Source organism: Meriones unguiculatus, chromosome 4, assembly GCF_030254825.1.
Source record: "Meriones unguiculatus strain TT.TT164.6M chromosome 4, Bangor_MerUng_6.1, whole genome shotgun sequence".
In the NCBI taxonomy this organism is placed as follows: Eukaryota; Metazoa; Chordata; class Mammalia; order Rodentia; family Muridae; genus Meriones; species Meriones unguiculatus.
Window position 1 is genome coordinate 86318636 of NC_083352.1, and position 60948 is coordinate 86379583.

The 60948-nt window shown below is 49.7% G+C and overlaps 2 protein-coding genes, 1 long non-coding RNA gene, 6 other non-coding genes and 1 pseudogene across 10 annotated transcripts; 8 read left to right on the forward strand and 2 right to left on the reverse strand.

The window, feature by feature from the left end:
* Nucleotides 1–5025: 5025 nt before the first annotated feature.
* On the forward strand, nt 5026–24787 carry Dhx37 (DEAH-box helicase 37). 2 transcript variants are annotated; one of them, XM_021647241.2, is made up of 27 exons: nt 5026–5264; nt 7410–7579; nt 8373–8485; nt 9109–9448; nt 10161–10309; nt 11103–11195; nt 11900–11996; nt 12730–12843; nt 13847–13948; nt 14084–14198; nt 14601–14696; nt 14933–15015; nt 15903–16047; nt 16742–16818; nt 17053–17285; nt 18492–18603; nt 20235–20341; nt 20426–20614; nt 20800–20924; nt 21017–21133; nt 21932–22104; nt 22531–22645; nt 22751–22888; nt 23071–23165; nt 23252–23325; nt 23756–23853; nt 23988–24787. In XM_021647241.2, the coding sequence occupies exons 1-27, from the start codon at nt 5162–5164 to the stop codon at nt 24071–24073; spliced, it is 3459 nt and encodes a 1152-aa protein (XP_021502916.1). In that variant the 5' UTR covers nt 5026–5161; the 3' UTR covers nt 24074–24787. The 2 variants fall into 2 exon arrangements, with proteins under 2 accessions (XP_021502916.1, XP_021502917.1); XM_021647242.2 differs by having other exon boundaries at nt 9112–9448.
* Nucleotides 24788–29234: 4447 nt separating this feature from the next.
* Nucleotides 29235–30547, forward strand: LOC132653680 (uncharacterized). The gene is made up of 3 exons (XR_009591465.1): nt 29235–29553; nt 29750–29954; nt 30036–30547. It is a non-coding gene; the product is annotated as an uncharacterized LOC132653680 (long non-coding RNA).
* Nucleotides 29584–29655, reverse strand: Trnaa-ugc (transfer RNA alanine (anticodon UGC)). Its single transcript has one exon. It is a non-coding gene; the product is annotated as a tRNA-Ala (tRNA).
* On the forward strand, nt 29938–30009 carry Trnad-guc (transfer RNA aspartic acid (anticodon GUC)). Its single transcript has one exon. It is a non-coding gene; the product is annotated as a tRNA-Asp (tRNA).
* A 1931-nt stretch (nt 30548–32478) lies between the features above and the next one.
* Trnaf-gaa (transfer RNA phenylalanine (anticodon GAA)) lies at nt 32479–32551 on the forward strand. Its single transcript has one exon. It is a non-coding gene; the product is annotated as a tRNA-Phe (tRNA).
* Nucleotides 32552–32966: 415 nt separating this feature from the next.
* On the forward strand, nt 32967–33038 carry Trnad-guc (transfer RNA aspartic acid (anticodon GUC)). Its single transcript has one exon. It is a non-coding gene; the product is annotated as a tRNA-Asp (tRNA).
* Nucleotides 33039–34227: 1189 nt separating this feature from the next.
* Trnaa-ugc (transfer RNA alanine (anticodon UGC)) lies at nt 34228–34299 on the forward strand. The gene has a single exon. It is a non-coding gene; the product is annotated as a tRNA-Ala (tRNA).
* An 11200-nt stretch (nt 34300–45499) lies between these two features.
* On the forward strand, nt 45500–45571 carry Trnaa-ugc (transfer RNA alanine (anticodon UGC)). Its single transcript has one exon. It is a non-coding gene; the product is annotated as a tRNA-Ala (tRNA).
* Nucleotides 45572–46483: 912 nt separating this feature from the next.
* Nucleotides 46484–46864, reverse strand: LOC110554568 (large ribosomal subunit protein eL22-like; annotated as a pseudogene).
* Nucleotides 46865–53242: 6378 nt separating this feature from the next.
* Ubc (ubiquitin C) lies at nt 53243–58468 on the forward strand. The gene is made up of 2 exons (XM_060382306.1): nt 53243–53398; nt 55494–58468. Exon 2 carries the CDS (start codon nt 55497–55499, stop codon nt 58383–58385), a length of 2889 nt encoding a protein of 962 aa, XP_060238289.1. The 5' UTR covers nt 53243–53398; nt 55494–55496; the 3' UTR covers nt 58386–58468.
* Nucleotides 58469–60948: the final 2480 nt, after the last annotated feature.

Below are 60948 nucleotides of genomic sequence, written 5' to 3' on the forward strand. Positions count from 1 at the left end.
GGTGGCTCCTGCCGTTAATCCCAGTACTTGGGAGGCAGAGACAAGTGGATCTGTGAGAATTTCCAGGCCAGCCTAGTCTAAACAGCGAGCTCAGCCAGCCAAAGCTACACAAAGAAATCTTGTCTGGAAAAAAATAAACATAGATAGATAGATAGAAGATAGATAGATAGATAGATAGATAGATAGATAGACAGACAGACAGAACGAGGTGTTGGAGTCAGGTAAGGGGAAAGCAGAAATTATTAGAGCTCTTTGGGGAGGGAGGGTTTCTTTATGTAGCCTTAGCTGTCCTGGAACTCTCTGTAGACCAGGCTAGCCTCGAACTCAGAGATCTGCCTGCCTTTGCCTCCTGAGTGCTATCCTGATGTAATATTTTAATATAAAATGATAATAAAAAGCTAAGTGATGGCTTAGATCTGTCACTCCAGCTACAAAAAACTGAGGCAGGAAGAGAACAAATTCAAGGCCTGACTGGCTACAAGAGTGAGGTCCAGGACAACCAGGGCTACATAGAAAAACCTTGTCTCAAAGAAAAACCAAGAAAGAAACTTAAGACAGGTGGTGGTGGCTGTCACAAGCCTTTGATCCCAACACTTGGGAGGCAGAGACAGGTGGATCTTTGTGAGTTTGAGGCCAGCCAAGTCTACAAAGTGAGTTCCAGGACAGCCAGAGCTGTTACACAGAGAAACCCTGCCTCGAAAACAAAACAAACAAACTTAAAAAGACTGCTGAGGTAGCTCATCAAGTAAAGGTATTTGCTGCCAAGCCTGAGGACCTGAGTTCTGTCCCTGGGACATACATAGTGAGAAGCACAAAAAGACAGGCACAACTGCTACTTGGACTTTTTTTTTTTTTTTTTTTTTTGGTTTGTTGTTGTTTGGTTTTTTTTGAGACAGGGTTTCTCAGTGTAGCCTTGGCTGTTCTGGGACTCTATTTGTAGACCAGGCTGGCCCTGAACTCACAGAGATCCACCTGCCTCTGTCTCCCAGAGTGCTGGGATTACAGGTGAGTCCCATTGGCTTGGTCATTTGACTTTTAAATACTCACACACAAAAAAAATTGTATTTAGTTTATTTTGAGACAGGATTTTTCTGTGTAGCCCCGCTGGACTGGAACTCACAGAGATAAATTTACCTGTCTTTGCCTCCCAAGTGCTGAAATCAAAGGCTCGTGCCACCACCACCTGGCACAGTAATAATTTTTTTTTTTTTTAATTTAAAGTACTGAAGAAGGGCTGGAGAAATGGCTTATGGATCAAGAGCACTTACTGGTTTTGCAGAAGACCCAGGTTCAGTTCCCAGAACCCACGTGCTGGCTCACAGCCATCTGTAACTCTAGCTCCACGGGAACTGATGCCCTTTTCTGACCTCTGTGGGCACCAGGCATACATGTGGTGCATGTCCATTAACACAGGCGAAACATTCGTAAAAGTAAATAAGCTTTGTTTTCAAGGAGCCAGACATGCAGCATGCCTTCAGGACACACGCTTGCCCTCGTATGTGGAAGGCCCTATGCTCAATCTCCAGAGCCATAAAAATAAAATAAGTCCAGGAAATATCATCCCAGCCTACACTTTTGTTGATTACTCCCACAGAAAGAATTGTAGTACATGGCAGGCACAGAGAGGATTCTGAGCGTCCTATCTAAGGCTCTCCCATTCCTGAAATCAGAGGGATTTTGTCACATCCCCACCCCTATGCTGAGAAATCCTCCAGAGAGTTTTCACAAATCTGTCCTGCAAGACAACCTTCACCACAAGGTTCTCCTCAGCCTTGCGTTGCTCACCCTTCACCCCATTCAGCCTGGCCCGCTTCAGTTTTATCTTGTGGATCTCTTGTGCCCATGTGCAGGGTCAGGTCAGTCTTTTTTCTCCTGTATCTTTTAGATCCTCAGTTTATTTCATAGACTCCAGAATGGAACCTTCAGAGGATAAATTTTCCTCTTTCCTTTAAGCCCTAAACCAAACAAACCAGGTCTACTCAAACAAGAGTAAAACAACCAGAAAGACAAACCTTCCTAAGAGAATATGCTCTGCCAGGCATGGCGGGGCACACCTTTGATCCTAGCACTTGGGAGGCAGAGGCAGGCAGATCTCTGTGAGTTTGAGGCCAACCAGGTCTCCAGAGAGAGTTCCAGGACAGCCAGGGTTACTCGGAGAAACCCTGTCTCATAAATAAAAAATAATAATAATGAATAAAATAGAAAAAAAAAAAGGGCATTGGGACCAGGGCCAGCACAGGGAGGAGCATGTGCTGAGCAACTGCAGAGGCCCTGGGCCCATCCCCACCCCCACAAAAGAAAGAAATCAAAACTGATTGCTTCCTAGGTGACAGCTTTTGCTGTGCAAGCATGAGGTCCTGAGTTCAAATCCCCAACATCCACACAAAAGAAAAAATTACTTCTGAACTCTACTCCTCTGTCTTCTGGAAGTTTCACATATTATTAGGGATTTGATTTGCTGCTTCATGGGTTGTTATATTTTTATTTTAATTTTTTTATTGATAAGGTCATGTGCTGTTAAACTTTTTTTTTTTTTTTTTTTTTTTTTTTTTTTTTTGAGATAGGCTCTCACTGTTCAGCTCCAGCTGGCCCAGAACTCAAAGATTCACTTGCGTTGGTCTTGGAAGTTCTGAGATTAAAGTCATGTGCCACCACATTGTGCTAAAATTTTAAAAGGACTTAACAGCAGCACACACCTTTAATGCCAGCACTGGGAAACAGGCAGGCAGATCTCCAAAGTAACAGGCCAGCCTGAGCTGCATAGTGAGACTCTGTCCCCAAAACAAAATATTTTACAGGGAGATATAATACAAGGCCAGAGAAAGAGGTTCTCAGTATGTATTGGCTGACCTGAAACTATGGAGACAGGCTGGCCTCAAACTCACGGAGAACAGCTGCTTGCCTCCACGCCCTCTCCTTGAAGTGTGGAGTTAAAAGCATGTGCCCAGCAAGATTTTTTTTTTTTTTTTTTTGTTATGTGTATCTCTGTGTGTGGGTATGTGCATTCAGTTGCAGATGCCCTCAGAGGCCAGAGGTACTGAATTTCCTGGAACTAGAGTTTCAGGCAGCTGTGATCCACCTGGTCTAGGTGCTGGAAACTGACTTCTGGTCCATGGCAAGAGCAGTGTGGGTTCTCAACTGCTGAGCCACCCTCCATATCCCTTTCCCATTTACTCCTATGAAATACGTACAGTGTGTACGCCCCTGTCTTCTCAGTAACTAGGATGTTCTTCATATCAGCTGGGAGTTTATTCTCTATATACTATTTTATTACATTTATTTTTGCATGTGTGTGTGCCACAATTTGTAGGTGCCACAGTGTGGGTATGGAGGACAGTTTTAGGGAGTCAGTTCTGTCCGTTCATCATGGGACCTAGGGATTGAACTCAGGTCATCAGGCTTTGTGGGAAGTCCCCTTATGTGATAAGACAGTTAAGACAGTGCACACTTTTAACCCCAGCACCTGGGAGGCAGAGGCAGGTAGATCTTTGTGAATCTGATGCAAGCCTGGCCTATCTCCTAAGTTTCCAGGACAACTAGGGCTATGTAGAGAGAATCTGTCTAAAAATAAAATTATTATTTTTTGTGTGTATGATCTATGATCAAACAGATGGTCAGGCTTAGGAGTCAACTGTCATTCCCTCCTAAGCCATCTTACTGGAGCCTGTAATTTTTTTCAAAGACAGGGTTTTACTGTGTAACCCAAACTCACTATCCCCCCCCCACACACACACTTTTCTTTTTTACTTCCTTTTTGAGCTAGGGTAAGCCAGGCTGCCCTTTAGCTTACTTGATAAACAAGGCCACCTTTGAACTTATTCTTATCTTTCTGCTTCCACCTTCTAAGATCTGGGATTTCAGTGTGCCACCACACCCCCATTCAAATGAATTCTCAAACAGAAAAAGTGTGGCACAATATAGCTATTCTATTTGCAAGGTAATTGCAGGGTTCTGAAATGCTTCCTCAAAGTGCCTCAAAGTGACAGAGTGAATATTAAACCGTTTAATAAGACGTCTTCTGTTCCTGCTATGGAAATATTTTACACTTTTTTCTGTGGAACTAATACACCTCATCTGTGGGGATATCAGAAAACGCAGATGAACAAAATGAGAGAGGAGACATTTGTACTAGGGGCAGAGCTATATTTTATATGTTTAGTCAAATTAATGCTAAAGATTTGCTTTGCTTGCACGCCATTCTTATGCCTTCAAAGGTCAGAAGAGGTCAGTGGACTTAGGAATGGTTATGAGCCACAGTGTGGGTGCTAGGACCTGAAACTGGGTCCCTTACAAGAGCAACAAGTGCTCTTAATTACTAAGCCATCTCTCTAGGCCCCTATTATTTATTTATTTTTTATTTTTATTTTTGTGACATGGTTTCTCTTGTGAATCCATGGCTGTCTTGGAACTTGCGCTGTAGAACAGGCTGGACTCAAACTCAGAGAGCCACGGGCTGCTCCTTCCCTGAGTGCTGGGATTAAAGGCCTGCGCCTCCACTTCTGGCTTAGCCACTATGTAGCTATGGCTGACCTGGAACTGACTGCACAGATATATACATAGACCAGGCTCGTCAGGAACTCACAGAAATCTAATTACCTCTGACCTCTGAGCGCTGGCTGGGATTAAAGGCACGTGCTCCCACACCAGGTGATTTATTGTATTTTTACGGATTGTGTGTGTGTGTGTGTGTGTGTGTGTGTTTTCATGTGTGTCTGTGTATGCACATTAGTTCAGTTCCCAAGGAGGCCGTAAGATAGTGTCGGATCACCTAGAACGGTTGTGAACTGGCATATGGGTGCTGGGAATCGAACCCGGACTCTCTGCAAAAGCAGCTTTTAACGGCTCAGCCATCACTTCAACCCCTTATTAATATTATGCAATTCAAACGACCTCAGACTGCACCTGACTGGACAGCTCGATCAGACTCAAGGTTCTCAGCCATTTCTAGACCCGGCCCCCTTTTTTACATAGGGCCCGCCCATAGCTAGAGCTCTCCCCGCCTCTTCCTTTACGGCCTCCCTTTCCGGAAGGTCGCACCTCCAGCTCCGCCGCTCGGAGGCTGAGGCTCCGCTCCTGCGCACGTGCAACCCGGAAGTCTTGCGGTCTGGTTCGGATTTCCAGTGAACTTTCCTGAGGGATCGCCGCGCGTGGTTAAGGCGCCATGGGGAAGCTGCGCCACCGCTACAATGTGAAGGGGCGGCTGCAGGCGGAACCCCGGACCGCCAAGGGTCCTGAACCGCCTCCTGTGCGGCTGGAGCTTGACGGTGAGGAGCCAGGGACCGGGAGGGTCGCTGGAGTGGGAGCCGAGTTCCATAGGACTCAGGAGGGGGCGTGACGGCCTGTCTGTACCGCGGCGTGTGGATGCTGCCTGAATTTTAGTGTGCAGATGTGGTCTTTGCATCCATTCCCGGGCCTTCCATAATTATCTTCTTTCCAGAGACCCGTAAATGTGTGCTTCAGAGTAGGCCGGTGAGCCGTGGGCCAGGCTGCTTGCGATGCTTGAGTGCTGGGATGACTGTGAGCACCGGGGACACTGTTCCGGGTTCTGGGAGTAGTGACAGCAGAATAGGAGCTGGAAACCCCTGTTACGCTGAGCAGACAGACATAGAAAAATGATAAAATGCATAGAATGTGGCAGGCACGCGAGTAGGTAGGTACCAGAGAGACAGAGCCAAAGATGGGAGTGGGTGTTGTCCTGGGGAAGGCCTTCCAAGAATAGTGTAATGTCAAGACCTTGAGGAGACCTGGGTGGAGATGAAAGGGGATACCCAGGAGCTAGGGGACATCGGAGTTTTCAGGTTGTGGAGATGATTGGCTAAGTAAGTGTGGCTAAGTATGGTAGCTCATTTCTTTAACCCCAGCACTTAGGAGGTTGAGGCATCCCCACAAGTTTGAGGTTATCATGGATTACACATTGAGACCCTGTCTTAACAAACAAAAAAGGGCTGTATATGAGAGACAGATAGACTTGTAAACTAGCAGGAGGAATATGAACCCGAGGCCATCTGGGCTATGTAGCATGTACAGGCCAGCTATAGCTACAAAGCAGGACATTGTCTCAATCCCTGGCTTCTAAGAGAGGGAGGGGGGAGCGATGGAAGACTTAGCAGAAGAGGGACAGCATGTAGGTAACGCATAATAGTAGCGTATTGGTTTTCACATTAAGGAAAAGCATTACAGGATGATGGGGTGGGAGGCTGGAGTTGATGCTTGGACCAGGGAGAAGGTCCATTCTGGTCTATTCTGAGGGAGAGCTGGCTGGATTTGCTGACTAACAGGGCTCCCACACAAGTACAAAGGTGACAAGAATGAGTCCCAGAGTGGGCATTGGCCAGGCTGCTGGAGAAGGCAGCTGTAGGCTATCCAGGGGGCTGTGAGTGCTTGGGGCCCTCAGATGTTAGAAGGGATCCCAGCAGCTACTGACCAAACAAGCTGCTCAAGGCAGGCACATTCAGGGCACATAAACAATTCTGTGTGTAGATGGTATTTATTTTGTCTGATGGGTATGGCTCACTGAGTCCAGCCCTGAAGAATGGAGGAGAGCTGGGAGGTAGGAGCTGGCCTGAGATGCTGTCTGGGGTCGGGAAGGGAGAGCAGGAGCATTGGTTGGCGTGTTAGAAGACATGGCCAGCATCAGGCTGGTTGAGGAGGAGAGTTTAGCTGAAGGGATCCATTCCAGTAGATTCAGTATGTCTTCCAGGCTCCTGAGACTTGCGTTTGGGATGTCATTTCACATATCTGTGTCTTTTGTTTTCATATATGTATCTATAAAGGGTAGGGTCACACACCCTCTGGCTCTTACTTTAAAAGTAGATGTGGCACAGCCCACAGCTCAGCAGCCTACTTCTGAGCACTCTTCAGGGTCTCATGTATCCCAGGCCAGCCTGTGTGGTCAGGGATGACTGAACTTCTGGTCCTCTTGCTTTCCCCACTCAGGTGATCACAGACATGTGCTCCAATGCTTGTTTTTTCTTTTTTTTAATTTTTAATTATTTAGTTTTATGTGCATTAGTGTGAAGGTGTCAGATCCCTTGAACTGGAGTTATAGACAGCTGTCAGCTGCCATGTGGGTGCTGGGAATTGAACCTGGGTCCTTTGGAAGAGCAGACAGTGCTTTTAACCACTGAGCCATCTATCTGTAGCCCCCATGCTTGGTTTTATGTGGTGCTGGGGTTGGAACCCAGGGCTCTCTGAGCATGCTAGTCAGGTTCCCCAGCCCCCAGCCCCTCTAGAATGTCATAGCCTGGTAGTGATAACAGTTGTGACACACAGACCCTAGTTCAGCACTCAGAGATTCGTAGTTGAGGCAGGCCACCTGCAGAAGGTGGTGACTTGGCAAAATGTCATGGATAAGCATTAAGGACACCCTGGGACCTCCTGCACCGTAGTGAGACTAGCTGTCTTTTCAGACAAGGATGTATTGAAAGGAGTGGATGAGAGCAATGCCCTGGTTCTACCGGGGAAGAAGAAGAAGAAAACCAAGGCCCCACCCCCATCAAAGAAGGAGAGGAAGCCGTTGACGAAGAAGGAGAAGAAGATGCTGCAGAAGGTCTTAGAGCAGAAGGAAAAGAAGAGCCAGGTACACCTCGTCGTGGCTGGTCTGTATCAATGCTCCAGATCAGGGTCTCGCGGGGTTCCCTCTCCCTCCGTGTACTCTCTGTAGCAAGAACTTCCTGAAAGGGAGTGTGTTGTGTCTGTACAGTGACACAGTGGACACTAGCAATGTATGGCTTCAATGTGAGCCTCTGAGCATGCTGGCCTGATTTCAAAATAGTGAAGTGAAGCTCGGTGGTGGTGGTCCATACCTTTTATCCCAACACTCAGGAGGCAGAGGCAGGTGGATCTCTGAGTTCAAGGCCAGCCTGGTCTATGGAGCGAAGTTCCAGGACAGCCACAGAGAAACCTTGTCTCAAAAAAAAAAAAAAAAAATGAAGTGTACATGAAAAGGTGTGTATATAAAACATGTATAGCATTAAAATCAATGGAGCCATAACTGCCACAGCTTACACGGGGTGAAAGAAATTATGCAGCCTAGGGACTGGCCAGATGAGCAGTCATGTCTATCCTGAGGACAGCAGGGGAGTACCAGGATTTATTCACGCTGGTCGCTGGGCATTGGAACAGCCAGTGCTCATATCCCATGGTGCTACAGAGCTGTGTCCCATGACCCTGGGTTCTGTAAGGGGGAAGGCAGAGCTAATGTGTGTCCAGAGCACTTCAGAGCTGCAGGGTGACATCCTTGTCCTGCAGTATAGAGTGTAGTATTAACTAGGCTAGGATGCTCTGAAAGTCCGGCCTCCACAGGAGAAGGCCTTGGACCTGGTCAGAGGTCAGTTGCTACCTGGTAGCTAATGCTCTCATGCCTTTCCCAGCGTGCGGAACTGCTCCAGAAACTGAGTGAAGTCCAAGTGTCGGAGGCCGAAATGAGGCTCTTCTACACCACGGCCAAGCTAGGCACCGGGGACCGCATGTATCATACTAAAGAGTGAGTCACAGAGCTGAAGAGACTCATGTCCTCTTGCAAGGGGTGGGGGTTGAGGGGAGGGGAAATGGAATGCTCCTCTAACAAAAGCCATGCACTGCCTGATCTTATATGTCACAAGTAGGTCAGTTCCTTGCGAGTCATGACCTTGATTTCACACCTCAAAGGCCCCACTTGCCATGAGGCTGCTTCTTCTGGTTCTGTGTGACATCAAGAATTCAGTGGCTTCACACTGAGAGCCCACTTCCCGCCAGGCTTGATGATGGGCCTGCAGGGGCCAGCCTGCAGGGCAGCGTACACACACACACACACACACACACACACACACACAGCTTCTCTGTCCTGGGTACTGCTGTTGGCTGAGTGTGCACTGCTCCAGCCTCACTGGACCTGAGGTAGAACGTCTAGGAAAAGGACTGGCATCTGTGACTGAGCCCAGTGACACAGTCTCCCTAGTGGGTGACTCTGAGCAGACATTTGAGTGTGACAATGTGTAGGAAGTGTGTCTCAGAGTAGGAACAGCCAGTGCAAAGGTCCTGAGATGGACAGGGTAATGGCCTCTGGCCCTGGCCCTTCGGACATGTCAGATATCCTGAGGTCCCTACCTGAAGTCTCTGCTCTCCCAGAAGGAAGGCTGACCAGCCCTTGGCCCAGGGCCAGGAGAAAGTCAGTAGCCTTGGTGGGGCCCACCGGAAGCGCCACAGGTCATCATCAACTGAGGAGGACTCCGAGTCTTCAGGAGATTCAGAGCCTGAGGAGGCCATAGCTGACCAACCAAGGGCCAGCACAGGGACAGACCCAGCGCATCTGCCACCGGCTCCTTCTGGGACCAAGAACCCTGCACCTCCTCCCCAGCCCCCTCCATCTGGGACCCCTGCACCTTCAAAAACACCAGCCTCTGCTCCGCCTCCACCCCCGGCCAAGCCTGCTGTGTTTATCCCTGTGAACCGCACCCCTGAAATGCAGGTTTGTTCTTCTCTTTGTGGGTAGAGAAACAGGGGTTAGTGGGACATCTTGGTGAAAAGGAGCCTCATTGTTCGCTTCTAGGAACAGGAACATGGCTGCGCCTACCCTATGGGGCTCTGGTGAGGAATAGGTACAGCAGTGTCTCTAGGACCCCGGCTGCTGCTTCTCCCTACCATTCAACACCAACTGGCTTTGTCTTAAATTTTACCTTTTTTAAAAAATTTTATTTATGTATTACTTATACAGTGTTCTGCCTGCATGTATGCCCGTATACTAGAAAGGGCACCAGATCTCATTATAGATGGTGATGAGGCCACCATGTGGTTGCTGGGAATTGAACTCAGGACCTTTAGAAGAACAGCCAGTGCTCTTAACCTCTGAGCCATCTCTCCAGCCCCTTTGACCTTGTTTTTTTATGATGATTTTTGTTTTGCACGCCTGTATGTAGGTACACCACATGTTCCTGCAGAGGTCAGATGAAGGCATTGATTGCCCTGGAACTGTATATGGTTGTGAGCCGCCATGTGGCTGTTGGAAATTGAGCCCAGGTCCTCTGCACGCACAGCCAGTGCTCCTAACTACCAGTCTATCTCTCTAGTTCCTGGCTATGCCTTTTAGACACTATGTCACCCTGCATGGCCCGTGTGTGAGTGGGGTACCCCCTCACCTTCTGTTCTGCAGCCTGTCCTTCTAGTACTAACTTCTCCAACAGGAAGAGCGGCTCAAACTCCCCATCCTTGCTGAAGAGCAAGCCATCATGGAGGCAGTGGCCGAGCACCCCATTGTCATTGTGTGTGGCGAGACTGGCAGTGGGAAGACTACACAGGTGCCCCAGTTTCTCTACGAAGCAGGCTACAGCAGGTGGGGCTGGGCCAGGGGTGTCCCTCTACTCCCTGGGGACAGTGGACACTTGGGTTCCAAGAGCCACTAAGGGCCTGTGCTCCAGCAGACCCAATCCTGGCTCTCTTTCATGCACTTCAGACAAATTGCCAGCCTCTCTTGGCATATTGTCACCTGTGAGGTGGGGATGATGACACTAAACTCAGTCCTCACGTGGGTTCAATGACGGACGAAAACACCACAGTGTCAGGCACATGATGTAATGTGTTTTCTACCATGACTGTGTCCTCTTGTGAGATGACCACTGTGTATCAGGTCACTGTTCTTGGTAACTCATGCTCACCACTGTGAGCTTGTCCCCTTGGCATGTGGTATGGTCAAGGGCCAGATATGAGTGCAGTCCCAGTGAGCCATCCGCGCTGAAGAGAATCCTTTCACCTGTGCATTCAGTCTGCACTTGCCAGCTTCTGTGCACTCAACTCACTATGAAGTTAATTCAGTTGGCAGAGAAGTTGCCACCTGGGCCCCCACCCTGTCAGTAATACAGGGTGTACTTGAGCCCCCACCCCACCCCAAACACACAGATGAAACTTTCTCATTCTGATAGATGTGTCCCAGCTGTATACCAGTTCTGCTGGGTCTCCATCAGTGTTTCAAAATGTGGGCTGCCCCTGGCTTCCCGTGGCTGTGCTGCACTGTCACGGGGCAAGTGGTGTTTATACTCTGCTCTGTGTTTTCTCTTCAGTGACTAGTGAGCCTGGAGTGTATGTGGCTCTGGGACAGATAGGCATGGCTAATGTGTCTTATTCCCCAGTGAGGACAGCATCATCGGTGTCACAGAGCCCCGCCGAGTAGCTGCCGTAGCCATGTCCCAGAGGGTGGCCAAGGAGATGAACTTGTCACAGAGGTGAGGCCCAGATTCCTGGCGATGTTGGTTGACTTTGCATGCTTGCTGGGAAGAGGATGCAGGTGGGAGCCATTTTTGCCTCACTCCCAGGGATGGTCCAGCAGCGAGCAGGGAAAGGGCCATCTAGGCACCCAGCACTTGCTAAAGAACAATGTGGCTGTGTAAGAGCTTGGCTGTGAGTAAGTTATAGCAAGCTAATGATGACAAGCCAGTGGTGTAAGGCCACATAAACCCAGAATTGCAATCATAAAGCCCTCTGCCAGGGACTTACATTCTTTATAGTGTGGTGCTGGGAATGGAACATAAGGCTTTCATGTACTAGGCATGTGCTACCACCAAGCTTCCCTCCCCAACCCCTAAATTTTTACCTTTTTTGTTGTAAAGTGTTTACATATCCACAAATAGGAAAATGAGCCCCAGGTACTTAAGGGCTGACAGCAGCAGCAGCTACCTGTGCCCAGCCCTATAGCATCTCCACCATCTTGTCAGTGCGTGGCTCTGTAAGCTCGGCCATGCTCTGCCCAAGATCTTCAGTGCATCTGGTGATGTGGCTCCTTAGTCTGGTTATTTCCCAAGCTTCTCCCAATCCTTGGCCCCAGAGACCAGAGCTTGGGACAAGCATGGCTGCTGAGGGTCCTCCCCTATCCCTTGAAGGGACTGTGGGTGAGAACCCCAGCCTCCTGAGATGACTCTTCTCCCCACAGGGTTGTCTCCTACCAGATCCGCTACGAAGGGAATGTGACAGAAGAGACCAAGCTCAAGTTCATGACAGACGGTGTGCTGCTCAAAGAAATCCAAAAGGTCGGTTGTCTATTCCAGTCTCACACAGGACATGGAGGGGTGGGGAGTAGATGTCACGCTGGCTGTGACAGCCAGTATACCTGCCACGTGTGGTGCTGAGTGAGTCCATTCTTAGAGCTTCAGTTACTTGATCAGTGTATTGGTGCCTCATAGAATCATTTTCATGCAGAAGTTGTCAGTGATGGAGGGCAAGGGGTCAGCGTGAGCAGAGAGGGCATGGCCTGAGTGAACAAGGGTACTTTGCATATTTGTTTTTGCTAGAGGGATGGGGATGTGGCTCAGTTGGTGGAGAGCTTTCCTAGCATGCATGAAGCCCTGGTTCCAGCCCCAGCCCCACAAGCAAACAAACAAACCCAAACACACTGTTTGTTATCTCAGCACCTAGGAGGTGGAGGCTGGAGAATAAGAAGGTCAAGGTCATTCTTGGTCACAGAGTTCCAAGCTAACCTGGGATAAATGAGAGACTGTCAAAAGAAAGTAAGGGAAAGAAGACAGGAATAAAAGGAAGGAAGACAGACAGACAGGAAAGAAAGAAAGATTTGCAGCGTGTAATAGCCGCCTGGCTCCTGGCCATGCACAGTAGCTGCAGGCAGTCAGAATGCCCAGCTGCTTCTCCCATGAGCCTCTAGAAGCTTCTGAAGGAGTGGGAGCAGTCTGGGATTTGGTCATGTAGTTCAGTGCCTGTAGTGGTGGGGCTTGGTGGCATTCTGGTGTGACTCCTCTTCCCCCTCAGGACTTCCTGCTGCTGAAATACAAGGTGCTGATCATTGATGAAGCCCACGAGCGGAGCGTCTACACAGATATCCTCCTTGGCCTCCTGTCCCGCATTGTGACTCTTCGGGCCAAGGTGCATGGGAAGTACACAGGGAGGGCAGACAAAAGTCACCTTGTCAGGGGCTTGGCCTGGGAGAGGTACCAGATGACACAGCCTGCCTGGGTCTAAGTTATTACTCACTGGCCTTGGTCCAGTGTCATGCATAGTGAGCGACCTCTCCACATCAGGCAAAAAGCTGAAGCTGGGCAGGCCTTGCTGGAGCCAGCTAAAGGAGGCACTCAGAGCACCAGGCTCTGTGGGTTCATAGGACTCCTGGGTTGAGCCTTCTGCTCTCCAGACCTACTCCCTCCGCAAGCCTGCTCCCTCTTTCCAACTCTTTGCTCAGACAGTGATGAGGGACCAGCTTTGAGGACACACTGTCTGAAGGGAATTTTATGAGTGGCCATGTTTCTGTCCTTGAGCAGACCAGCTAAGTGGAGAGGTGGGTGTTCTTGGGGTGCCGTGTGCCCAGCCACATTCAAGGCACTAGGGATGGGCAATGACCAGGAAAGGGTGCTCTGCCTTTCCTGCCCTCCTAGAGCCACTGTTTGGTCAGGGTGGCAGGCATTAGGCAAGTTTAGGATTGTGAGCCAGGTGTAGATAAGGAGGCAGGCAAGGGAGTACCAGGGAGGACTAAGGGACATGTCTTCCTAAAATGTGACCTGAGAGTGAAAGTGACTACAAGCAGGCTGATGAGAGTCCCCAGCTCAAAAACATCCATCTGCCTCTGCGCCGAACCAGTTCTAGAATATTTTATGTTTTTCCAGGAAGAAACTTTGGCTCCCATGACTGAACTGCCCCCTCTCCCCTTCCCAGTGCTGACCCCAAAGGTGGAATCCTGCCATGGCCCAGTTAGCTGGCTTCATGGTCAGGGCCCCTGCAGAACCCCAGTGGACAGGCTCCCCGTGGCTGCATTTCATTTCTCCGGGGTGTGGGTGGGTGTCAACCTGAGGAATTCAGCTGCTGGTTATATGTAACCACAGAGCTGAGAGCTACATGATTCCATGTGCCTGAGTCACCAGACTGTCTTCCACAGAGGCACCTGCCCCTCAAGCTGCTCATCATGTCTGCCACGCTCCGGGTAGAGGACTTCACCCAGAACCGGCGGCTCTTCACCACGCCTCCCCCAGTCATCAAGGTATGATTCGGGTAAGCCCCTGCCAGCTTCCACATGCCCTTGACACATGAGAACCGGCAGTGTTAGGGCTTGGAGGGGTCAAAGAAAGGAGGCCTGAGCTGCAGCATTCCCATACCCTATGTGGTCCTGTCACAGGTCGAGTCTAGGCAGTTCCCTGTGACAGTACACTTCAACAAGCGGACCCCACTGGATGACTACAGTGGTGAATGCTTCCGGAAGATCTGCAAGATCCACCAGATGTTGCCTGCAGGTGAGGCCTGATGGGACTGGCACATCCCTTCCTCAATGAGGGGTTTGCCTTTCATCCCGCTTGACAGCACCAGGCACAGTCAGACCACAGTGGTATGGTGACTCTTCCCAAGCCTCAGTCCTAGCCACCCCGGTGGCCTTCCCATCTAAGGCAGAGTTGGGAGTGTGGGAGTATCCTCTCAAAAAGGGCAAGCATGGGTGACCCTGTCCTTTAGAATCTGATCCCAGCAAACCTGTTAGGTTGCAGTCTGTCAGGTGCCCCCTACCACTCTGCTGACCTAGGGTAATTTGTTTCCACCAGTACCTGTTTTCCTGGGTCTTGGCTCCTGGTTCTCCCAACTTCTCAGCAGGTGCTCCTTGCAAGGATAAGTTTGCCAGGTGGCTAGCTTGGTTCTCTTTGTAGGTGGCATCCTGGTGTTCCTCACAGGACAGGCCGAGGTGCATGCCCTGTGCCGCCGGCTTAGAAAGGCCTTCCCCACCCGGTGCTCCCAGCCACAAGGTAAGTACCCATGGCCTCCTGTTAGAGCTCTCCACTCACTACCCCTGGGCCTGGCAACTGGTGCCCTGGTTGGGGTGCCAGCTTCCACCTCAGTTTCCTTGAGGAGAGCCTGTGCTTCATGCCCCCAAAACAATATGCTTGTCATTGCAGCAGCTTTGCTGTGGGTGACAAGAGTGAAGTGCCAGCTGCCTGTATTGGTCCCAGGAGCCTCTTCCCGTCCTCCTCTTTGTTTTCAGAAAAGGAAGAGGAAAAAGACTCAGCAGAAGGAATGCGGAGGTTTAAGAAGTCTCGGACACGGGCCAGGAAGGCCCAGGCCGTGGTAGGTGTGAGCCTGTATAGCCCTGCACTGGCCAGTTGCCAGCTTTGTCTAACTGTTTTGGGATTAAGCGAGATGAAAGTGAAAGTCCATTTCATCTAAGGTGGCCGGAGCCACACTGGTGCAGCCCCATTCCACAGCACAGAGTCCTGGTGATAGCGCAGCTCTGGAGGCTGCTTAGTGGGGTGGATTATGATTCACAGCGTGGGGTCCGTGGGGGCGGACAAAGAGAGCCGTGGATGGTTGCTGAAGTAGGGAGATCTGTTGTCTGGAGCTGGACCGGGCCAGGGGAGGGTCCACCCCAGGCACCTTGATGGCCGGATGCAGTGCCAGTGGAGTGGCTTCTTGACCTCTGCCCTCTTTTGCACTTAAGGTGGACCAGGCAGCTTAGTAAACTCTGTGTACATAGCTCACAGCAGCCGTGTGGAGTGACCCCATGTGCAGATCTAACTTACTTACTCAGAATATGTACCACCACACGTAACTCACACCTGATTAAAAAAAAAAATGTTTCTTTAGATTCATTTTATTTTATGTGCATGAGTGTTTGCCTGTGTTTGTGTATGTATGCCTGGTGCATGGGGTGGTCAGATGAGGGAGACAGGTCCTCTGGAACTGGAGTTAGAGATGGTTGTGAACTGCCATGTGGATGTTGGGAATCAAACCCAGGTCCTCTGTAAGAGCAACAAGTGCTGTTAACCACTGAGCCTACTCTCCTGCCCCTTTTACTTAATGTTTACTCTAGGAAACTGAAGCAGAGAAAGTCATTGTTCAGTGTCCCCATCTCGTAGGTCTCAGTGAAGAGGTGCCCTCTGAGGAAGTTTTTCTTTTCCCTGTGGTGGCTTGGTTTACCCCAGGCTGACTGAACGCCTGTGTTGATGTTTCCTCAGGCTTTGCCCCAGATCAACCTGGACAGTTATTCTGTGCTGCCAGCAGGCGAAGGTGATGAGGACAGGGAGGCAGAGATGGATGACGAAGAGGAGGCCCTGGGCTCTGACTTGGATCTGGACCTGGGTGACAGTGAGGCAAATGAAGGTGTGGCCTGGCAGAGCCCTGCCTTCGGGTTCATTGTTTCCTGATGTCAGCATGGGTCTGCTGAGCCCCTACTGCATGATAGGCCCTTCTTGGCCCTGGGACCAGAAGAATCTAAGTCCTGTCCTCATCCATGTGATCAAACACATCCTGGCTCCTGCTGGCATGTGAGCACAGAGGATGGTCTTTCTGGTGGCTTTGTCCACTGGGGTCTCCTGAGGTCCTAATACTTGTCATGGTAGTGTTGGTGTCACCATCCCCATGCTGGTTTTCCCTGAGCTGACATGGGCCTTATGCAGCAGGGAACATAGATTCTGAGTATGTTGATGGACAGCTCCTTGTTGCCCAATTTTGGGCTAAGTATGGTAGCTCACACACACCTATGGTCCCAGCGATTCAGAAGGCTTCCTTGAACCCAGCATAGAATCTGTACCTTTAGAGAGAAAAACTTAGGGATTTTGTGTTCAGAAGGGGCTCCTTCCATACAAACATAGCCTGCCACACTGCCCGGACACATACAGGGACTACATGGACTGAGACCAACTTGCTCTCAAGGGATGCTGCCATGTGGCAAGCATCGCAGGCTTGGATGGGGCCTCTCACTTGCAGCAGGGAGGGGGACTTTGGAAGCTGCCAGGCTGCTAGAGACAGGCCTATCTGTCCAAACTGGACTCTAGTGTCCCATGCTCAACTGCAGGTGAACAGCCAGATGCCTCCTTGCCCCTTCATGTGCTTCCGCTCTACTCTTTGCTGGCTCCCGAGAAGCAGGCACAGGTAATGGGACAACTCTTTAGAGCATTAAGATGGGTGAGGCAAGTCTTGGGTGCTTTTCTGTCTATTTACTGACCAGCCCCTGGTAGTAGAAGAAACAATAGAAGCCACTCCTGATGGCTGTGCTTGGGGCTGAGTGGACAGTGGTGGACCTTGCCTAGCTGAAAGCAGTCTGTCTACTGGCTGTCTCAGATTTTCACCCAATTCAGATGTTGTCTTACCCAACCCCACTCCCAGGTCTTCAAACCTCCTCCAGAGGGAACGAGGCTGTGCGTCGTGGCCACCAATGTGGCCGAAACGTCCCTTACCATCCCTGGCATCAAGTATGTGGTGGACTGTGGGAAAGTCAAAAAGCGCTATTACGACCGTGTCACAGGCGTGTCCTCCTTCCGTGTCACCTGGGTCTCCCAGGCATCCGCAGACCAGCGGGCTGGACGTGCAGGCCGGACAGAGCCAGGCCATTGCTATAGGTAGGCTACTTGTTCCTGCATCATGGCCATTGAGAAGCAGAACTGCACTTGCCTTTCTGCAGTGAGTGGGCTGTGTGTTCTCAGGAAGAACACAGCCCCTCCCACACTGCTGGCTGCTTTATGCTGCCCTTGGCCGCCTCATTTGCGATTGCTGGTCAACAGCTAGTTGAGAAGTATCCACTTTCTAAAATACTTATGGTTGGGCTGCTGTCAGCACCCATGAGGCAGTGCTCCTGTGTATGGTCACTCCCTGTGGATACCCTTATAAGGTGTAACCGTCTGTCAGGCTCCACCACCCAGTTTGATGAGTTTCTGGGGTCTTGACATATTTTTCCTAATGGCTGAGCCACTTTTCCACTTCCTTGTCACATTGTTACTGTCCATCTCTGTGGCTCCTCTTTCCTGTTGTGAACACACGTGTCCCTGTGTTACTTTGAACATCTGTGCTCATCTTTGGTCATGTGTAGTTCTAGGCTTAGTGACAGGAACAAGCGCCACTAGCTGTGCATCCCACATCTGTTCCCAGATAGCTGTGTGCCCATGTTCTCATCTGAGACCTCTGCCTCATGTATGTTTGCAGTTATGTAAGGCGGGGTCTTTTGTCAGTGGCTTTGGCCTTTGTTTCCCTGAGGCAAGTGCCCTTAGCATCTTCCCACACTGTCTGCCTCTCAGGAACTGTCTGTTCAGGCCTTTCCTGCTTTCTAACTTAGGCTGCAAGAATTGGTTCTGTCCTTCCACCATGTGTCCCTTAAAACTGAAGGTTTGGCAGCAGGCACTGTTACTGGCTAAGCCACCTCCCTGAGCTTGCTGACAGAGGAGCAAGCCCCTAGCTGAGTGCCCATGTTCTCATCTCAGACCTTAATGACAGCAGAGCAAGCCTCTAGCTGTGTGCACATGTTGGCTTGTGTCTATCTGCTGATGGCTTGGAGAAGACATCCGGGAGTTAGATCCATGTTAGTTTTGTCGCTAGTCTGTATTTTCTCCTATTGATGTCATTTTGAATAGCTTTCTTGCTGTTCTTTCAGCACCATTTTGGTTTATAGAAAGGAAAGTTTAAAAAATTACAAGAGAATGTAGTTAGGGATGCTGGAGGTGGGACTCACTGCCCTGGTAAGGTGAAGATGTGGCTCTGTGAATGACAGGTTTGGTTGAGACCAGAGGTCTGGCTCACTTCCTTCTTTCCGGTCCCTACTTCTTCCCACTTAGGCTGTATTCCTCAGCTGTTTTTGGGGACTTTGAGCAGTTCCCTCCTCCAGAGATCACACGCAGGCCAGTGGAGGACTTGATCCTGCAAATGAAAGCCCTCAACATTGAGAAGGTCAGTCTCAACCTATAGCCTCTCTTGTGCCTTCCCACTCGGTCCTCAGCCTGGCCCAGTCTGTCACCCTAGAGCTGGGCCTGCTGGGGAAACCAGCTGAAGCGGTATCCTTAGGGACCTGTCAGAAGATGCCCCGGTGGCCTAGTGAGGATGGCTCTTCTGTCCCCTGGAGAACAGCAGCTCATAGACAGCCAGGTCCCATACTATTTGTGGACCCTCAGATGTCCTGCTGATCCCTGTATGCAGGCTTCACTGTCTCGTCCTCTGGTGGAGCTGGGGTTCTCCCCACTCCAGGATGGGGTAGGCCAGCAAAGAGGGTCTGCTTATGCTGCATGCTGTCCACTAGTTCTGTCACAGGACAACAGATGAGGAAACCAAGGCAGGGAAGAGACAGTCTCTGTTCTGTTACTAGAGTACATCTAGTAAGCGACAGATCCCAGATAGCTGAATGCATCTTGTCCATTTAAAGTAAAAGAACTTCAAAAATAAAGAGGAAGCCAGGCATGGCTCACACATTTAATCCTAGCACTCTGGAGGAGGAGGCAGGCAATTCTCTTTGAGTCAAAGGCTAACCTGGTCCAGGGCTACACAGAGAAACCCTGTCTTGAAAAACAAAACAAAACCAAAGAAGAGAGAGAATATTTTTTTTTTTGGAGATGTAGTTTGATTTATTACTGGAATGTCTTGCACACTGGAAGGCCTAAGTTCACTTCCCAGAACCATATAACCTGGATGTGGGATGCAGAGGTGAGACCACAGCACTCAGTAGGGACAGGAAGAGTGGAAGTTCAAGGTTAAGTTACGAATGGTGGCTCACATCTCTAGCCCCAACACTGGAAGCTGAGGCAGGAGGGTTGCCTTGGCTTAAGTCCAGCCTGAAACATGAGTTTCAGCACAGAGTGGAACTATGTTTTTCTCTGTGTGTGTTTTGGCTCATTTGTTTGTTTTGAGACGGGGCCTTATGTAGCCTTGGTTGGCCTGGAGCTCCCTGTGCAGGCCAGGCTCAGACTCACAGAGATCCACCTGCTGCTGCCTCCCAACTACTGGGACTAACAGTGTGAACCATCTGCCTGGCGAGGTGCTGTCTCTTAAAATAAAAAGACTGTACCCTCACTGCACGCAGTGACACAGGCCTACACCCTCATCTCTCAAAGAGATCCGACCCTTTAAGGAGAGGTAGGAATCCCCAGTGATTTTTTTTTTCTTTGTTACAAACATAACCAAATCAGGATTAAGAAAAAGCACATTCTTAAGGTCATCATTGAGAATTTGATGTTCATCTCTGTGGCACCTGTGGCCACAGCTACATTTTTTAAGCATAGTACCTTGTCATGCTGCTTTTCTAAATATTGTGTGGTGATTTCTATGTTGTTGCTTATAAACTCCTAGGTTTTAGTCAACAAGGACAGCCCCTGGCACACAGTAGGTTTAATTTGGGGTCATCCTAGCACTTGGACCTAGAGACATCTTGGCAACATCGTAGTCACTCAGGCCCCATGTCCCAGACAGTGTTACCCATGTCCTAGAGACAGGCTGGAGGAGAGGGGGAGCAGTACCTGCTGCAGCCAGTGTGACCTCATGTGGCTTACTTCTCTACATCACTCTGTCCCTCTCCTGCCTTCCTGTGCCAGGTCATCAACTTCCCCTTCCCTACACCTCCGTCAGTGGAGGCCCTCATTGCTGCGGAGGAGCTGCTGATTGCTCTGGGGGCCCTGCAGGCACCCCCTAAAGACCAAAGGTAGGAGGAGGATGAACCCAAGCATGCACAGAGGCCGCAAGTGCAGGCTCCATGGCTTCTACCCACTGTGTCCCTTGTTCCCAGAATGAAGAAGCTGCAAGAGTCACAACTGAGCTGTCCCATCACCGCACTGGGACGGACCATGTCCACCTTCCCTGTGGCACCCCGCTATGCCAAGATGCTGGCACTGAGCCAGCAGCATGGCTGCCTGCCCTACACCATTGCCATCGTGGCTGCCATGACTGTGCGTGAGCTGTTTGAGGAGCTGGACAGGTGGGTTAGTGACAGCCTGGTCCCTTGGAGCCCTCTGGGCTCTTTTTGGTATCAGTGGCCTTCTGGGGAGCCTAAGCTGCTATATCTGAAGATGGGGTAAAGGAGGGAGATTTGGAGACCCCAATGGTCAGAGGATCTCTGAGGCTCATGGACTGAAGTGCATCGGGCCATGTGTGTGTTTACAGACCAGCTGCCAGTGACCAGGAGCTCTCAGAGCTGAAGGCCCGTCGAGCTCGTGTGGCTCAGATGAAGAGGACCTGGGCTGGGCAGGGGGCATCTCTGAAGCTTGGCGACCTCATGGTGCTATTGGGTTGGTGCCACCTGGAGGGCATGAAGGAGGATGATTGGCAATTTGGAGCAGGTTGGAGCCAACCAGTGAAAACACCTTACCCTGCCCTATAGGTGCTGTGGGAGCCTGTGAGTACGCTGGTTGCTCACCCCAGTTTTGCCAGGCTAACGGGCTGCGCTACAAGGCCATGCTAGAGATCCGGCGCCTTCGTGGCCAGCTGACCACCGCAGGTACAGCCTAGGTGACATTTGGTCCCCACTCTGCTTGGAGTTGGTGTGACAGAGACCCCAAACTTGCTCATTTACCTTCCCACTAAGATGGTACTTTTAACCCAATGTCAGCATCCAGTTCCCTTAGATGGGTTTCCCTGTGCACTCACCCAGAAGGCTGCCTCTCAGCCTATAGGCCCCTCTGTTTCTCTCTCCCTACTCCCCTGTTCTGGCCAGGATCCTTCTCTCCCACATGTTGCTAGAGTTCTGGCACCTGGGTGTAGGACTCTAGGATCTAGGAGTGTCCCGACCTTATAATCCAGGATGGTCAGTGGGTACAGGTAGCATCCAGTTGGGAACTCAGTGCTGTTCTGGCAGCTGTAGGCTGCTCTAGGCCCCAGGAGCAGGGCATCTTTGTGAACCTCTGTCCTGCCTTCTCTCACACTTCCACAGCCTTATCCTCAGGTGCAACAGCTAGCAATTGTGGACAGCCACCTGCACTAATGACAGCAGGTGGCCATGTCGTGTGGGGCCACGGCTTCTCCAAGCCACCTTTCAGCAGAGGGGAAGGAGGGATTGAGATCCCTGTAACTATCCTATCACCTGAAAGCCTGGGGTGGCTGTCTCTTGGCAGGGTTTTGCGGGCATGGGAATCTAGGCCTTGGCTTTGGAAAGGCCTCTGGGCTGAGTCACTGTTTTCCTGTGTATCAGATCCAAGCTCCGTGTGGGTAAGGCCCAAGTGCTGGGTGATTTCCTGAAGGCCTGGCCGCCTTCCTCTGACACCAGACTTCCTACACCTCTTTCTCATCTTTCTTCCAGTCAACACAGTATGCCCTGAGGCTGGGCTCTTCCTGGACCCCAAAATGCAGCCACCTACAGAGAGCCAGGTGACCTACCTGCAGCAGATCATGGCAGCTGGCCTAGGTGATCACCTGGCCCGCCGCGTTCAGAGCGAGGACCTGCTGGACCCCAAGTGGAGAAATGCCTACAAGGTGGGACATGGGCCTGCCCCCTGTGACTGACCATAACCTCTGGGAGAGTTGACACCAAAGAGCAGGTGGAGGCTTTTTTTGTCGGGGGTTAGGATGTCACCCCTAACTTCAAGGTTACTTTCTAGAGAAGCATTTTACACCACAAAGTCAACTCCCTGGCTTCACTGTGTTTAGTGTGGGTGGGGCCACACATGCACAGGCAGACAGTCCAGCAGGTCATCAGGCTTGCATGGCAAATGTTTCATTCATTGCGCCATCTTCCCAGCCCCATGCTTCAGCTCTGTTGATGGACAAGGAGCAAATGTATACTGTTGCCTGGTCATCGGCTCATTGGATTGATGGTTGGCTCCTGAAGGCTGGGCTTGAGGAGCTGAGAGAGCTCAGGTTTTTCTCTGACCGGAGCCTCCATCCACCTCTTGTCTGCAGACCCCTCTCCTAGATGACCCTGTCTTCATCCACCCCAGCTCCGTACTCTTCAGAGAGCTGCCTGAATTTGTGGTTTACCAGGAAATCGTGGAGACCACCAAGATGTACATGAAAGGTACTGTGCAGTGGCCAGGACTCAGGCCACAGGGTGACATCAGTGGGCACCTTGTCTGTTCTGGAGAGCCTGTGAGACCTCCTGACTGCTCTGTCCTGGCCTCAGGTGTCTCCACCGTGGAAATCCAGTGGATCCCATCCCTCCTGCCCTCCTACTGCCAGTTCGATGCACCCCTGGAGGAGCCAGCCCCCACTTACTGTCCAGAGTCAGGACGGGTGCTGTGCCACCGGGCCAGTGTGTTCTGTGAGTTGGGGCCACTTCCTTGGTGGCCTGGCCACCTGCAGCCATAAGCTTTGTGGACTCACCAGCCCATGCACTGCTCTTGGACATGTGCCCGAGGGTGTCACCCTAGTCCTCCTGCTCCTCCCATGGGCTTGGGAGGATGGATGCAGTACCAGCCTTTGTCACATGTTCTCATCCTCCAGACCGCGTAGGCTGGCCACTCCCCGCCGTCCAGGTGGACTTTCCTGAAGGCATTGACCGCTACAAGCACTTTGCACGGTTTCTGCTGGAGGGACAGGTAAGTGCTTGGGCTCCCTGTGGCCTGTCACCTAGGTGTCTCGTGAACTTCATGCCCCACTCAGCTGTCCTGTGCTCTCTCGCCAGGTCTTCTGCAAGCTGGCTTCATTCAAGAGCTGCCTGCTGTCTAGCCCTAGTACCATGCTGAAGACTTGGGCCAGGTACAAGAGTATATTCCTAGAATGTCAAGGCGGCCAGGGGCAGAGAGGCATGTATGCTGGGGATGTGACCACACAAGAGCCTCCTCATTCTGGAGCTGTCAGTGGACCGTGTGCACTTCACTCCTCCTGCTGCCCTGCCCAGGGCTCTCCCTACCTGTCTCACTCCCAGTGGCTACATTATTCTAATCTTTCCTCTTCTTTGTCCCTCCTTCTGCGGACCCCAGTCTTGGAAGTAGAGTCCAACTGAGTCCATTGTCCCCTCAGGATAAGGAATATTTGTGTACCCTAAGAGGCTGGTTGGACATGGGTAGGGAGGGGTTTGGGTGAACATGCTGCCACTGTGTACAAGGGGCTTCCTGTGACTGCGGGACAGGTCCCACCATCTGTCCACTCCCAATTCTGGGTCTAGTCGGCTGTCCCCTTTCCACAGGCTGCAGCCCAGGACAGAGAGTCTATTGAGAGCCCTTGTGGCTGAGAAGGCTGACTCCCGTGATGCTCTGCTGGCTGCATGGAAGAAAAGCCCCAGATGTGAGTACGACCTGGCCGGGGTGTGGGGGATGTTGCTCAGTGGAAGGACCTAACCATACCATGTGCTATGGGTGGTGTGTCCAACCAACAAGTCCCTGTCCTGCCACCCTAACCCTGGCCACCTCCTCCCTCAGACCTGCTGGCTGAATACTGTGAGTGGCTCCCGAAGGCTATACACATGGACGTTGAGAAGAGCTGGCCCCCCATCACTGACTGCTGACCACACACCCAGCTGCATGTGAACCAGCTCCTAGGCTGTTACCAGGAGGCACACTGTGGCCCTGGAGCCCTCTTTTACCTCAGCCCAGTGCAGAGCCAAGCTTGCCGCTACATTGACCAGGAGTGCCTTCTTCTTTGTGACTGTTATGACAAGACAGACGTGGGTCTCCCATGTTCCTCCCAGTCTAAAACGGCTCTTCAGGTGACATTAGCCCCTATGGATGCACAGGGCTACGCTGGGACAGGAAAGTGGACCCTTTACCCAGAGCACTTGTCAGGCTTCATAGCATCTCGGGCAGCAGGAGCACTGCAGACTTCTGTGACCCAGGGACTTTCCCTGAAAGGTTGGCCCCAAATGAGAGCTGGATGTCACCCAGAGCCATATTCCACACAGATGGAGACTGGTTGACAGGGTCCTGCTGTGGCATTGGTAGACAGCAAGTTCTGTCTTAGAAAGCTGCTCTAGTTGGGGATGGTCTCGAACCTGTGGCCTCAGCTGGTAAGGATCAATGCAAAGCCAAGCTGAGCTACATCGCAGGAGTGTCTTATTTGTTTGTTTGTTTTGTTTTTCAAGACAGGGTTTCTCTGTGTAACCCTGGCTGTCCTGGAACTAGCTCTGTAGACCAGGCTGGACTTGAATTCACTTGAACCACCTGCCTCTCTGTCTTCCAAGCACCATGATTAAAGTTGTTTGCCACCACACCCCCGGGTAAAACTGTCTCAAACAAGTTCATTAGAGTAAGTGTTTGTGATAGGCTGTTCCATTTCAGCTTGTCAGTCTGTTACGTCAAGCACGTTTACATGCTGAGCAGCCTGTCAGTTTCCAGAGCTTCATCCTTAAATGATTTTCAGATTCATTCTCTATCTGTCTCTATCTCTGTCTCTCTCTTTCATTCCCTCTCACCATCCCCCCCTCTGAATCTCCCACTCCCTTTCCCTCTCTGCCTCCCCCTGACACAGGTGTCAACCTATCTGTTCATTTTCGTGGCTGAATATGTTCTATCGGGTGTTAGGGTGCATCTGTCCGTCTGCAAAAGAGACCATGTTGTTTATTCCTGAGGGCTGGCAGATGCTGCTGCTGCAGCTTCTGTGACTCTCGGGCCACTTGTTACAGAGTTCTGTAAACAAAGCCAGGCTCTTTCAGATAACACTAAATCCTTTTTCACTGTGGACTAACGTCAAGTTCTCAATAATGTCCTTTGAACCACATATTGTCCCCTCTCCATGTAGCCACGCTGTGTGACATGAGCGAGTGGCTTGCCACTTAGCCATCCTCCTGCCCCTCTCTGTCCTCTGTTTTCTCAGTCTTTGTGTGTTTCAGGTGGATATGCCCTGTACCTCCCTTTCCCAGTGCAGCCCCCAGCACTGTGTTGACTGAACCAGCCTTCAACAGCTGTGCGTGTTCCACAGCGTGTGTTTCTGCCGTGAATTTTTAGCCTGACTCAGGCATGGACCCTTCCTGAGGTGGCTGATGCGAGCAGAGCCAGGGTGCTGTCCCCACCCCACCTCACTCCTGTGAATATCTACGAGGCAGGCAGCCTGTCAAGTGCTCGTTTTGAGTTTGGCATGAGCCATGAAAGGCTGGGCCCAGGCCAAGCACAGAATGGTAGAGAATATACCTGGTATGACATGGCTTTGAGTATAGGCATCCAAGCCCCTTGCCCAACAGCCTTTCACAGGTTCAGCTTTCCCTCCAGATGTGTCTTTCCCTGCTCTCAATAGCTAATTTGTCTCGGAGTTAAGTCCTCAGCTGTCCCCAGGGAACTTAGCTTGCCTGTGGTCCACCTTGGAGGCAAGTGATAGAGATTCGCCTGCCTCCAACCCCCTTAGTGCTGGGATTGCAGGAGTGCACCACTGCACCCAGCTGGTAAAACTGAAAGGTTAGGATTGAACTCATGACCCCCCTGAATGCTGGTATGGCAGGCCTGTGTGTGTCATCGTGCCTGGCTTTGAAATAGGGAAACTGACAAGATGGAAGACAAAAGAGTTTGGTGGCACATTAGAACCTCCAAGAGGGAGTTATTGCCCTGGAGGACAAGCTGTTATAATTGTACAGAAAGACTCCAAAGGCTGTTAAGTTCAGTGTCCACAGCCCCACAGTTTGTAGCTTTGAAACTGGAAAACCCAGGTGAATTACTCTAAAATTCTGAGTCAATAAAGAACTTAAAAACCAGCCTGGTGGTGGCACACACCTTTAATTCCAACACTCAGAAGGCAGAGGCATGCAGACCTCTGTGAGTTTGAGGCCAGCCTGGTCTACAGAGTGAGTTCAAAAACAGCTAGAGTTGTCTTGAAAAACAAAACAAAAAGAAAAAAACCTTCAGAAACCTAAACAGCCCAGTCTCCAAATGGCCAATGAAATGGACTTCAAAAGATGAAGTGGAAGTGACCAATAACAAAGCAAAAATGTGTAGCCAGGGCTTAGTAGATGACCCAAATGACAGTCGGCTACTCTCAAAGGACCTGGCTTTGATCCCCATGATGACCAACAACTTCTGTAACTCCAGTTCCAGAGGATCCAGTGCCCTCTTCTGGCCTGCCCAGGCACTCCACACATTGTATAGTGACAATAAAAGTAAAAGTCAACCTTACTAGCCATCAGAAAAACGCTGACCAAAACTACATAAGAGTGGAGCGCAGTAGTGCACGCCTTTAATCCTGGCGCTTAGGAGGCAGAGGTAGGCAAACCTCTTGTGAATTCAAGGCTAGCCTGGTCTGCAACATCCAGGACAGCCAGGACTACAAGAGAAACCCTGTCTCCAAAAACCAAACCTACATGAGAGGTTGGAGAGGTGGCTCAGCAGAAAACATCACTTGCTGCTTTTTCAGAGGACATGGGTTTGGTTCTCAGCTTCCAAATGGCTGTTGACAACCATCTATAACTCCAGACCCAGGGAATCTGGTTGATTCTCTCTTCTGGCTCCTCAGGCACTGGGCAAGCACATATAAAAAACAAATCTTAGCTACATTAGATTTCACCCCCGTCAAAATGGTATTCTACAAGACAGTAACAAATGAGCTGTGTCTTATGTTGCATGCCTTTAATCCCAGCACTAGGAGGATCAGAGGTAGATCTCAGTTCCAGCAGAGTCTAGGCCAAAGGCAGTCCTTGCATGTGGATGCCGGGAATGGGAACGGGAACCAGTCTAGTCTCTATGGAAGTCAATATGGAGATACCTCAGAACCCTAGGAACCCCTAAAACAAGGCCTAGCAATGCCTGCTGAATATTTACTAGAGGATTCCAAAGCAACACATCACAGACAGGCTAAGCTATGCAACCGGCCTGGTGCCCATCAAGGTAAAGAATGGAGGTGAAGAAAATGTGGTTTATGTAAGAAGGGGGTTTCTTTCAGCCATAGGAAAAAGGAACAAGATTAACAACTAGGCAGAATAAGCCAACCAGAAGAAGACAAATACTATGTTTTCTCTTATTTGTAAATCCTAGACTTTATAAATATATAAAGCCACACATTGTATGTGTGATTTGAAAGTAAAACTGGGGACCAAAAGGGACTAATGAGAGAAGAGGATGGTAGAAGGAGGGGGCCTGTGCCCAGTACATTTATAGAATATATGAAAATTTGTACTATGAAACAGTATAATTTTTTAAAACGAAATTAAGGAATTTAGGGTTTATTTCTTAGTTTTTTTGAGACAGGGTTTCTCTGGGATAGTCCTGGTTATCCTGCACTCACTTTGTAGACCAGGCTGGCCTTGAGCTCACAGAGATCTATCTGCCTCTACCTTCCAAGTACTAGGATTAAAAACGTGCCACCATGCCCAGCTTGGGCATTGTGTTTTGAGACAGGGTCTCATTATGTAGCCCTGCTGTCCTGGAACTCTACATAGATCTGGCTGGTCTCGGATTCCTAAAAGTTGTCTGTCTTTGCCTCCTAAGTCCTGGGTCAATTGTCAATCCTGTTGGCAATCGCCTTTATCCAGCCATTTTGAAGGCCTGTGTCTCGTTTTTTCTGTTTCCTGTTTTGAAGTGGGATCTCATGTAGCCCAGGCTGGCCTTGAGCACACTATGTAGCGGGCATTGAACTCATGACCCTGCCTCCACCTTCCGACAGCTGGGATGACAGGTGTGAGCCACCACACTTGGCTTAAACAACCTTACGCTACACCTGATCTGTCTCCATCCTCCCAGCAGTAAGGGAACAGGTGTGCACTAGGTCTGCTGGCCCAGTGTCATTTTCCCGTGAGCTTGGAGACTAAGTCCTGGCCTTCTGGTGACTTCGCCACACACACACACACACACACCCCTTAGCCACCCTGCTTTGTCCCGGAATGCTCCCGAGCTGTTGGACAGCAGCTAGAAGACCTGGTCTCCCACCTCCACTATTGGCATTGGTGAATCTTATGCCTGTCTTCCCCCAAACCTGCCCAGACTGGGTCAGCATTGCCAGGTGGTTATACAGGCCTGCCTTGGGAACAGGAGAGATGCTCACCCTCTCACACAGGCAGGAAATGCAAAGCAGTCGTTTTCCAGGTGCCATCCCCAGTGCCACATAAGCCAGACTGGGACGCTTCATCCTTGGTGAGGTTCAAGGCCATCCCTGTGGCTGGTGAGCAGAAAGGGCCAGAAGCACCTCCTTGTGTGCTAGTGAGAAAGGGTCTCTCACAGCCCAGGCCAGCCTCAAAACCCTGTCAGGTGCTGGGATGACAGACATGCATTACCATGTCTGGTAGTGTGAGCTATTGTGCCTTCTAGCTGAGCACTCCACAAACTGAGCCACACCCCAGCCTTCAAATATGTCTAAATGGATGGCTTTATTTTTATTTTTATTTTTTCACATTTGTTATACAACATTTTGCCTGCATGTGTTTCTGTGCACCAGAGCTCACTATACGTGGTTGCTGGGAATTGAACTTAGCACTTTGGAAGAACAGCCAGTGTTCTTAACCTAGACGTTTTTCAGCCTACTGGCTCTCCTCTGGGAAGGCATCCATGCCATCCTCGAAGTAGAGGATAAAAAGTTGGGGCTCCACCTTGGTGACAGGCTTCAGAGTGGCAGAACAAACCTAAGGACCAAACAAAGCATGGGCCCCTGAGTTAGGCTGTTACATAGCTGTTTATAGAGTCGGCCAGAACCGCCCCTGCAGAACTGCACGTGGCCGCTAGAAGGAGCCTTAGAATCCTACCCACAGTGCTCCGGCCTTCCGGGAGCTTCCAAACCCCAGTTCTACCCGCTTCGGTCCCCATGCGCTAAAGCCCAGGCGCCCAGATGCCTTCTGGCTCTGTAACTTCAAAGCTCCGGCTTGCCGCTTCAGGACACAAGCACCCGCCTCCTCCGGTTCCTGCGGATTTCGTGGATGTCACCGCGTCCCCCGCAGTTCTGTGTGTCTTCATAAAACATCCCTAGGATTCCTGCTGCTGGCCTCGAGCTGGAATTTTGAGTTTCAGAAAGGCTGAGAGTCCTTGCGCGGACGTGGCAAGGTTACTGGGCTACTTACCGATCTATTTGTTTGGAGACACGGTGGGTGCAAAAGAGGAACCCGTCCGAGCGTGGAGATGCCGGGGATTGAACCCGGGGCCTCATACATGCAAAGCATGCGCTCTACCACTGAGCTACATCCCCTGGCGCTCCCTTATTTTTCCGGAATAGGTGATGGAGATCAAATGCACGCTGCTCTGAGATTTGATTTTTTTTCTTTTTTTTTTTTTCATCTCAGTTCCTGATGTTGGTGTAACGAACTAAGGTCTTCGGAGAAAGAGAGGGAAAGACGGAGGGAGAAAAGGTCAGAAAGGACAGAAGAAAAGAGCCGGGGAAAAGGAACGTGGAGAAGAGCAGGAAACATGTTCCCGCTGCGGGATTGGTCCCTCTATAGGTGTTTGTCTGTAAAACCTCACTTATGGCTTTTCCTCGTTAGTATAGTGGTGAGTATCCCCGCCTGTCACGCGGGAGACCGGGGTTCGATTCCCCGACGGGGAGGCTTCACGTGTTATTTTGAATTTTAGAAATCCTATGCTCCACTGCCATGGATGGGTGGAAGACGCTCAGAAAAGAATCTTAACTCACCTTCTGCCCAGCAGTACTCCTCCTTCATCGGCCTTGTAGGAACCCCCTGAATTTGATCGTGGATAAAGCGAACCCCCAAGAGTGCTGTTCAAAGCTCCTTACTTCCCCCAGATTTTCTTCCACCTTATTCCATTTTTGTCCCGAAGATTGGCTTTATTTTCCTTATTTTTAAAAGACAAATAAGAGCACGCAAGAACAATTTTTTTATTACTTTTTTTAAGCATGCGCTAAGGAAGCGTATACATCAGGTGTCCACCTTCACCAGGGTTTTGTTTTCTAATTCTTGGTTGGCCTGTAACCCCAGCAGACCTTTAACTCCAGGAATAATCCTCTGGCCTCAGCCCCCCCAGAGGGTGGCTTACAGAAGTTCATCTCCTCCGCTCCCATTTTTTTCTCCTGGTTTAATTTTTATTTTGTTTTTTTGAAACAAGACTTTATGTATCCAAACTGATTTTGTTTTATATGTGTTTATCTTATGTTATGTGTCGTAGTGTTTTGCCTGCACGTAAGTGCAGGACGGGCGCGCCTGCTGCTTGTAGAAGTCGGTAGAGGGATCAGATGCCCTGAAACCAGAGCTGATGGTTGTGGGCCGCTGTGTGGATGCCAGGAACGGAACCAGCCTGATCTACTAAGTGAGGCCAAGGCTACGCTGGGCAACTTAGTAAGACTATCTCAAACTTACAGTTTAAAAGGTCTGGATGTGTTTCAGGTTGGGCCAGGCATTGGTTGGGCATTTCCCTCAATCTCTGCGTTATCTTTATCCCTGCACATGTTGTAGGCAGGTACATCTTGGGTCGCTAACCCCTGACAGTATTAACGATGTTCTGCTGCGCTCGTAGACAGGAACCTAGCATAGCTGTCCTCTGAGAGGCTCCACACAGCAGCAGATCAAAACAGATGCCTGAGACTCACAGCCAAACATTGGGTGAAGTGTATGGTGTCTTGTGGAGAAGTTGGGGGGAGGGGGGAATAGAAGGACCTGAAGGTGACAGGCACTCCACAAGATCAACAGAGCCAACTAACCAGGGCCCAGAGGGGCTTGCGGAGACTGAAGCACCAACCAAGGACCATGCATGCATGAACTGGAACTAGACCCCCTACACAAATGTAGCTCAGGCTTCATGTGGGTTTCCTAGAAAGGGGAGCAGGGGCTGTCTCTGACATGACTCTGTTGCCTGCATTTTGATCACTCTGCCCTGGAGGGGTTGGCTCTACAGGCCACAGGGGAAGGGGACACGCTCAGTCCTAATTGGACTTGATGAGCTAAGGGGGTGGGTGGACTCCGTGGTTTTTTGTTTGTTTGTTTGTTTGTTTTGTTTTTTGTTTTTGTTTCTGTTTTTGAGGAATAAGGGAGGGAGGAGGGGAGAAGAGGAAAAGAAGGTGGGACCAAGAGGAGAGGAGGGAGGGGGCTACGGTCGGGATGTAAAGCGAATAAATTAATAATTAAGTAAAAAAGAATTCTGGGTGTAGAGTGTTTGCCTGCCATTCACGATGTGAGGTGGGTCGGGAGCAATCACTCCTGTTTTCTCTAGCGTTCCCCAAACGTGAAACGCTCTCCATGCTGTCCAGGAAAACCCAGTGTGTTCGTGGACAGGTATACTGGCTGTGTGAACTCCAGCTGCCAAGCCACGACAACACCCCAAAGTCTGGGAGTGTTAAAAGACAGAGGGTTACGTCCACCTTGGGTCCTTACTTCCTCGCCTCGATCCCCAGTGCAAGCCTTCCACTTCCTGCTTCCCCAAGAGAAGGAAGCAGGCAGGGCCCACCCCCACCCGCACCTGTTTTGTTTCCCCGTGCTTCGCAGCTGAGACTGCGCGCAGATATGTAGACCAGGCTGGGAGGTCGGATCTGAGTCAGGTGTGGCCCTGCCCAGGCGGAGCCTCATCCAGGGAGCGTTTGCTCGCCCGGTTGGCGTCTGTGACCCCTGGGCGCCTGGAGGCTGACTGCATTGAGGGGTGACCCCGGTCCTTCTCCGGGAGGAGAGTGGGGAGCGGGAGGAGCGGAACTCTGAGCCAAGACAGGGCTCATTGGAGCGTTGGTAACTCGCTCAACAAACACGCTCTAAGCACCCACTAAGCGGTGCCAGGACCGGGGTCTTCCGCGCCGAGGCCAGCGTGGGTGTCTACTTCCAGTTAATAGACAGGGGAGACGATAAATACGTTCTCAGTGGACTGTACGGCCCGGGGTGCCGGAAGGACGCTCGTAGATAGTGGCCGTAGGGGACACGCGCGGACCACACCACGCGGGTGACTCAGCAATGAGACAGGTGGAGTGAATTTCTAGGCATCTTAGCTCGGAAGAAAATAGCAAAGAGCAAGAAAACAAGAAAGCAAAAGCATAGCAACGACAAGAAGCAGAGAAAAAAGTGGTGCACCAGCGGCTGCCGAAATAGCTCAGTTGGGAGAGCGTTAGACTGAAGATCTAAAGGTCCCTGGTTCGATCCCGGGTTTCGGCAGGTTCCTTTTTTCTCTTGTTTTTTCTTTCTCTTCCTGCCGAAGTTTTCAATTTATCGAATATTTTCGTTTTCTTTCCACACAAAATCACGGTGTATCGCGTGCTGAACCAGAAGGTGCTGAAAACTTTCTCCCTGATCCCCTTTTAGGGTGACTCTAGTGTTCCCTAAAGCAAGCGCCATGCGCTCCCGCGCGTGTCAGCCTCTGTGATGGTTGCCGATGTCTGTCGGTGAACGCTGGGGTCCTTTGTATTAATGTCTGCGGTATGCACTCAGCGCTAAAAGGAAAACCTAAGCCGACACTTCCAGAGTGCGGTTCAATCCAGTGGGACTTTTTTTTTTTTTTGAATACAAATTAGTGTCATGGAATTAAAAGAATCTTAAAGGAGCTTCTTGCCAAGCCGCAAACCAGCTCTCTTCCTCGTTAGTATAGTGGTGAGTATCCCCGCCTGTCACGCGGGAGACCGGGGTTCGATTCCCCGACGGGGAGATCGGTGTTCTTTTCTTAGCAATTCCTACTGTTTTTAAAAGCTTCTCTTCCACCCTGTTTAAATTCATCAGCTCCCTGAAAAATAACTCCCACCCTCAGTCCTGGTCTCCATGCTCTAACACATGAGCTCAGCCCGGGAAGCAGGTCCCAGGACAATGTTTCCCCAGTGCGAAGCCTCGGTGCTCTTGGTCCCAGCAGTCACTAGATGGAGATCCTTCCGTTCAGCTATTCCCCTGTGGGATTCTTTAGAGAGGTTGGGTGGTCGGTGAAGAAGGCGCCAACCACGAGGGGAACCGGGAACGTCATCTCTCCACGCCGAGGGAACGGCGAGTGCCAGCGTGCTGTGGGGAGGAGAGGCACCTTGCTCCTGAGCCTCGCCAAAGTCGTGCACCCGTCCTCTCCCAGGCCTCGGGCCCAGAGCTGAAGGGGCCACGCCGGTTGCGCGCGGAGCCTCTATACCCGTGAGCAGCGCAACCTCCATCACCTGAGACCCAGGGTCCACACGGTGCGGGGCTTCACACCCGGGCCAGGGCCACGACGGTGGAGGATGCAGCAGCCCCTTTTGGTGTATAGCCCCCTGCAGGCGCCATCAGGCTCTGTCCTTGTTGATTGCCCCAGTGAGCGGCCCGGGTTAGGTCTGTCGATTGTCTCCGAGCCCCACGGGAAGCTCAGAGAGGTCAAGTCACCCCAGCGGCACGTCCAGGAATCTTGCGGATGACGTCAGGCCCCAGTTGCTGGGAGCACGCGGATGGGTAGGAGTGGCTTCAGGGCACGCTGTCCACCCTGGAAGTGATAGGCAATCCCCGGCGGTAACTCTGGAGGCTTGGGGGTGTCTCCTCACGGCTCTCAGTCAAAAAGCAGCCCCCTCTTCACCGAGATATTGCGGTTTGAGTTCTTGCTCCGAATCTGAGTCGTTAGTGTGCAGTCTGAAACTGTTATTTGGTTATTTCTTTATCTATCTATTTCTTTACTTTCTCTTTGCTCTTTGAAACGAATACAATTTTAGCTTCTATCAAGGCCCTAAGGAACACGTGTTGGCGAAATACAGGCGGCGATGTTGCTTATCCCTTCAGAGCCTTTGAAATCAAAACCCACGATTTTAATTTGGAGGAAAAGAGGGAAGAAAGTAAGGTGTAGTATTATTGATACCATGTAGGAGGGATTTTCGGGGCAGTCACAAGGGCAGCTGGGGGATGTAGCTCAGTGGTAGAGCGCATGCTTTGCATGTATGAGGCCCCGGGTTCGATCCCCGGCATCTCCACTTTTTGCCCTCCTGCAGAGGTCTCGGCATCTCAACAGCGCCACCAAACACGTTCTTGGAAACGTCGCTATTGTGATGACCTCTTGGAACTCAGAATTTCACATTCATTCTTACCCTGAAATGTGTGAAAATTTGATTATGCGTCTCTGGAAGAGAGAAGAACGGGCAGGGCAGCGGGGCAAAGCGATGCCCAGACGGCTCTGATAACTGAACCGCCGCAGAGCCAGAGGAAGAACCACCCTGGGATTTTGCATGTCGTGGCTCCCGGACACCCTATGACACTGACCTCCAGGGGGCAGGTGTGCAGGGCGCTCCAATCCAGCTGTCCCGCCCGGGACCTGGCTTTGAGCTGCAATCGCTGGTACCTGATTAGAATGAGTGACAAGCGCAGTGGGCTTTTCATGCTGAGAGACGCACGGAACCCGCATGTCTTACCATTCAGTTAAAGGTGCACTTTAATACAAAAATAAAATAATAAAAGATTCCATGTGTTCTACAGATCAGGTTGACAGCACAGTGTAGTGACCTCTGTCACCGCATTCCTGTCATGTGACCGGACTTCTCTAAAGTGCTAAAAGCAAGCAAGCAAGCAAAGAAACAAATAGAAAGGAAAAAAAAAAAAAAAGGAAAACAAACAAACAAACAAAAAAACTCTAGGCTTTGTTTCTATTTGTTTCTTTGTTTGAGACAGGGTTTCTGTGTAGTCACGCCTGTCGCTTTGTAGATCACACTGGACTCCAACTCACACATGTCCACCTGCCTCTACCTCTGCAGTGGTGAAATTAAAGGCATGGGCCACCACACTCTGCAATTTACTTCTTTCTTTGTTTTTATTTCCTTTTTGAGACAAGATCTCATTTAGTGGCTCTGGCTATCCTGGAACCCACTATGTAGACCAAGCTGAGCCTTGAACTCACACAGATTACCTGCCTCTGCCTCCTTAATGAGTGTAAAGGTGGGCACCACCATGCCTGGGCCTTTATTTTGTTATCTATTTCTTGTGTATCAGTTTTTGTCTGACTGTTTCTGTGCATGTATCTGTGGAGTGCACAAAGAGGCCAGGAGAAGGTGTGGATCCCCTGGAATTAGAGTTCCAGGTGGTTGTGAGGGGATACTTGGGTTCTGAGACCTGAGATCCTTCCTCTGCAAGAGAGGCCAACGCTCTTAACCACTGAGCCACCTCCCACAAAGAGAGGCAGCTTTTCTTACTGCACTTTTGTATCACCTCGGTTTTGCTTGGCTCTCCTCATTCCTTCCTCATCTGCCATGTGGGTGTTGGGAACCAAACCTAGGTCCCCTGCAAGAGCACTAAATATTCCTATCTTTTGAGCCAGAAGAAAATAATATAATGTTCTCCCAGATCCCATCCCTGCAGAAACCCTTCCATTCCAGTAATCCCTTATCTGCTTGCTTGTGCTCTCTCTCTCTTTCTCTCTTTTGAAAGGGTCTATCTATGTAGCCCTGGCTGTCCTAGAACTCACTGCATAGATCAGGTTGGCCTCAAAACTCACAAAAGCTCTACCTGCCTTAGCCTCCCAAGTGCCTGCCAGGATTAACATCAAGTAACCTGTCACTGCTATTCGTTAATCCCTCTTTCTTCTTCTTTTGGATCCCCTAATCTATTTTTATATATTTACAGGGTTTTTCTGTGTAACCTTGGCTGTCCTGGACTCGCTTCGTAGATGGATCTGGCCTCGAGCTTACAGTGATCAGCCTGCCTCTGCCTCCCTGAGTGCTAGGAAAAAGGCTTATGCCACCATTCTTTATTATTTTTGATGTGTTTATTTTTATGTGTGTGTTTGCTTGCATGTATGTCTGTGTACCACCTGTGTGTCTAGTGCCTGAGGAGACCAGAAGAGGGTGTCAGATCCCCTGGAACTAGAGCTGATGCTCTCTTTTAACCACTCAGCCATTCCTCCATCTTATTATCATATCCGTGACAGGGTCTCACTAGGCAACCCTGGCCTGGACCTCACTACGTAAACCAGGCTAGCCTCCAACTCAGAGCTCCTCCTGCTTCTGCCTCCTGAATGCCGGGCAAAGTTTTTATTTTTGAAACGAGATGCCTGGCATGACTCACCATGTAGGTGCTGACGCACTGGCTTAATGAGCTTGCTGAAGGTTCTTTCTCCCTAATGTCAAAATGTTTGAAAGAAGTTGATGGTTATTTTTAAAATGATCTGTCCAGTCTGACAGGAAACTAATTACCTGCTTCTGTTTTACCTTTATCTTTTCCCAATAGTCAGGAAGAGGGAAACCAGCAGGGGAATCATTAGGCTTGTACTAGGAATGGGGCTTCTCCAGAGAGTTATGAATCTTTGAAAATATGCTTTTTCAGTCAGGCTTGTTGGGCACTCCTTTAATCCCAGCACTTGGGAGGCAGAGGCAGGTGAATCTCTGAGCTTGAGGCCAGTCTGGTCTACAGAGCCAGTTCTAAGACATCCAGGGGCTACACAGAGAAACCCTGTGCTGAAAAACCAAAACAACAACAAGAAGATCTTAATATAGGCTTATGCATGCTGTAGGGGTCCCAAAGAGTGTGGGTAAAGGCTCCTTTATCTTGTTTTGTTTCATTTATTTGTTTGTTTGCTTTGTTTTTGTGAGGGTGGAATAAGATGGGAACGGAGTTTGAAGTTACTGTCTCTTTACAGGGTTGCTAGGAAACCTCAGTGAGATGACTGGGTGGTTCCTGAGGGTGCCTGCCAGGGTTGCAACTGCCCACAGAAACACAGGAGGTGTTTTTTACACTTTTACTGTAAATAGTGTGAGATTCTCATTCTTAGGTGATGTGTGCAGGAAGGAATAAGGCCACACCCAAGACCAGAAGCATTCAGCCCTAAGCCTGGTTCACTGTTACTTTAACATAAAGTATCTGTATATGAATGCAATAGAAATTCTATAGAGGCAGACAATATTAACTATTGGATTTCATTTACTCATTTGATTTTATAGCCAAGGTCAGGCCTCAGCTCACATAGGAGCCATCCTGGGATCTATGTGTTTCTAATTTTGGAAAATTTGAAGAATTACTTGATTTTTTGGGCTTTTTGTTGTTGTTGTTTGGGGTTGCTTAGTTGTTTTTATTTGCTTGCTTGCTTGCTTGTTTGTGGGATAAACACAGAGAAACCTTGTCTCAAAGAAAGAAAGAAAAAAGAGAAAGGAAAGGAAAGGAAAACACACAGAGCACACAGAGCTGAAATCTGATCTTCAGGGTGGGCCATGGCCAGGTCCTATGTAAGCTGAGGCTGTGCTCAGCCTTTCTATGTTTGTTCATAAACAGAAAGCAGAACACAGAGCCCTGTTTTTCCCTCTCCCTTCGCTCTAAAAACTGAGGCCTGCCCCTGGCCCTGGTAAGCTTGTCTGCTTACATAAGCCATGACAAAACAAACTTCTGGCTCCACCCCTCCTTTTCTGGAGAAAAACACCAACTGACCCTTCTGCTTTGCCCTGTCCCCGTTACTGGATACAGTCACACACCAGGTTGACCCATCAGGGACCCACAGACAGCAGTCACCCATCCCCACCCCATTCCCAAAGCTTGGGCCCCGACAGGAGCAGGTGTCCTCAGCCAATCCCTCCCTATTGCAGGCCCTTTTCTCTGTCCCCACTGGTGGCAGCTCTGAATAAATTGTCCCTGGCAGCCTGCAAAGAATGGTATACAAGGTATACAAAAATAAATAAAGCTTCAGATTTCTTCCTATTGCTACGGTGCTGCTGTGTTAAGACTGTTCAGAACTTTGACTTTAAGCAGTGGAGCTCTGATTTATTGCTCTAACTCTGGTAGAACATTCCACTGTATGATCCACTATCATGGCTCTAAACTCAAGATTTTAAAATTCCTTTGGTTTGTCTTTTAAGTATAGACTTAAAAATGTTTCTCATTGTGCTAAACTTACATACATCCAGCCTTCTGGATAGAGGGAAAGAAATTCCTCTTTCATGATATGTAGTCAAACTGAAAATCAAGATCAAATGAGCGCTTACTTCTTCTACGTCAGTGAAGGCTTCTGTCTTCCCTGAGCTTACATCAAAGAGTGCAGGCTGTTAACACAAAGATGTGTGTCTACTGCCTTTTTCTACAGTGTGTATTTCACAGCAGATTACAAACCATGGTGTTATTAAAATGTTTAAAACTTATCATCTAGCTGAGTGCAGTGCCCGATGCCTATAATCCCAGCACTTTGGTAGGCAGAGACAGGTGGATCTCTGTGAGTTTTAAGGCCAGCCTGGTCTACAGAGTGAGTTCCAGGACAGTCAAGGAAAGAAACTCTGTCTCAAAAAAAACAAACAACAACAACAACAAAAATTGGGGCTGCATTTGTGGGTAAAGGCACTTGACAACTTGAGACCCAGAAGGTAGAAGGAGATGACCTACACAGACACACACACACACACACACACACACACACACACAGTGAGGTTTTTAAACAATTCATGTGTCACCAGTTGTGGTGGTGCACTCCTTGATCCCAGCACTCAGGAAACAGATGCAGGTAGATCTTTGTGAGTTCAAGGCCAGCCTGGTCTACAGAGAAAGTTCTAGGACAGCCAGGGCCAATGTAAACCCGGTCTCAAAAAGAAAAAGAAAAATTTATGTCTCAACTTTCACAGAATTATTCCTTTGGGTCAAAAATATTCTCTCCTTTGACAATATTAGCATATAATTATAGGTAACAATGAGTTTCACTATATTTTTATGCGTGTAATATAATGCATTTTGACCATGTTTGTTGGAAATAAGATAGTCTATTCCTTACCCTCATTTCCCTCTGCCTTACCCCAGATTCTGTGAACATTTCTTCCTTTGCAGCTAACCCATGGCCAAATCTAGCCCTCAAGCCTTCCTCCTGCTCTCCCTCCCCCACCTCGGAAATCAGTGCTCCTTGATCTGAACCTTCTCGACTCAGGAAAAAGCTGATGCCACAAAGTGTGGAGCTCTTCGACTGTGCCTCCAGAGGAACTGGCATGAAAGTGGGGAGATGGAGCATGTTCAAGCCCCAGAAATGTCGGAACCTGAGATTTAAAATCTCATCCTATAAACGGAAGGTGTGGGACAAAGCTCTCTCCTTGTTTCTGTGCCCACCTCCGGAGCACATAACACAACCACCAGGTGGCTAAAGTGGTCAGTCATGTAGGTTGTCACCTTTTCTCGCTCCCTAGCCCCAGCCAATCAAACGCGTTCATCCTCAAAGACTTTCCCCACTGCCCAAGGTTTATAATGCCCCTGTTCCCAAAATAAAGTGCACATCTACTTCATCAGTGATCTTCTGAGACTTGCTGTTTATTTTGGGGTAAGAATGGCTGCCCTCCTCCCCGGAGGATTCACCGCTGGATCTCAGGCTTGACTTCCGACCAGGCAGCCACTGAGGAACCACGGCAGTCACCGCTGGAACTTGTCCGGCCACCTTGGAGCAGGTCCCCAGTTCGTCTGAGTCGGGTCGGCACCTGACTTGGTCTCGGAGTCCTGAGTTCAGCCTGAGAACCTGCATTTCAGCTGTGTACCAACTAGGCATGGGTAACCAAAGAGCCTTAACACACTGCGGTATCAAACTTTGGAAAGCTAATATAGCTGGGTATGGTCTCGAACCTGTATCCTCAGCTGGTAAGGATCAATGCAGGGCCAAGTTGAGCTACATAGGAAGTAAGGCTTTGGGAAATCCATAGGCAATGGTGAATGAAGTGTCAGCAATTCCTACGAATCCTGGAAAGATCCTGATCCACTGCACACAGTGTTGATCCCCTAGGGACTCCTAGCACACTATTTAAGTCTCAAAATGGATCTGAGGTTAGGGCAGTGAGTGCTTTGCCCTTAGCCACCCTGCTTTGTCCCGGAATGCTCCCGAGCTGTTGGACAGCAGCTGGAAGACCTGGTCTCCCACCTCCACGACTGGCATCAGTGAACCTTATGCCTGTCTTCCCCCAAACCTGCCCAGACTGGGTCAGCATTGCCAGGTGGTTATACAGGCCTGCCTTGGGAACAGGAGAGCTGCTCACCCTCTCAAGCAGGCAGGAAATGCAAAGCAGTCGTTTTCCACGCTCTTAACAGGGCTAAGCCGCAGTCCAGGTGCCATCCCCAGTGCCACATAAGCCAGACTGGGACGCTTCATCCTTGGTGAGGTTCAAGGCCATCCCTGTGGCTGGTGAACAGAAAGGGCCAGGAGCACCTCCTTGTGTGCTAGTGAGAAAGGGTCTCTCACAGCCCAGGCCAGCCTCAAAGCCCTGTCAGGTGCTGGGATGACAGGCATGCATTACCATGTCTGGCTTATGTAGTGTGAGCTATTGTGCCTTCTAGCTGAGCACTCCACAAACTGAGCCACACCCCAGCCTTCAAATATGTCTAAATGGATATTTTCAGCCCACTGGCGCTCCTCTGGGAAGGCGTCCATGCCATTGTGGACGTAGAGGACAGGAACTCTGGGGCCACATGTGTGCTACACATTGGTGTAGATGTCAGAGTAGCAGAACAAACCTAAGGGGAATAGCCACGGCAGGAAGGAAGTCCAGCCCCCAGGCATCTGGGTAATTCAACTCCCAAGAGGGTGCCCAGCTGGCAAACAGGGCTGCCTCTGCCAAGAAGACCCTCCTTCTCCCTCCCGTTTTTTTCTCATCTTATTCCGTTTTTATTCTGAAGATTGGCTTTATTTTCTTTATTTTTAAAAGCCAAATGAAAGCATTCGATGAGAAAGCATGCTTTAGGTGCCCACTTCTCCCCAGAGTTTTGTTTTCTTAATTCCTGATTGGCCTACAACCCCAGCAGGCTTTTTTTTTTTTTTTAAGATTTCTTTATTTAATGTATATGAGTGTTATATCTACACATAGAGCCTGTATGCCAGAAGAGGGTTTTGGATGCCATTATGGATGGTTGTGAGCCACTGTGTGGTTGCTGGGAATTGAACTCAGGACCTCTGGAAAAGCAGTCAGGGCTCTTAACCACTGAGGGATCTCTCCACCCCCTCCCCAGCAGGCTTTTAACTCCAGGAAAAACCCTCCTGCCTCCACCTCCCCAGTGCATGGCTTATTCCCATTTTTTTCTTTTCTTTTCTTTTTTTGTTTGTTTGTTTTTTTACTTTTTGAGATAAGACTTTATGTATCCAAACTGATTTGTTTTATATTTGTTTATCTTATGTTATGTATGTATGTGCACGTATGTATGTGCAGGACGGGCGCACCTGCTGCTTGTAGAAGTCTGTAGAGGGATCAGATGCCCTGAAACCGGAGCTGATGGTTGTGAGCCGCCATGTGGATGCCAGGAACAGAACCAGCCTGACCTACTAAGTGAGGCCAAGTCTATCCTGGGCAACTTAGTAAGACTGTCTCAAACTTACAGTTTAAAAGGTCTCAGGGTAGAGTGTTTGCCTAACATAGATTGGATCAAGAAGAGACTAGGGTTCCAGAATGGAGTAAGCCCTCCTTTTTCTTCTAAATCATCCCCAAACATGATACTAGTCCAGGAATCCCAGTGGGTAGATGGGCAGGTCTATTGTGGCTAGTTGTGTGGGTCCAGCTGCCATGCCATGCCAAAACTCCAAAGGCTGGGAGTATTTAGCAACAGAGAGGTAAGTCCTCCAGGACTGGAGGCTGCAAGCCCAAGGCAGTTCTCATTTGAGTGTGTGTGTGTGTGTGTGTGTGTGTGTGTGTGTGTGTGTGTGTGTGTTTTGCTCTTTCAATCTCTCCTTTTTTCATAGGACCCAACTCAATGACTCCACATAGTTGTAGCCATTTTTTTTTTCAGATCTATTTTATTTATTTATTCACTTTACATTCTGATGGATGCTCCCTCCTCTCCTCTCAGCCAGTACCCCCTCCCAGGCCTTCCCTCACACAGTCCCTCTCCCCTTAGCTCACCCCTTTCCCCTCCCAGAAGGGGGAGGCTCCCCATGGGTACTAACCCTCCCCCCCCTCACTACTGGCAGGACAAGGTGTGTCCTCTCCCAGTGAAGACAGGCAAGGCAGGGTCCAGTAAGGGGAACACGGTCCAGAGGCAGTGAAAAGGGTCAGGGATAGTGCCCACTATAGTTGTGGGGTAACCCACTTGAAGACCAAGCTGCACATCTGCTGAATATGTGTGAGGATGGGGGCGGGGTCCAGCCCATGAATGCTCTTTGGTTGTTGGTTCAGTCTCTGTGAGCCCCAAGGGCCCAGGTTAGTTGACTCGGTCTTTTTGTGGAGTTTTTGTCCCCACAAGGTGGGTCGCTCAGCCATTCCCCTGTCAGGCTTATGGGCCATGCCTCCAGAGGAATTGGCATGGGAACGAAGATGGAGCATGTTCAGATCCTGGAAATCTCACATTTGAGACTTAAAAAGCTCATCTTGAGAACGGAAGGGGTGGAACAAAGCCCTCTCTCCTTATTTCCTGTGCCTGCCTCAGGAGCACATGACACAGCCCCGGGATTACAGGTGGTCTCTCAAGGTTACAGGGTCAGTCACTTAAGCTTGTCTCCTGTTATCTTCCCCCAAGCGTTGCCAGCCTCCTAGTCCCAGCCGATGGCACGCATTCATCCTCAAAGCCCCTCCCACTGCCCAAGGTTCATAAGTCCCCGTTTCACATGAAATAAACAGGCCAACGCCATCTCAAGATCGTCTGGGACTCATCATTCACTCTGGGGAAGGGAGGGCTCCTCTCCTCCCCGAAGCAGTCACCACTGGACCCCAGAGGAATTGCCTCTGTGGCTGCAGAAGCTCTCCCAACTGAGCACTCAGCTGCAGGAACCAGCAGCTTAACTCAGTGGCTGTAACACTGAGGCATCAGGTACTGGGAGTTTTCACTGCCATCTGGCGCTGCCAATCTCATGAAAAAGAGCCAACTGTAACACGGTGGGAAAACTCTTTTCCATATCTTTGGTGCCATCCGGGAGCCTTGTGCGCGGACCTCACTCCATGCACTCCAGCTGTTGCTGAGGGAGGTGGAACTTGGGACTCCAAGATTCCTTCATTTCCTCCCAGAAGCCAGATTCATTTCCTTCCAGAGTAGCAGTGGTCAGCAATGGTGGCCACAGCCCCCTGTCGGAAAATAACCACGTTCTCCCAACTCTTCCGCAAGATTTCCCAAGCTCTGGAATAATGTTTGGCTCAGAGTCTGCATCTGTTTCGATCCACTGCTCTGTGGAGCATCTGAGGACAGTTATGCTGGGCTCCCCTCTGCAAGCACAGCAGAGTAACATTAACAGTGTCAGGGATTGGTTCTATCGCGTAGGATGGGTCTCAAGTTGGTTCAGTCACTGATCATTTCTTCAGTCTCTGTTTCATCTTTGACCCTGCACATCTTGTAGGCAGGACAAGTTGCAGCCATTCTTTAAAGTCACTTTCTGACATATTAGACATTGTCAGGGCTGTGACACATTTTGAAAGGGGCACTTATGGGACCTTGGTTTGATAAATTTTGCCTGTGGAAAGGTGACCATACCTATGGTCAAGACTTTTGGCTTTCCGCAGAACCATCATGTCAACTCTTGGGCACATCCCTTCCTTCCTCCACTCCCAGATCAAGGCCATCAACAAGGCCCCTACTTCCTCCTGAGCCCCCTCCTGCAGGCGTGGCCCAGACACCACAGCTGCCGGTTGGACCACGGCCACCCAGCCCTCGCCTCTCCTGCATATGTGGCTGCCTCCCTAGCTCGCTGCTCCATGCTCTCAGCAGCCCATCTCGGGTCCCTACTTCCTCGTCTTGCTCCCCAATACAAGCCTTCCACTTCCTGCTTCCCCAAGAGAAGGAAGCAGGCAGGGCCCACCCCCGCCCGCACCTGTTTTGTTTCCCCGTGCTTCGCAGCTGAGACTGCGCGCAGATGTGTAGACCAGGCTTGGAGGTCGGATCTGAGTCAGGTGTGGCCCTGCCCAGGCGGAGCCTCATCCAGGGAGCGTTTGCTCGCCCGGTTGGCGTCTGTGACCCCTGGGCGCCTGGAGGCTGACTGCATTCAGAGGTGACCCTGCCCTTCTCCGAGAGGAGAGTGGGGAGCGGGAGGAGCGGAACTCTGAGCCAAGAAGGGCTTGAAGACAGTGGCCTAGAATGAAATGAGTGGTGTGAAATCTCTAGGCATCATAGCTTGGAAAATCCGAGGATGCAACGCCTTAGATAAACCAAGGAGAGAGAAACTGTGTAGCGGCAGCAGCAGCCGGGGAAAGAGTTCAGCTGGGAGAGCACTGGACTGGACTGAAAACATCTAAACGTTCCTGGTTTGATCACGGGTTTCTGCAGATTTTCCTTTCCCTGAATTCCTTTCCAATTTGTCCGATGTTCTCTTTCTACACAAAATCCCGAGCATTGTTCACGGATGCAGACAGCTCCTGAAACTTAGCACTCCCACCCTTATAGGGTGAATCGACCTAAAAGCAAGTGACTTACGTTCATACACATATTGGTGTCTGATGTCTGCCGGTGAACGTTGTCTGCCTATGAATGTTGGGTGTTCATTTATTAATGTCTGCGTCCAGAATCCAGGTGGAAAAAATGAGACCCGGCTCACTCTATGCCTCCTTCCTGCTCCAGCCCCCACCCGGGGCCTTCTGAAGTCTGTAAACTTGGGACGTTTTCTTGTCCCTACACAGTTGAAAATCTTCGAGAACCGTCGCTATCCTTCCGTTCAGCTATTCCCCTGTGGGATTCTTTTTTACTATAATTTTATTGCATGTACATTAGTGTAAAGGTGTCAGGTCCCTTGGAATTGGCATCACAGGCAGTTGTGAGCTGCCACGTGGGTGCTAGAAATTGAACCCCTGTCGTTTAGGGAGAGCAGACAGTGCTCTTAACCGCTGAGCCATCTCTTCAGCCCCTGTTTGGCCATTTTCATATCCAGAAAATTCTTCCAGGAGGGGGCAGGTGGAGGGAGAAAGAGGGAGATTTGCAAGCAGGCTTATAAGCTCACTCATTGAGGTTGCACAGCGTCTCAAGTGTGAGGAAACAGAGAATTCTGGGCGAGGAACTTTGGGGTCCAGTCCTTATTCGGGAGGGAGGCTTTGGTTATTTCTTTATCTGTTTCTTTACTTTCTCTTTGTTCTTTGAAACGAATACAATTTTAGTTTCTATCAAGGCCCTAAGGAACACGTGTTGGCGAAATACAGGCGGCGATGTTACTTATCCCTTCAGAGCCTTTGAAATCAAGGCTCTGAAAATTACCCACGATTTTAATTTCGAGGAAAAGACGGAAGGTGAAGCATTATTGATACCATGTAGGAGGGATTTTCGGGGCAGTCACAAGGGCAGCTGGGGGATGTAGCTCAGTGGTAGAGCGCATGCTTTGCATGTATGAGGCCCCGGGTTCGATCCCCGGCATCTCCACTTTTTGCCCTCCTGCAGAGGTCTCGGCATCTCAACAGCGCCACCAAACACGTTCTTGGAAACGTCGCTATTGTGATGACCTCTTGGAACTCAGAATTTCACATTCATTCTTACCCTGAAATGTGTGAAAATTTGATTATGCGTCTCTGGAAGAGAGAAGAACGGACAGGGCAGCGGGGCAAAGCGATGCCCAGACGGCTCTGATAACTGAACCGCCGCAGAGCCAGAGGAAGAACCACCCTGGGATTTTGCACGTCGTGGCTCCCGGACACCCTATGACACTGACCCCCAGGGGGCAGGTGTGCAGGGCGCTCCAATCCAGCTGTCCCGCCCGGGACCTGGCTTTGAGCTGCAATCGCTGGTACCTGATTAGAGTGAGTGACATGCGCAGTGGGCTTTTCATGCTGAGAGACGCACGGAACCCGCATGTCTTACCATTCAGTTAAAGGTGCACTTTAATACAAAAATAAAATAATAAAAGATTCCATGTGTTCTACAGATCAGGTTGACAGCACAGTGTAGTGACCTCTGTCACCGCATTCCTGTCATGTGACCGGACTTCTCTAAAGTGCTAAAAGCAAGCAAGCAAAAAAAGAAACAAACAAACAAACAAAGAAAAAACAACAAAAAAACCTCACCTCAGAGCTAAAGGAAACTAGGCTTTGTTTCTATTTGTTTCTTTGTTAGAGACAGGGTTTGTCTGTGTAGTCATGGCTGTCTATAAGACTCGCTTTGTAGACCTGGCTAGCCTTGAACTCACAAAATTTTGATTGCCTCTGCCTCCCTTAGTACTGGGATTGAAGGGGTGTGCCACCATTCTTTATTTTTTTTTTTGTTCCTAAATTTTATTTATGAATTAATACAAAACATTCCAGACCAATGTGTTTTTGTTTTTTTTTTGACCAATGTGTCTTAATCCTCCTCCTCCTCCTCTTCATCCTGGTTAATCTGGAAGTAACACAATTCATAACTCTCTTTGCTGTTGGCAACAACACACAACCAGTCTCGAAGACTGTTCTTCAAATATTTTTTGGTGCGATATTTCAAATACCTTTTGGAAAAAGGCACCTCAGAGGTGACAGTGATCTTGCTCTTGCTCCGTTCGCTCACAAACCCTCTGCCAAGATTCCCAGCTTTCCCATTCACCTGATTCTCTCCTGGAGGAACTGCTCAAAATTGGCAGTGTCCATGATTCCATCTTCTACAGGATGGGTGCAGTCAAGGGTGAACTTCAAAACCTGCTTCTTTTTTTTGCCCCCCCCCCTTCACCACAAGCTTTTTCACTGGCACCATGGCGGCAGAGGAGGCAGAAAGGGAGCCATTCTTTATTATTTTTAAAGATGTATTTTTATGTGTGTGTTTGCTTGCACCACATGTGTGTCTAGTGCCTGAAGAGACCAGAAAACGGTGTTAGATCCCCTTGAACTAGAGCTGATGCTCTCTTTTAACCACTCAGCCATTCCTCCATCTTATTATCACATTATCATATCTGTGACAGGGTCTCACTGCACAACCCTGGCCTGGACCTCACTACATAAACCAGGCTAGCCTCCAACTCAGAGCTCCTCCTGCTTCTGCCTCCTGAATGCTGGGCAAAGTTTTTATTTTTGAAACGAGATGCCTGGCATGACTCACCATGTAGGTGCTGACGCACTGGCTTAATGAGCTTGCTGAAGGTTCTTTCTCCCTAATGTCAAAATGTTTGAAAGAAGTTGATGGTTATTTTTAAAGTGATCTGTCCGGTCTGACAGGAAACTAATTACCTGCTTCTGTTTTACCTTTATCTTTTCCCAATAGTCAGGAAGAGGGAAACCAGCAGGGGAATCATTAGGCTTGTACTAGGAATGGGGCTTCTCCAAAGAGTTATGAACCTTTTTTCTTCTTGTTTTTGTTTTGTTTGAGATAGGGTTTCTCTGTGTAGTCCTGGCTATCCTGGAACTTGCTTTGTAGACCAGGCGGCCTCTAATTCACAGATATCTGCCTCTCTCTGACTGGGATTAGGGTTATTTTACAGCTTAAAAAAAGTCTATGAGTGGTGGACTTCAGAGAAAGAAGGATGGATGCTAAGGACTCGAGGAGGAGAGAGCTAAATGTTTGATGGGGAATGGTTCCAGTTTTGAAAGATGGGTGGTCTGGTTCAGTTCTGTGTATTAGCACTTGGAAAGCTGAGGCAGGAGGATTCACTGGAGTTTGTTATCAGCCTGAGCTACAGAGTATGAAAGTCTTAAGAGAGCACAGGTGTCTGGAGAGATGGCCCAGCAGTCACAAAGACTTGATGTTCTTGCAGAGGACCAAGGTTTGGTTTCCAGCATCCACGGGGCAGCTTATAGTCATTTATAACTCCAGGGCCCATGAATTCTACACCGCCCTCTGTCGGGTACTGCATGCGCGTGGTACCCAGACCATACATGCAGGCAAACACCCTTACAAATAACATATTAAAAAAAAAATCAAATCTCTAGACAAGCAGGGGCTTAGTGAGTTGGCTTAGTTGAGCTGGCTTAGTGAGTAACGTGGTCGCTACAAGTTCAAACTGTGTAAACTGACTCCCCACTGTTGATCTTTGGCCTCCACACACATGACATAACACACCCCCACCCCAAATAATGCACAAATAAAATGGTTTTTGTTTTGTTTTGTTTTTGAGCTGAGCTTGGTGGCACACCAGCACTCTGGAGACAGAGGCAGTCAGAACTCTGTGAGTTTGAGGCCAGCCTGGTCTATGAGTTCAGGACAGCCAGGGCTGTTACACAGAGAAACAACTCCTGTCTGGAGAAAACAAAACAAAAAACAACAAACAAGGAAGGCGTGGAGGGAGTGCCACAGATGCTGTGTTTTGGGGTGTAGGGTCAAGAGGTACAAACAGTTCCCTTTTGGGGACCAGGACTCAGTCAAGCTGAGATTCATTGGGTTCTTTGCAGAAACCGTTTCAGGGTTATGAGGTATGAGCCTGAAGGGTTTAAGTTAGCCTGGTGAGGTGACTCCATTTTGAAATAAGAAGCCATCTTGACTGGGAGCTGAACTCAGGTACCAGGAAATATCACAGAAATGTGCACCTGGCAGAAAACAAAGTTAGCTCTCCAAGCAATGGCCTCCGCCTCCAGGAAATGTCACAGAATAAATGTTTAGTGAAAAATAGAGATAATCTCCCCTGGCAATTGTGATTATGTAAATGGTCACCTCTCTCCTATTCACCCAATTCTATAACGTCATGAACCCCCATGCTTTCTCCCATGGAAACATGTACACACACACACACACACACACACCCTGCTTGCTGTCATGGAAACCCCCTGCTTACAGTCTTTCCCTTTAAAAACCTGGCTCACAGTCCCACTTCTCTACTACTGTGTTAGTGAGACTTGGCTCCCGAATTCAATTGCTCTTGTAATAAAGCTCTCTTGCTCTTGCGTCAAGTCGTCTCCTGGTGGTCTCTGAGGGTCCCGTGATTCTGGTATTACAAGCCGGGCTGCTGTTTAAGAAAGATAGTCTAGCTGATTTGGGTGGTGGCAGCACACATCTTTAATTTCAGCACCCAGGAGGCAGAGGTAGGTGGATCTCTGAGTCCAAGGCCAGCCTGGTTTATAGAGCAAGTTCCAGGAGAGCCAGGGCTACAACAGAGGAACCCTGTCCTGAAAATACAGAAAAACAAAAACAAAAGAAACCCCAAGGTATTTTAATATAGGCTTAGGCCTGGTGTGGGGTTCCCAAAGAGTGTGGATAAGGGCTCCTCTGTGTTTTTTGTTGGTGGAATAGGACTTAGGTGGGGTTTGAGTTATTGTGTCTCTACAGGGTTGCTAGGAAACCTAAATGACTGGGTGGTCCCTGAGGGAGCCTGCTAGGGTTCTAATCCTTCAGGGTTCAGTCAATTCCACAGCAGTTCAGGAAGTGGGGTACTTTTACTGTAAACAGTGTGATATTCTTGGGTGATGTGTGCAGGAAGGAATGAGGCCACACCCAAGTCCATAAGCACTCAGCCCTAAGCATGGTTCACTGTTACTTTAACATAAAATATCTGTATGACTCAACAGAGGTAGCCTTACAGACAATACTGTCTGTATTGGATTTCATTTATTTATTTGAGGTTACTGGCCAAGGTAAAGAGAGAGAAAAACACTTCCTGTTTATGAATAAGGTTAGAAATGCTGGACTCAGTGGCCTCAGCTTACACAGGACCCAGCCTGGGATCTACATATTTCTAATTTTGGAAAATTTGAAGAATTACTTGGTTTGGGTTTGGGTTGTTTGTTTGGCCACACACAGAGAAACCTTGTCTCCAGAAGAAAAAAACCAAAAACCAAAAGCAAAGAAAAACAGGTAGCAAACAGTGTGATCTTCACGGTGGGCCAGGGCTGAGTATTGTGTGAGCTGAGGCGGAGCTCAGCCTTTCTATGCTTGTTCATAAACAGGAAGCAGAACACAGCGCCCTTTTGCACAAGAGGCCTTGATAACCTCGTCTGGTTACACAACCCATGACAGAACAGACTTCTGGCTCCACACTTCCTTTTGGGGAAAGGAAAAACACCAACTGACCCTTGGTCCCGTCCCCTATTACAGAATCCAGTCACACACCAGGTATGACCTTCGGAGCAGGCTGACCCAGCAGGAACACTCAGGCATCGCCCATCCCCACCCCCATCCAATCTCATGAGCAGGTGTCCTCAGCCAATCCCTTCCCTGTTGCTGGGCGCCTTCCTCTGTCCCCATTGGTCCCAGCTCTGAAGCAATGTCCCTGGCAGCCTGCAAAGGACGGATCTGTGATTTGTGTGTGGAACGAACTGCAAAAGGAATCCAGTGAGTCATGGGACTTCCAGCACATTCTCGCAGCTCCCATTCTAGGTCAGGAGGTTTGGGATTTTAATGCTGTAACTTGATAGGTAACTCCTCAGGCCAAGTAGGACTTGGAGACCTGTCCTAGGTCCCTTTCAGAAAACAGACCCTAGCTTCTCCATAGGGGACATCTGAGGATACAGGATTCCATGTGGGTGGCAGTGCCCGTCAATGTGACTTATCTATGAGTGTCTTATCCCCTCCTTAACCCTCAGGATTGTGACAGACTTGCTGGATGGCTCACTCCTGGGAAGCTGCTGTGCTGGGGAACAGCAGCCAGCTCTGGGAGGAGGCCATCTGCTCCTATCCTGCTCGCCTAGTGCCCTTGAAAAATAGGTCACCTCTGTTGAGAGAACACACTGATGGGTTATTAAAAACAAAACCAAATATACAGTTTGGATGTAAAGTTAAAAGGGGGATTAGGTAGGGGTGTTCAGGAAAGGTTGCAAGAAGCAAAGGGTGGAGGTATGGAAAAAAATACATCGTATGTATGTATGTATACAATTCCAAAGATTATATGGGAGGCTGGAGCCAGGTGTGGTAGTGCACGCTTTTGATCCCAGCACTGGGGAGGCACAGGCATTGGATATCTGTGAGTTTGGGGCCAGCCTGGTTTACAGAGTTCCAGGACAGCCAGGGCCACACGGAGAAACCAAAACATAAAAATAAAAACCCACATTTGACTTTTCCAGAGAACTTTTTCTTTGGGTGAAAATTTTTTTTCTTTTTGATAAAAATTACCAATTACATAACAATGGGTTTCATACATGTAAATGGGTCATACATGTAAAACAGTGTACTTTGATGTTTGTTGGAAATAAGAGAATCTATTATTTATACATTTGCCCTCATTTCTCTTTCCTTACCCCAGACCCTCTGAACATTTCTTCCTTTGAAGCTAACCCTTGGCCAGGTGCAGCCTTCTTCCTCCTCCTCTCCCTCCCCCACCTCTGAAATCAATGCTCCTTGGCTCTGAACCTTCTCGACTCTGGAAAAAGCTGATCCCACAAAGCTGGTGACTCAGACAAGAAACAGGAATCACGAGGCTGAAGCAAAGTCACAGCCAAATATAGCATGGTGTGTCTGGAAGCCAGTATCACTTTAGAACCAACCTCAGTGTTTTGTTCTCTTCCAAACTTCTGCCTGATATGGAGAAATAACTGACCTTCACAGAAATCTACCTCAGAAACTACCAAGCTTCCCCACCAAACCCGGAGAATGACATTTTAATGTACCAGTGGCATATGACTTCATTCATGGAAAATCACAGAAATTAAAAGTCCATTTTGACCAACACCCCTGATCTTGACTTTTTACGACTCCCTAAACCAACTGGGGAGGTGAACATGCCTGAAATCTCAGCACCTGGGTGGTAGAGGCAGGAGGATCACTGCCATGTTTAGAGTCCAAGTCTGGTCTACATCCTAAGTCCCAGGGCAGCCAGGGCTACATATGGAGACCCTGTCTCAAAAATGTCAAAAATTGCTGAAATTAAAGGCAGGCACCACTATGCCTGGCTATAGGCAGGGTGTCTGGGTATAGCCCTGTCTGTCCTGGTGCTCACTCTGTAGACCAGGCTGTCCCTGAACTCACAGAGATCCACCTGCCTCTGCTGGGGTACAAAGGCGAGCTCCACCACCACCCAGCTACAAGTGCAGTCCTAAACAGGGTTGTATGTCATTGAATGAATTAAGGGGCTGGGGGATGTAGCTTAATGAAAAAGTACTTGAGGTTTCAATTAAAAATCCGGGTTAGGCCTGGTGTATGGTTGCACCCACCTTTAATCCCAGCACTTGGGAGGCAGAGGCAGGAGGATCTCTAAATTTGAGGTCTGGTCAGCATAACATGTTCCAGGACAGAGTTACCTACTGAGACCCTGTCTCAACCACAAAAATAAGCAGGCTGGATATGTGGCACATGCCTTTAACCCCAGAGCAGAGGCAGGGGGGTCTCTGACTTTAAGGCCAGCCTGGTCTACAGAGTGAGGTCCGGGACGCCCAGGGCTACACAGAGAAACCCTATCTTGAAGAAGACAAACAAACAAAAAACCCAAAAACAAACAAACAAAAAAAAATTAAGGGCTTCAATGGGTTCAGTCTCTAAGGTAGGCTAAATGTGAACAAAATTTTTGAAATCTTGACGTTTCCTTAGTGACAATCACATAGAACCTTCTAGAATCCCAGGACACCAACCGTAAACACGCTCAAGAAGAGCCTGGAAAGATCGAGTTCTGCAGAGCTTCAGGGTCCAATGACAACAGTATTCAAGAACTGTGTGGACTGAGCTTTCCTTAACGAATTCACATTCGTTTCCCAAATCGGAGAGAGATTGCCTCCTTTATAATTTTTTAAAAAACCTTTGTCATTTCCCTTCTTTTAAGATTTGCACCGTCATCCACCCTGTCACCGTGCCAGGGTGTGAAGGCTGGGGGCAGGGACCTGCCAGGGCTGCGGAAACCTAGGGACCCTAGTGTGACAGGGACCCTATTGTGACAGGAGCCAAAGCTCGGGGTCCCCAGACGTGGGGAGGCGATTAGGAAGACCCCTCCCCCGCCCCCAACCCTTAACAAGATTAGCCGGCGGCGCGCCTGGGCTCGGAGCCTAGTGCGCCTGCGCACAGGTCCGCTCCGGCTGCGGCGATCCGAGCCGCGCTTTCACGCCGCCGATCACGTCAGGCGCGGACACATCACACGCGCTGATCCCTCCGCGGGGGTCGCACAAGGTCGCGCCCCTTCACCTCCACACAAAGCCCCGCACTCTCTCGGATCCACACACGAGCATTCCGCGAGAGGACCTTCAGGATTTCAGCCGGTCGCTTCCGCGGCAGAGGGAAGAAGGGCCTTAAGAAATAGTCCCCAACCGCACTGCCGCGGAGGGATCGCGCGGACGGGGCGGGGCTTGCGAGGATTATATAAGGGGACCCCAGGGATTGCGCCGCCAGTTTCGTCGAGATCGCGCGTCCCGTCTCTTCTGTGAGGACTTGTCGCAGCCACCGCTGGTGAGTACCCGGCCGCGGCGCCTGACGGGGTCCAGAGGCGGGAGGGTGCGGGAGGACGCCCTGCGGCCCGGGGCGTTCGGTTTCCGTGGTCCGCGAGGGCGCGGCTGTCCTGCGGCGGAGGACCCGGCGGCGGCAAGATGGCGGCCGAGTGTAAGCCTGAAGGGGAAGACGCTTGGCCCTGACGCGCCTGAGGTTTGGGGGGTCGGAGGCAGAGCCGGCCCGCGAGACCGCTCCCGCCGGGAACTCGGGAGGCGGCGGGCGGGGCGGGGCGGGAAGGCGGGTTGCGAGAACGGTGGGGGCTGGACCGGCGGGAGAGGTCGGTCGGTTTCCGTTGCTAAATCCGGAAGTGCGGTTGGGACGTAGAGGGGAGGGTGGCGCTGGGTGGCGGCCCGGGTGACGTCGCGGTTTCTGTGAGCTCACAGTTGGTGGGGAGGCCATTTCCCTGACTGCAGCTTCTACCCAGTTGTAGGACAGGGTTGGTCCTCGGCCTCGGGTAACCTCTCCAGATTGAGTGGACAGGAACGAGAAATCCAGAGAGGGGGAAAAGTGAGCCTTTCCGGGTTTTGTTCCTTGGGTCGTTTTTGAGAGGCATTCGTTGCGTAGCCATGGCTGCCTAGACCAGCGTGGTTTTGAGTTGGTTTGGTCTTCCTCTGGGTATCCTTAGCTGTCCTAGGCTCCCTTGGTAGACCAGACTGGTCTCGAACTCACAGCTATCTATAGCTTGCCTCCTCAAGTGCTGGGATTATAGGAGTGTGCCACCATGCCGGACTAGACTAGGCTGCCAGGTTTTTCGTTGTGTTGGTTTTCGAAGTAGGTTTTCTCTGTGTAGACCATGATGGCCTCGAACTCGGACATTCTCTGCCTCTCTTGAGTACCACCACACCCAGCAGGACCAGGGTGTTCTTAAACTAGAACCCCTGCCTCTACTCTATGCGATTCACGGCCAGTGCCACCATTCCAAGCTGTCTTTTTTGTTCATTGGAGGTGGGAAGGTTGAGGGAGGATCTTACTCTTTCTGTCTGATCTCCCAACTCCAGAGATCTGTCTCGTCTCTCTCCAGGGCGCAGATCTCGTTTGTTAAGGCAGTCTGTAGTAGTAACTGCCTGTATCAACCAGACTGGACCTATGGGATTCTAATTTTGCCTCCTACATTCTGTGATTTCCTACCTATTTGGAGTGGGTCCTTCTAACCCTTCAGAGGTGTAATGTGGATCAGGCTTTTCTCCAAAATATGCAAATAGCAACTAACTTTCAGCTTTGAGTTCTGCAGTTTCCACACTACCAAGTTGCTAATAACAGACAATTTTCACCTAGGTCCCCCCCCTTTTTTTTTTTTCCTTTTGTGTAGCTTTTTTTTTTTTTTTTTTTAAAGATTTACTTGCTAGGTATACAATGTTCTGCCTGCCTATATGCCTGCATGCCAGTAGAGGGCACTGGATCTCATTGTAGATGGTTGTAAGCCACCCTGTGGTTGCTGGGATTTGAACTCCGGACCTTTGGAAGAGCAGTCAGTGCTCTTAACCTCTGAGCCATCTCTCCAGCCCTGTTTCTTTACTTTTTTTGAGGCATGGATTTTATTTTAGTTTTTCAAGACAAGGTTCTTCTTTGTAGACTGGTTTTTATAGATCAGGGTTGACCTCAAACTCAGATACTCCTGCCTCTGCCTCTCTTGAGTGCTGGGATTACAGGCATGTGTCTCTATGCCACTCTGAATTTTATTTTCTTGTTGGCTTTAGGAAAAAAAGCCAATGCCTTATTCCCAGTACTTGGGAGGCAGAGGCAGGCTATCTCTGAGTTCAGGACAGCCAAGACAACACAGGAACCTGTCTTGAAAGACCAAAAATTTGATGACATAGTGGCATACTCTGTAGTCTAAGGCAGGGGGATCCTGAATTCAAAGCCAGCCTTAGACTGATCTACAAATCAAGTCCAGGACTACCAGGGCTACAAAGAGACGCTGTCTCAAAAACAAAGACAGGGTCTGTGGCTAGAAACTTGCTTTATAGACTAAGTTGGCATCCAATTCACCCAACTGTTCATGTCACCCAACAAACTGGTGTCATTCCTGATCTGTTTATTGTTTTCTTTTTAACAGACAATGCAGATCTTCGTGAAAACCTTAACTGGTAAAACCATCACCCTAGAGGTCGAGCCCAGTGACACCATTGAGAATGTCAAGGCAAAGATCCAGGACAAGGAAGGCATCCCCCCTGACCAGCAGAGGCTGATCTTTGCGGGCAAGCAGCTGGAAGATGGCCGCACCCTGTCCGACTACAACATCCAGAAGGAGTCTACTCTGCACCTGGTCCTTCGCCTCAGAGGTGGGATGCAGATCTTTGTGAAGACCCTGACAGGCAAGACCATCACCCTGGAGGTCGAGCCCAGTGACACCATTGAGAATGTCAAGGCAAAGATCCAGGACAAGGAAGGCATCCCCCCTGACCAGCAGAGGTTGATCTTTGCGGGCAAGCAGCTGGAAGATGGCCGCACCCTGTCCGACTACAACATCCAGAAAGAGTCCACTCTGCACCTGGTCCTTCGCCTCAGGGGTGGGATGCAGATCTTTGTGAAGACTTTGACAGGCAAGACCATCACCCTGGAGGTCGAGCCCAGTGACACCATTGAGAATGTCAAGGCAAAGATCCAGGACAAGGAAGGCATCCCCCCTGACCAGCAGAGGTTGATCTTTGCGGGCAAGCAGCTGGAAGATGGCCGCACCCTGTCCGACTACAACATCCAGAAAGAGTCCACTCTGCACCTGGTCCTTCGCCTCAGGGGTGGGATGCAGATCTTTGTGAAGACTTTGACAGGCAAGACCATCACCCTGGAGGTCGAGCCCAGTGACACCATTGAGAATGTCAAGGCAAAGATCCAGGACAAGGAAGGCATCCCCCCTGACCAGCAGAGGCTGATCTTTGCGGGCAAGCAGCTGGAAGATGGCCGCACCCTGTCCGACTACAACATCCAGAAGGAGTCCACTCTGCACCTGGTCCTTCGCCTCAGGGGTGGGATGCAGATCTTTGTGAAGACTTTGACAGGCAAGACCATCACCCTGGAGGTCGAGCCCAGTGACACCATTGAGAATGTCAAGGCAAAGATCCAGGACAAGGAAGGTATCCCCCCTGACCAGCAGAGGCTGATCTTTGCGGGCAAGCAGCTGGAAGATGGCCGCACCCTGTCCGACTACAACATCCAGAAGGAGTCCACTCTGCACCTGGTCCTTCGCCTCAGAGGTGGGATGCAGATCTTTGTGAAGACCCTGACAGGCAAGACCATCACCCTGGAGGTCGAGCCCAGTGACACCATTGAGAATGTCAAGGCAAAGATCCAGGACAAGGAAGGCATCCCCCCTGACCAGCAGAGGCTGATCTTTGCAGGCAAGCAGCTGGAAGATGGCCGCACCCTGTCCGACTACAACATCCAGAAGGAGTCCACTCTGCACCTGGTCCTTCGCCTCAGGGGTGGGATGCAGATCTTTGTGAAGACCCTGACAGGCAAGACCATCACCCTGGAGGTCGAGCCCAGTGACACCATTGAGAATGTCAAGGCAAAGATCCAGGACAAGGAAGGCATCCCCCCTGACCAGCAGAGGCTGATCTTTGCAGGCAAGCAGCTGGAAGATGGCCGCACCCTGTCCGACTACAACATCCAGAAGGAGTCCACTCTGCACCTGGTCCTTCGCCTCAGGGGTGGGATGCAGATCTTTGTGAAGACCCTGACAGGCAAGACCATCACCCTGGAGGTCGAGCCCAGTGACACCATTGAGAATGTCAAGGCAAAGATCCAGGACAAGGAAGGCATCCCCCCTGACCAGCAGAGGCTGATCTTTGCAGGCAAGCAGCTGGAAGATGGCCGCACCCTGTCCGACTACAACATCCAGAAGGAGTCCACTCTGCACCTGGTCCTTCGCCTCAGAGGTGGGATGCAGATCTTTGTGAAGACCCTGACAGGCAAGACCATCACCCTGGAGGTCGAGCCCAGTGACACCATTGAGAATGTCAAGGCAAAGATCCAGGACAAGGAAGGCATCCCCCCTGACCAGCAGAGGCTGATCTTTGCAGGCAAGCAGCTGGAAGATGGCCGCACCCTGTCCGACTACAACATCCAGAAAGAGTCCACTCTGCACCTAGTCCTTCGCCTCAGGGGTGGGATGCAGATCTTTGTGAAGACTTTGACAGGCAAGACCATCACCCTGGAGGTCGAGCCCAGTGACACCATTGAGAATGTCAAGGCAAAGATCCAGGACAAGGAAGGCATCCCCCCTGACCAGCAGAGGCTGATCTTTGCGGGCAAGCAGCTGGAAGATGGCCGCACCCTGTCCGACTACAACATCCAGAAGGAGTCCACTCTGCACCTAGTCCTTCGCCTCAGAGGTGGGATGCAGATCTTTGTGAAGACCCTGACAGGCAAGACCATCACCCTGGAGGTCGAGCCCAGTGACACCATTGAGAATGTCAAGGCAAAGATCCAGGACAAGGAAGGCATCCCCCCTGACCAGCAGAGGTTGATCTTTGCGGGCAAGCAGCTGGAAGATGGCCGCACCTTGTCCGACTACAACATCCAGAAAGAGTCCACTCTGCACCTGGTCCTTCGCCTCAGAGGTGGGATGCAGATCTTTGTGAAGACCCTGACAGGCAAGACCATCACCCTGGAGGTCGAGCCCAGTGACACCATTGAGAATGTCAAGGCAAAGATCCAGGACAAGGAAGGCATCCCCCCTGACCAGCAGAGGCTGATCTTTGCGGGCAAGCAGCTGGAAGATGGCCGCACCCTGTCCGACTACAACATCCAGAAAGAGTCCACTCTGCACCTAGTCCTTCGCCTCAGGGGTGGGATGAAGATCTTCGTGAAGACCCTGACAGGCAAGACCATCACCCTGGAGGTCGAGCCCAGTGACACCACTGATAAAGTCAAACAGGAAGATGGACGTACCTTTCTCACCACAGTATCTAGAAAGAGCACTCACTGTGCTTGTTCTTGGGCTTGAGGGGGAGGTGCCTTAGTTTCCCCTATCTTTTAAGCTGTTAGCCAGTTTCCTTGCACTTTGAATAAAGTATTGCATTCCCAAAAGTGAGGTTTTTTTTGCTCTGCTTGGTTGGTTCCTTCTGTTGGGATGTGGAGGCTAACTAGTTGAAGAGGTGGAGGGGTGTTCAGTCTCCTGGGGTTTTGTTGGTGTTGAACTAGTATGTGTAAGTCGTGGCAAATGAAGTTCTGAGCCATCTTTTCAGCTGCGGGTGGTGATACTCCTAAAAAGATACAATGAGAAGACACCAAGTGGAATTTTTTAGGTTTAATTATGCAAGGTGTATTTGTTTTCATATGTGGGTGTATAAGCTCAAGGCAGTCATGTGTCAGATCTTCCTGGAGATGAAATCATTGACAGTTAACCTGATACGGGTGCTCAGAACCAAACTCTGGGTTCTCTATTAGGATTCTTAAGACAGGGTTTCTTTCTGTGTAGCCTTTGACTCTCCTGGACTCCCTCTGTAGACAGGTTGGCCTCTTGAAGTCACAGACATCCACCTGCCTTTGTATCCTTTCAAGTGCTGGGATTACAGGTTTGTACCACCACACCCAGCTCCAGGACCTGCTTTTTAATGTGTTGTCTCCCCCCTTTAAGTGGAATTTTTTTTAAGATTTATTATATATACAATGTTTTATCTGCATGCACACCTGTACGCCAGAAGATGGCACAAAATCTCATTACATGTGGTTGCTGGGAATTGAACTCCGGACCTGTGGAAAGGCAGGCATTGCTCTTTTTCTCTGAGCCATCTTTCCAGCCCCTTTTAAGTGGAATTTTGTGTGAAACATGATAGGTAGTTAACCACTTAACTGTGCTGAGAATATTAAGAATATTAATAGTGGACTGATGGGTCATCTGTCTCTCCTGTGGGTGGCTTCTGGCCCAGCCCAGCATCCTCGTGGGTGCAGTGGGTGGCCTGAGCACCAAAGTGGACAGTAGAGTCGCTACTCAATGATTCTGGTCACAAAAAGTATTAATAATGAAAGTTATGGCTGAAGTTGAACATGGTGGCACTGACCTTGGTAAGCTTAGACTGTACAGTAAGTTTCAGGCCAGCCAAGGATATAGTGAGACCTATCACGCAAAAAATTGGCACGCTCAGGTTCTGTGTGATTGCAGTTAAAGGTATGTTACCTAACTGGTAACAAGTATCGTCTTGAACTTGTACAAGTGCCCAGTCATGTGATATGTTTTAAATGGTTGGCATGAAGTAATGGCTTAGAGGTTGGGAGTGATGTTCTTTAGAAGACCTAGGTTTGGTTCCTATCACCTACGAATTGTGGCTCACTGCCACTTCTAACTAACTCCAGAGTGATCCAGTACCTCTACTGAAGTTGCCTTTACCTCCCCTAAAGATAAAAATACACAATCGGAAATTAGTTATAATCCCAGCACTCAGGAAGAGCTCTGATTTTGAGGCCAGTTTGGTCTACAAAGAGTCAGCCAAGGCTACACAGAAAACTTGCCTCAAATTATTTAAAAAATTTTTCTTTCTCTTGCCATGGCTTTCCTTTAACTTGTGCCACCATGGCTGGTTAAATTTTCTTCTACACAAATGATGCAGGTGTTCAATGAAGATGACCCTGGCTTGACTTTGGGGGAAAAATGCTCATGGTTTTCCTTTTTTCTCAGTTGCTCATGGCAGGTTGGAGCTGTTTAGTCAACATGCTGACATGACAGGCAGCAATATGAACTGATGGCCTCATCTTTTTGTATCTTCTGCCCTAATACCCAGCAACTTTACTTTTTAATTATTTCTTGTAGCCCCCATTTTGGAGACCAGGTTTCTTAGCATAGGTTGGCCAGAAATTTCTAATACTACTGAGTGAATAGTTGTGTGATACTGTGACTTTTTTGTTTTTGTTTTTTATTTAAAGTAGTGTTGAGGAATAATGAAATAACCAGCCGTAGTTATGTAAGCACACATTCCATTGAGTTAAAACTCGGTTTTTGTTTCATTCTAGTCCTATCTAGTTAGAACACATGGTATAGTCCAGACTAACTGAACTCATCCTGTGTTCCTGCCTCAACCTCCCTAATGTCAGAATTAGAAGCTTGGGAGTTGGAGAAATGGCTCAGAGGTTAAGACTGCTGGTTGTTTCTCCAGAGAACCAAGGTTCAGTTTCTGGTACATCACAGATCATCTGTAACTCCAGTTATAGAGGAGCCAAAACGTTTGTGCTTCTGGGCAGCAGGCAGGCAGGACATCTGTACAGTTTCAAGTTAGAAAGCATAGCTTGGTGGTGGTAAATATTTTTAATTCTAGCAGAGGAAGAGTTAAAGGCCACCCTGGTGTTAAGAACAAGCTCTAGGACAGCCAGGGCTACACAGAAACTATGTCAAAAAATTACAAGCATGCTTAGCATAATCAAGTACTAACTTCTAGGTGTGACTGCACAAGTATGCAGATTGGAGGCACTTTTTCTATGTGATAGCTGGAGCTCCAGCTTTTCCTTAAGTCTAGCAGCAAGCGTTGGCTGACTTAATCGTAATGTTTAAATGTGTGATACTTCTAGCCAGTGCT

What these genes read in the sequence shown, in the direction of transcription:
- Dhx37 (XM_021647241.2), top strand. Translation starts at nt 5,162, where the DNA reads ATGGGGAAGCTGCGCCACCGCTACAATGTGAAGGGGCGGCTGCAGGCG. An exon ending in CGACCTCATGGTGCTATTGG is followed by an intron (nt 20,925 to 21,016) that starts GTTGGTGCCACC and finishes CCTGCCCTATAG; the next exon opens with GTGCTGTGGGAGCCTGTGAG. An exon ending in CCACCGGGCCAGTGTGTTCT is followed by an intron (nt 22,889 to 23,070) that starts GTGAGTTGGGGC and finishes CTCATCCTCCAG; the next exon opens with ACCGCGTAGGCTGGCCACTC.
- Ubc (XM_060382306.1), top strand. Translation starts at nt 55,497, where the DNA reads ATGCAGATCTTCGTGAAAACCTTAACTGGTAAAACCATCACCCTAGAG.